This window comes from Rana temporaria, chromosome 8, assembly GCF_905171775.1.
Source record: "Rana temporaria chromosome 8, aRanTem1.1, whole genome shotgun sequence".
NCBI classification, from domain to species: domain Eukaryota; kingdom Metazoa; phylum Chordata; class Amphibia; order Anura; family Ranidae; genus Rana; species Rana temporaria.
The window spans coordinates 164,855,593-164,912,568 of NC_053496.1; the positions used below are offsets into that span (position 1 = coordinate 164,855,593).

Consider the following 56,976-nt stretch of genomic DNA (forward strand, 5'->3'; position numbering starts at 1 on the left):
ACAGAGACTTACGCCAACGCATCAGTAGATACGCCGTCGTAAGTCAGAATGTGCGTCGTCGTATCTATGCGCTCATTCTTAAAATGAGATACGCCTGAATGTTGCCAAGATACGACCGACGTAAGTCTCCTACGCCGTCGTATCTTGGGTGCATATTTACGCTGGCCGCTAGGGGCGCTTACGTTGATTTACGCGTCGAATATGTAAATGAGCAAGATACGCCGACTCACGAACGTACGTACGCCCGTCGCAATAAGCTATGCCGTTTACATAAGGCGTACGCCAGCGTAAAGATAAAACACCTCTATAGGTGGCGCAGCCCATGCAAGGTATGGACGACGGAACAGCCGTCGTATTTTACGTCGTTTGCGCAAGCCGTACATGAATGGGGCCGGGCGTAGGTTACGGTCACGTCGAAAGCATTGAGCCGACGTAACTTAGGGAGTATTTGCGACGTGATTCTGAGCATGCGCCGTTCGTTCGTCGCTTCATTTACATGGGGTCACGATTCATTTAAATACAACACGCCCACTACCTGCCTACTTTGAATTAGGCGGGCTTACACCGGCCCATTTACGCTATGCCGCCGTAACTTTGGGAGCAAGTGCTTTGTGAATACTGGTCTTCCTCTCAGAGTTACGTCGGAGTACCGCAAATGAGCTGCGCTACGCCCGCACAAATGTACGCCGCTCTTTATGAATCTGGCCCTATGTCTTTATATCAGAGGATGTGTATCTAGGGGGATCCTCAATACTCTTCTCTCCTTCACAAGAAATGAAAGTCTCCTCTTACCCGGTGATGTGAGGGGCGGCCGCTTCTCCATCAGGATGTCCTTTCACACATCTTTGTGTCCTTTAAAAGCATACCACTTCTTCTCAGCATGTCTGAAAGATAGGCATGTGTATAAAGATTTAGCTGCAACAATTGGGCCTCAAGCACACATTAACGTTGCATTAAACGTTGCTGTTAGCGCAGTCTCTAAAGGCACGTTTAGCGCTCGAGCATGCATTCATTTCAATGGCAAGAATAACTTCTATAATATTTTATCAAAGAAAATCATTAATGCCCGAGCACTTGATGCTCATACACATGTCAGGCACTTTTTCTGCTATCCGGAGGAAAGTCTTCTAGCAGAGATGGCTAAGCGTCCCGTGTGTAGGGGGCCTTCCTCTGGACCCCAAACTCCTCCATTCCTCTTTCCTCCACAACTGTCCCTCCTCTGGACCTGAATCCTCCATCCGTCCACAGATGCCTCTCCTATGGATCTGAACCCCTCCATCCCTCTTTCCTCCACAATTGTCCCTCTTTGGGACCTGAATCCTTCCATCCTTCTTTTTGAACCCCCAGAAACCTGACAAACATTGGTGGCTTTGGGCGTCCACAAGAGAAGTTCTATAACTAAATGAAAAGCATTGGGTCGCCGAGGTCCGACAGTTTTCTAGCTTGGAGGTGCTCGGCAGACACAGATGATTGGCTGGTGTTCCAAGTATCCCTTTTTCCTCCCCAACTGTCCTTCTTCTGAACCCAAATTAGTCCTTCCCTCCACAGATGCCTCTCATCTGGACCTAAATACCTGTCCCTCTTTTCCCCAACTGTCCCTCTTCTTGACCTGAATCCTTCTCTCTTTCTTTCCTCCCTCCATCTCTCCACCGTTGTCCCTCTACTGGAAATTAATACCTCTGTTCCTCCAAAACTGTCCCTCTTTTGGACCCAATTATCTCTATCTCTTTTTTCTTTAAAACTGTCTCTCTTTGCTCTTTCGTTCCATATCTGCCCCTCTTCTGGACTCAAATCCCTCCATCCCTCTGTCTTTCAGGACTGTCACTTCTGGAAGTCCTCTGTCCACTTTCCCTCCTCATTGAGCCTAAATCCCTCTGTCCCTCTTCTAGACCTGAATGCCTCTATCCCTTTTCTCCATTCCTGCCCTTCTTCTGGACTTGAATTCTTCTATCCCTCCTTCCTCCATCTTTCTTCCGGATCCAAGTCCCTCCATCCCTCCACAGTTGTCCCACTTCTTGACCTGAATACCTCTGTGCCTTTTCTCCACAACTGTCCCTCTTCTCAACACGCATCCCTCCACCCCTCCACAACTGCCCTTCCTCTGGACCTGAATCTCTCCAGCCCTTTTCCCTCCACAATTGTCTCTCTTCTGGACCCAAGTCCCTACATCCCATCACAGTTGTCTCGCTTCTGAAAATGAATACCTCTTTCTCTCAATAACTGTCCTTCTTTGGGACCCAAATCCCTGTGTCCCTCTACAGAAACCCCTCTTCTGGACCTAAATACCCCTGTCCCCCTATCCACAACTGTACCTCTTCTGGACCTGAATCCTTCTTTCCTCACTCTACAGTTGTCCCTCCTAGAAATAAATACCTCTGCCCCTCCAAAACCGTGCCTCTTCTGGACCCAAATACTACGTTGGGGCTCTAGAATAAGGTGACCAGATTTTTAAAATGAAATCCGGGGACATATTTTTTCTTTACTAGTAATGGCAACAATCAGCGACTCTCTGCCCGTCGTCGCCCGCCTCACAAGTCCTATTCTTCTGGCCCATAGGCGTGCGCACAGGGTGTGCCAGGTGTTCCTGGGCACACACTAATCACCCTGTGTGGTGCAGATTGCATCAAAATATACTTAGTTAAACATGCAGTAACGCACAGAAAAATACAGTATTAAATGGCACATAACACACCGAAATATACAACGTTAAACGTGCACTAATGCACAGAAATATGCTGCATTAAATGTGCAGTAACACACTGGAATATACTGCTTTAAACATGCAGTAACGCACAGAAAAATACAGCATTAAATGGCACATAACACACCGAAATATACAACGTTAAACGTGCACTAATGTACAGAAATATGCTGCATTAAATGTGCAGTAACACACTGGAATATACTGCTTTAAACACGCAGTAACGCACAGAAAAATACAGCATTAAATGGCACATAACACACCGAAATATACAACGTTAAACGTGCACTAATGTACAGAAATATGCTGCATTAAATGTGCAGTAACACACTGGAATATACTGCTTTAAACACGCAGTAATGCACAGAAATACACCAAAGCTCCCTAATGGGACTCCTAAAATAAAATAAATATATAATAAAAAACTAATAATAATGTCCACTGCCCTACTGACACCAATCTCTGCCCTACTGACACCGTCCACCGCTCTGCTGACACCATCAGTATATTGTATATACACATGCAAATAGGTTTGAGCTTTGGGGTGCACACCCTAATGCAATGGGCTGAGCACACCTATGTCCGGGCCCCGGCTACTACTGGATGGGGAGCGGAGGAAGATCACTCCGCCAGGGAAGGCAAGGAGATCGGCAGGTGGCTGACTAGGATTTGAGCCAAGGCAGAATAACATGCAAGCGAAGCTGAATGGGCATGCGTCCGAAACTGAACAAATATTCCCTCCGCTCCGACCAGCACATGATCATCAAAAAGGGGCACAGATAATGGGAAAATACAACCCCCCTATGCTAGTAGGCACGGCGGAGCGCGGGGGGGGGTGTAATTCAATTTTTTTTATTTTAACCACTTCCCGACCGCCTCATGTACTGTAGATATACGTCGGCAGAATGGCACGTACAGGCACATTGGCGTACCTGTACGTCCCTGCCTAGACGTGGGTCGGGGGTCCGATCGGGACCCCCCCCCGCTACATGCGGCGGTCGGATCCCCTCGGGGAGCGATCCGGGACGACGGCGCGGCTACTTGTTTATAGCCGCTCCGTCGCGATCGCTCCCCGGAGCTGAAGAACGGGGAGAGCCGTATGTAAACACGGCTTCCCCGTGCTTCACTGTGGCGGCTGCATCGATCGAGTGATCCCTTATATAGGGAAGACACGATCGATGACGTCATTCCTACAGCCACACCCCCCTACAGTTGTAAACACACACTAGGTGCACCCTAACTCCTACAGCGCCCCCTGTGGTTAACTCCCAAACTGCAACTGTCATTTTCACAATAAAGAATGCAATTTAAATGCATTTTTTGCTATGAAAATGACAATGGTCCCAAAAATTTGTCAAAATTGTCCGAAGCGTCCGCCATAATGTCGCAGTCACAAAAAAAATCGCTGATCACCGCCATTAGTAGTAAAAAAAAAAAATTCATAAAAATGCAATAAAACTATCCCCTATTTTGTAAACACTATAAATTTTGCGCAAACCAACCGATAAACGCTTATTGCGATTTTTTTTACCAAAAATAGATAGAAGAATACGTATCGCCCTAAACTGAGGAAAAAAAAATGTTATATATGTTTTTGGGGGATATTTATTATAGCAAAAAGTAAAAAATGTTGCATTTTTTTCAAAATTGTCGCTCTATTTTTGTTTATAGCGCAAAAAATAAAAACCGCAGAGGTGATCAAATATCACCAAAAGAAAGCTCTATTTGTGGGGAAAAAAGGACGCCAATTTTGTTTGGGAGCCACGTCGCACGACCGCGCAATTGTCTGTTAAAGCGACGCAGTGCCGAATTGTAAAAACCCCTTGGGTCATTTAGCAGCATCCGGTCCGGTCCTTAACCAGTTCCCGACCCCCGCATGTACATATACGTCCACAATATGGCACGTACAGGCACATGGGCGTACACGTACGTCCTCGCCTATTAGCGGGTGGGGGGTCCGATCGGGACCCCCCCGCTACATGCGGAGGTCGGGTCCGCTCGGGGAGCGATCCGGGACCACGGCGCGGCTATTTGTTTATAGCCGCTCCGTCGCGATCGCTCCCCGGAGCTGAAGAACGGGGAGAGCCGTGTGTAAACACGGCTTCCCCGTCCTTCACTATGGCGGCGCATCGATCGCGTCATTCCCTTAATAGGGAAGACACGATCGATGACGTCATTCCTACAGCCACACCCCCAAACAGTTGTAAACACACACTAGGTGAACACTAACTCCTACAGCGCCACCTGTGGTTAACTCCTAAACTGCAACTGTCATTTTAACAATAAAGAATGCAATTTAAATGCATTTTTTGCTGTGAAAATGACAATGGTCCCAAAAATGTGTCAAAATTGTCCGAAGTGTCCGCCATAATGTCGCAGTCACGAAAAGAATTGCTGATCGCCGCCATTAGTAGTAAAAAAAAAAAAATTAATAAAAATGCAATAAAACTATCCCCTATTTTGTAAACACTATAAATTTTGCGCAAACCAATCGATAAACGCTTATTGCGATTTTTTTTACTAAAAATAGGTAGAAGAATACGTATCGGCCTAAACTGAGGAAAAAAAATGTTTTTATATATGTTTTTGGGGGATATTTATTACAGCAAAAAGTAAAAAATATTGCATTTTTTTCAAAATTGTCGCTCTATTTTTGTTTATAGCGCAAAAACTAAAAACCGCAGATGTGATCAAATACCACCAAAAGAAAGCTCTATTTGTGGGGAAAAAAGGACGCCAATTTTGTTTGGGAGCCACGTCGCACGACCGCGCAATTGTCTGTTAAAGCGACGCAGTGCCAAATTGTAAAAACCCCTTGGGTCATTTAGCAGCATATTGGTCCGGTCCTTAAGTGGTTAAAAAAAATGAGAAGAGATGCAAGGCGTACGTTTCGGTATGTGACGTGTGAGGGCCCCATTGTACACCTATCTAAGGTCGTGCAGGAAAATGGTCCTTTACTCAGGTGACATGACACCTCCCCCTCCCCCATACAGTGCTTGGAGGGACCCCCTTCTCTCATAATAAGAAGATATTATTACCTCCTCCTCACTGGACACACTCTCTCCATCCTCATACCACCAGCTGCTGATGGAAAGCACAGCAAATTCTCTCAAAACAGTGGTCCATATTAGGACTGCAAAAATATGGCCGCCTTGCTCCCCTCCAACCCTATAAACTTCATTCACTCTGCGCTTGCGCGTCACCATGGCAGCCAGACAGCTGTGCGATGCGCTTGTGGCTCTGCGCGTGCATATCACCATAGCAACCGAGCAGCGGCGCGTCGCTACAACCAGGAGGAGGCAAGCCGCTCAAACAGCTGATCTTCCCCCCAAGTCCCGCCCACATCCTATTAAACGCTAGAGGGCGAAACCTTCCAGAACGCGTCTCTGAGGAGAAGACTGGCGGCCATTTTGTCATAGCCCAGAGTCATTGAATCTATAGGGGCGCGCTGAAAACGACGACCATTTTCTTGTAGCCCGAATCATGTAAATTAATTAAAAATTGACCAGTAAGGCGTGACTGTTAATTCTAGTTATTCATAGCTGATACTAAAGCAGGTAATGTTAGAATATTTTGCAGACAGAGACAAATGACAGGGAACAAAGCAGCCATTTTGTTGTAGCCCATGGTTGAGGTAAAGAAGGAGCTCTGGTAGTGCTGACTTCCTCCTGGAGGGGGTGTAAGGCTCAGTCAAGAAAAGGTAATAATGGCCCAGATTCAAGAAGCAATTGCGCCTGTGTAACCATAGGTTACACAGCGCAATTGCTTACTTGCTCCGGCGTTACGAATGCTCCTGATTCAGGAACATCGTAACGCCGTCTGCAGCCTAAAATCTGCGTGGCATAAGGCTCTTATGCCACGCATATTTTAGGCTGCATTCTTGCGATGACCGCTAGGGGGCGCTCCCATTGTGCTCAGTGTATAGTATGCAAATTGCATACTAACACCGATTCACAATGTTGCGCGAGCCCTGCGTACGCAATTTACGTTGTTTCCGTACGGCGTGTTTAGCGTAAGGCTGCCCCTTCTAATAGTAGGGGCAGCCAATGCTAAAGTATACCCGTCGTTCCCGCGTCGCGAAATTTGAATTTCTCGTCGTTTGCGTAAGTGATTCGTGAATGGCGCTGGACGCCATTCACGTTCACTTGGAAGCAAATGACATCCTTGCGACGTCATTTGCCGCAATGCACGTCGGGAAAGTTTCCCGACGGAGCATGCGCTCTACGCTCGGCGCGGGAGCGCGCCTAATTTAAATGATTCCCGCCCCCTACGGGATCATTTAAATTGCATGCTCTAGCGCCGGGCAATTTTGCCGGCACGCCCGCGCAATTCACGGCGCTTCTGCTCCGTGAATCAAGGGCAGCAGAGCAAATTTGCGGGGGCGCAGGGCAAAATCGTTGCCCTGCGCCTCCGTAAATAATGCGCAGATCTCTTTGAATCCGGGCCAATGTATTTTTATTATGAAACATAACAGGGGTTCCATGTGACTGAGTCAGGTCAGTGTCCTTTATGCTAGAATGGGTACAACAGGGAACTGATTTTGATTGCACCTTCATGTTTTATTACTCTTGCACCCCTAAGACTCAAATGAGCATAGCCTGCATTTAATTGAATGTGGCGTGCAGCTAGGGTGACCACATTTCCAAACTACTATTCAGGGACACCCTCCCTTCCCCAAAATCAGCTTGTGCTGTAACGAATCACAGCACAGTGATTGGACACAAGAGGCGGGATTTATGATTTCTCCAATCACAAGCAGGGGGCGGGGATTGTGCTCCTCCAGGCATTCCCAGCCAGAACAAGTACTATCAGTGAGTAAAGCAGTGATATGGCGGCCTTTTTTGTGGGCAAATGATTGGCCCGTGGGGTTGGCTCTGTCAGTTTCATTCAGGGACACTGTATTGTCCTGGAATAAAGATGCCCGGGACAGACCTGAAAAATGCGGGACTTTCCCGGGCAATCCGGGACACGTGGTCACCCTACGTGCAGCATATTGCATGCTTTGCTAAGTGCTTGTTCTTGCTACAGCCCCCAGGCAAACGGAGGAGGTTATTAGGCGCACACACTGACCAATAGTCATATGTACGGGACCAGGGGAGGGCTGGCAGCCTTAAGCCTGGGGGGCAAGTCCAGTCAAGTGGCCCATTGAACAGCCGAATCAGCTCACCATCTATGGCCCACCTGGTTTTTCAATGCAGCTTCATCAGTGCAGCCAACTCCAGTGCCCATCAATGCAGACTGGGGGGTAATGCACACCACAGCCTCCTGGGGGGTAATGCTCCTGGTCCTGGGGTCAAGTTGCAGCCAGCGCCCAGCCCTGCAGCCATGCGTCCCGACTCCCTGGCAGGCACTGCCTCTTCCTGCTTCTAAGAATCCGGGCCCAGGGAGTTGTAGTTTCTACTGCGGTGCTCTGATTTCCACCCACGGGAGCTTGAGCGTGGACTACAACTCCCAGAATGCAACAGCTAGGGTAAGCCACTGTGGCCGTGCCCCCGGCCCAACTTCCTAGGGCAGAATAAAAAAGAAAATGGTAGTGGGCAGCGGCTGCCACCCTGCCCCCTGGCCCAGCCCTCCCCTGTACGGGACCATGTGGAGGTCATAATTGTAATAAAGCAGAATCTGCACTCGGAATTATCACTGCCCTTACGTTACGTCCGCTAATCTGTGCAACTAACGGCCTAATGCTGGCCATACACTCCACATAAAATCGTCCGAACAAACTTTCGAAAAACGAACGTTCGGTCGTGAGCGCAAACGATAGTGAGATCATGTAATGATCGATAAATCGTTCAGTGAAAAAAAATAAAAAAAAATTGGTTCGTTTTTTTTACATATACTTAGTGCAGAAAGTTCGGACGGGAAACACATTAACCTTCCGATTTATCGTTCGTTCGGCAGAAAATTTCCAAATGTGTCCTTCGTTTTTTCGGCTCAAAAACGTCCCAACGATTTTCTAATTTTTGTGCCCATTAACTGGTCGAAAAACGAAAGATCTTTCTGAACAACCGAATTTCAGGCCGAATTTTCGTATAGTGTATGGCCAGCATTAGAGGTTTATCCAGGTCATTGTATAGCTAACTGCAGGGTTTGACAAATTTGCTTGGAATCTAGGAGTCAGCTAAAAAAGTTAGGAGCCAGAAAACGCGCCCCCGTCCCGACGAGCTTGCGCGCAGAAGCGAACACATACGTGAGCAGCGACCGCATATGTAAACGGTGTTCAAACCACACATGTGAGGTATCGCCGCGATTGGTAGAGCGAGAGCAATAATTCTAGCCCTAGACCTCCTCTGTAACTCAAAACATGCAACCTGTAGATTTTTTTAAACATCGACCTATGAAGATTTTAAAGGGTAAAAGTTTGTCGGCATTCCACGAGCGGACGCAATTTTGAAGCGTGACAAGTTGGGTATCAATTTACTCGGCGTAACATTATCTTTCATAATATAAAAAAAAATGGGCATAACTTTACTGTTGTCTTATTTTTTAATTAAAAAAAGTGTATTTTTTTCCCAAAAAAGTGCGCTTGTAAGACCGCTGCGCAAATACGGCGTGGCAGAAAGTATTGCACTGATCGCCATTTTATTCTCTAAGGTGTTAGGATAAAAAATAAATATAATGTTTGGGGGTTCTAATTAGAGGGAAGAAGATGGCAGTGAAAATAGTGAAAAATAGTGAAAAATGACATTAGAATTGCTGTTTAACTTGTAATACCAACGGCCACCACCAGATGGCGCCAGCTTACACATCTGGTGGTAATAACTTGTAATACTAACGGCTCACCACCAGATGGCCCCCCTTCCAAGCCAAGTCACCAGGACCCTATTTCTAGTCGCCATGGCGACCTGGTGACCGGGATTTGTCGAGCCCTGGGTAACTGTCACTACGAAGTTTCACTTTTTACTGGTATTACTATATAGAACAGTTGCTCGTGTCACTATCAGGTACACAATGCGCACTTTATTTCCTGTGCAGAAACACATTTTCCAGTGGTGGCAGCCGGTCCATTTGGGGCACCCGGGTGCCACCCCCTCTATCCATGCCACCCCTATATGTATAATAGATAGATTCATGCATTGCATAAATCTATCTATGACCGCCACGCTGACCCCTCTTTTCCTGCATCCAGACCCTTTCAGGACCTGGGGCGCCTGAATTACAGCGGCGGGGGTGTTTTTTTTAAGCACCTGATTATAGCCATAGGCTCTAATAGGCTTCAAAATAGGGTGGGCTCGTGACGCAGAGCATTGCGCCATGAGCCCACCCAGGTGTTACAACAGTGAATGAAACACTGATCCTTAATCTGGCCAATCAGAAGCAGGTGAGACCCGTTTTCCGATTGGGGAAAAAGAGAAGGCTCCAGATTGGCCACCGAGGAGGAGGGAGGAAACAGAAGCCACCGCTGCCGCGATGACCCGTGAAGAGCAGGGGAATGGGAGGCCACCGCCACTGAGCAGGGAAGCCTCCGGTGAAGGGATGGGGTAAGTGCTACCGACCAACCGGTGGGGGGTGTTGGTGACATACTGTTTGCTGCCCCCCCTAAAAAAAAAATCAAATTACCACCGGCCGCCACTGTTTTCCAGTTGCCTCAAGTATGAACAGAGATGACTTCCTACTTTTCTTCTTTCAGAGTACAGAGTCGAATGTCATGATGGAGAAGCGGCTGCCCCTCACATCTCCGGGTAAGAGGAGACTTCCATTTCTTGTAAAGGAGAGAAGAGTATTGAGGATCCCCCTAGATACACATCCTCTGATATAAAGACATAGGGGTAGATTCAGGTAGGGCTGCGCACTCTTACGGAGGCGCAGCGTACCGTTTTAACGCTACGCCTCCATAAATTACTTGCGCTACGCTTCATTCAGGAAGCAGTAGCTCCGTAATTTGCGCGGGCGCTCCGTAAAACTGTCCGGCTTAAGCGCGCGTAATTTAAATGATCCCGTAGGGGGCGTGGATCATTTAAATTAGGCGCGTTCCCGCGCCGAACGTAGTGCGCATGCTCCGTCGGGAAACTTTCGAGACGTGCATTGCGGTAAATGACGTCGCAAGGACGTCATTTGCTTCAACGTGAACGTAATTGGCACCCAGTGCCATTCACGATTCACTTATGCAAACGACGTAATTTTCAAAAATCGCGACGCGGGAACGACGGGTATACTTAGCATTGGCTGCCCCTGCTAATAGCAGGAGCAGCCTTACGCAGAATCCGACGAACGCAAACGACGTAAAATGCGAACACCGGGCGCGCGTACGGTTGTGAATCGGCGTTAGTATGCAATTTGCATACTCTACGCTGACCACTACGGGAACGCCACCTAGCGGCCAGCGTAAGAATGCAGCCTACAATACGACGGCATAAGAGCCTTATGCCAGTCATATCTTAGGCTGCAGTCAGCGTATCGAGCTTTCTGAATCAGGAGAAGTCGATACGCAGGCGCAACTAAGCAATTACGCTGCGTATCTATGGATACGCAGACGCAATTGTTTCTGAATCTACCCCATAGAAACAATGGCCCGGATTCACTAAGCACTTGCGCCGACGAATCTCAAGATACGCCGAAGTAAGTACAAATGTGCTCCGTCGTATCTATGCGCCGACCCACATACTAAGATACGCCTAAAAATAGGCTTCCTACGACCGACGTAACTTGCCTACTCCGTCGTATTGTGGGCGCATTATTATGCTGGGCGCATTTGCCGCTCCCATTGATTTTCTATGCAAATGAGGGAGATACGCCGATTTACGAACGTACTTGCGCCCGGCGCATAATATACGCGGTTTGCATAAGTCGTACATCCGGCTTAAAGTTATTCCCCCATATAGGAGGCGCAACTCACGCAAAGGTATGGACCAGGGAACACAAGCCGTCGTATCTTTTGACGTTTACATTGTACGTGAATATGACTAGGCGTAGATTATGTTCACGTCGTAGGCAGTGATCCGTCGTATCTTAGGGAGTAGTTCCGACGTGATTCTGAGCATGCGCACTGGATGCGTGCACGGGACGGCGCATGCGACATTCGTTATTCGTATCTTTATGGCGCTCGGCCCATCATTTGCATGGGGTCACGCCTCATTTGCATGGCTCACGCCCACTTCCACTTACGACGACTTACGCCTAAGAAACGATTTGGTGGCAAGTGCTTTGTGAATTCGGTGCTTGCCTCTCTGCACTGCGTCGGTGTAGCGTAAAGAAGATACGCTACGGCGGCATAAATATGCGCCGATGTATGTGAATCCGGGCCCATGTATTCAGTCAGTGTGTGTTTATACAGATGGATCCAGTAACAGGAATCCCCCAGAGAGATGTCCCCGTCCTCTGTATTCCCGGGACTCCATACAGGAACATCAGGAGATCCCTCAGGAGGATCAGGTAGGAGAAGCTTGAGTTTTTAGGAGTAAAATAAAAAAGCAGACCAAATCCTGTTTAAATATTTTGATGTATTCTTTTTTTTTTCTAGGTTGAGGGATTGATTCTCATTAAAGTTGAAGAAGAGCCATGTGTGAGGGGTTATGATTGGTGTAAAGAGGAGGAAGATCCTTCAGAGATCAGCACAGGTGAGTAATAAACACTAAATCCAGAGAAGAGTCACAGATCCTCCTTGTTCAGTCACTTCAACAATCTCTTATTTTTTTCATGGCACCCCAAACAAAACAAAAAAAATGCAGAAACGCACTTGGCTCAGTGCCAAAAAGGGTACATAAGCTACTTTGGTGCCAAACGCGTTGCGTCCCTCAGGTGTGAATGCAATCTCAATCCAGAGAAGAGTCCCAGATCCTCCTTGTTCAGTCACTACAACAATCTCTTCTTCTCCCCCCTCCTCTGTCAGTAGACAGTAATGGGGAGACAGTATGTGCCCAGTGGGGGGGTCAGGAGACATCAGCCTCTATTAGACTCCGGCTCTCCTCCTTGCATTAAGTCATTGTGTGTTAAACCGGCCATTGAAATTTCAATCCATGTATTGGGCACCCTGGCTGTACAGAAGTCGATCTAGCGATCAACTTCTGTACAACCAGCATTTCACATTTTTCCTAATCAATCAGTGCCGGTGTTCTGACGAGATGGGTCCCCCTTCGAATAATGCCCGGGCTGGACTGCGCAGGCGTATCGCGTGTGCAAACTGAGCCGCCAAAAATCTGCAATCAATGCGCCACAAGCTGCCGCATGCTCCTGATGCTCGGGGTGGGCTATTCATTGAATACAAGAGGCGGATGCATACAGAAGAGGCCGCATAATGGGCAGTGTTTTTCTCAAAGGGGCGGATGTATTATTGATTTTTTTGGGGGTGGTTTTCTCAATAAACTACACGTCTTTGCAGGGCGTGTTGCCTCTTCCCCTTGTTGTGTTCAATGAACCCGCCCCTTTGAGAAAAGCACTGCCCATCATGCGGCCTCTTCTGTATGCATCCGCCCCTTGTTGTATTCAATTAATAACCCGCCCCGAGCATCAGGTGTGTTGATTGCGCAGGTGCTGTGTACAGCTGAAGAACAGCTGTTCATCCTCGGAGATTTTCGGCGGCTCCGTTTGCGCCTGCGCAGTCCAGCCCGGGCATTATCCGACAGGGGACCCGTATCAACAGAACATCGGCAGCTATAGCTGATGGTACTGATCATTGTATTGTGACCACGGTGAAGGCTCCTTGCTGTCACAACACAATAGCACAACAGGGGGGATCTGCCATCCACATCAAATGGTTGAATGAAAAAGAATAATGAATGTATGGGGTGCCTTACCAATCAAGAGACGTGACCAGTCTCCCCCCACACACACTCTCTGGGGTCTCTCATACATCTCAGTACAGGGGGCTTCACTCTCATCTTTATTCACAGATACCAGAGCCACTCAGACAGATGTCAAATCTGAGGAGGAGGAAGAAGTGCATATGGACATTAACCACTTAAGCCCCGGACTAATATGCTGGCTAAAGACCAAAGGTGTTTTTACAGTTCGGGACTGCGTCGCTTTAACAGACAATTGCGCGGTCGTGCGACGTGGCTCCCAAACAAAATTGGCGTCCTTTTTTCCCACAAATAGAGCTTTCTTTTGGTGGTATTTGATCACCTCTGCGGTTTTTATTTTTTTGCGCTATAAACAAAAATAGAGCGACAATTTTGAAAAAAATGCAATATTTTTTAATTTTTGCTGTAATAAATATTCCCCAAAAACATATATAATTTTTTTTTTCCTCAGTTTAGGCCGATACGTATTCTTCTACCTATTTTTGGTAAAAAAAATCGCAATAATCGTTTATCGGTTGGTTTGCGCAAATTGTATAGCGTTTACAAAATAGGGGATAGTTTTATTGCATTTTTTTTTTTTTTTACTACTAATGGCGGCGATCAGCGATTTTTTTCGTGACTGCGACATTATGGCGGACACTTCGGACAATTTTGACACATTTTTGGGACCATTGTCATTTTCACAGCAAAAAATGCATTTAAATTGCATTCTTTATTGTGAAAATGACAGTTGCAGTTTGGGAGTTAACCACAGGGGGCGCTGTAGGAGTTAGGGTTCACTGTTTGAGTGTTTACAACTGTAGGGGGGTGTGGCTGTAGGTGTGACGTCATCGATCGTGTCTTCCCTATAAAGGGAATGACGCGATCGATACGCCGCCACAGTGAAGCACGGGGAAGCCGTGTTTACACACGGCTCTCCCCGTTCTTCAGCTCCGGGGACCGATCGACGTACTCGAGCGGCGATCGGGTCCGCGGGACCCGCGGTCCCGGAGCTTCGGACCGGGTCGCGCGCGCCCGCGACCCACGGCTGGGTACAAGTACAGGACGTATATATACGTGCTTGTGCCCAGCCGTGCCATTCTGCCGACGTATATGTGCAGGAGGCGGTCCTTAAGTGGTTAAGGCTTCATTTCCACTGGCGTTTTTACAGCCACTCTTGTTAGCCTTTTTTTACAGCTTAAAAACGCCTGTCCATGTTTATTTTGTAAAACATAAAATATATATATATATTTTTTTTTGTGAGCCCGGAGCTGAAAAACGCAGCGGTAGCGTTTTCGAGCGTTTTTGAGCATTTTTTAATATCTGGCGTTTTTACAGCTCTACTCTGGAGCTTGAGAGCGCCCTGGTCCTGCGTTTTTTTTACAGCTCAAAAACGCCTATGCCATTTGCAGCTCAAAAAGCTGTAAAAAACGCTCAGAAAAGTGGCTGTAAAAACGTCAGTGGAAATGAAGCCTAAAGAGGAGGAAATCCCCCCAGAGATCAGCACAGGTGAGTATTATCAGAGTTAACCACAATAGACCCGCACTATAGCCAAAAGATGGCTACTGTGTGTCTCTCTTCTTCTAGGAGGGAATCCAGGGACGTCCTCCCAGAGCCATGCCCCCCTCATCCGGCGTGCTCTGTGATCATGGTAATCGGTCAATCACAGAGGCCCTTTACTATGTGATCAACTGTGTCCAATCACAGCTGATGACAAACTTGCAATTTTTTGGTATTTCTTTCCTTACATGCTGTCACAGCGTGAGCAGAGGATAGCGGTTACCGGCAAGTGTGACAGTGGACATTTACGCAGGCACTGATCATCAGTGTCCCGATGATCAGTGCTGCGCCATCAGTGCCACCTCCTCAGTGCCACCTCATCAGTGCCCATCAGTGCTGCCTCATCAGTGCCGCCTCATCAGTGCCTCCTCATCATTGCCCATCAGTGCAGCCTCATCAGTGCCCATTAGTCCAGCCCCATAAGTGCTGCCTCATTAGAGCCCATCAGTGCTGCCTCATCAGCGCACATCAGTGAAGGAGAACAATTACATATTTGCAACATTTTATAACAGAAACTAAGAAAATCTTATTTTTTGTTTGTTTAGCATAAAACAAAAACCCAGCAGCGATTAAATATCACCAACAGAAAGTTCTGTCTGTCTCCAAAAAATGATAAAAATGTAGTTTGGGTACAGCCTTGCATGACCGGACAATTGTCATTCAAAGTGTGACAGCGCTGGAAGCTAAAAATTGGCCTGGGCAGGAAGGGGGTGAAAGTGGCAATTATTGAAATGGTTAAAAGGTATAATAATAATAATAATAGTGTGTGATTGTGGGGGGACATCAGAGTGTAAGCTCCTCTGGCCCAGAGACTGATGTGACTGTCTCAGTGTTCCCTGTACAGCACAATAGAATATACCAGAGCAATAGAATAAGTGACTATACCATGATCTGTGATCCGCTGTGTCCAAGGCACACATTGGTCTCAGAGTGGGCCCGATGCGTGCACTATGGGGTGCGCAGGAGGCATGCACCTGGAAGGACATCCAGGGTCATCCTCTAAGAACTGGAGAGCTGTGCTGTAGCCATATATCGGCTATAATGCAATAGGGAAGTGGTTAAAATCTGGCAGTAAAAGTTTGGGGGAAGGTCCTTTTCTGATCAAGCATGATCCATTCTCTCCAGCACCTGACCTCAAGAATTCACTTTTAGCTGAATGGGATAAAATCCCCACGGACTCCAGAATCTTCCTGTGTCAGTGAAGGCTGTTATTGCAGAGGGAGGGGAAAGGGGCAGCTCCATATTAACCACTTCCGGACCGCCGCATGTATATGCACGTCGGCAGAATGGCACGTACAGGCACATTGGTGTACCTGTACGTCCCTGCCTAGACGTGGGTCGGGGTCGGATCGGGACCCCCCCCCCCCCCCCCGCTACATGCGGCGGTCGGAAACCCGCGGGGAGCGATCCGGGACGAGGGCGCGGCTATTCGTTTCTAGCCACTCCGTCGCGATCGCTCCCCGGAGCTGAAGAACGGGGAGAGCCGTATGTAAACACGGCTTCCCCGTGCTTCACTGTGGCGGCTGCACCGATCGAGTGATCCCTTTTATAGGGAGACTCGATCGATGACGTCAGACCTACAGCCACACCCCCCTACAGTTGTAAACACACACTAGGTGAACCCTAACCCCATCAGTGCCCCCTTGTGGTTAACTCCCAAACTGCAACTGTAATTTTCACAATAAACAATACAATTTAAATGCATTTTTTGCTGTGAAAATGACAATGGTCCCAAAAATGTGTCAAAATTGTCCGGAGTGTCCGCCATAATGTCGCAGTCACGAAAAAAATCGCTGATCGCCGCCATTAGTAGTAAAAAAAAAATAATTAATAAAAATGCAATAAAACTATCCCCTATTTTGTAAACGCTATAAATTTTGCGCAAATCAATCGATAAATGCTTATTGCGATTTTTTTTACTAAAAATAGGTTCGAAGAATACGTATCGGCCTAAACTGAGGGAAATTTTTTTTTTTTAGATATGTTTTTGGGCGATATTTATTATAACAAAAAGTTAAAAATATTGAATTTTTTTCAAAATTGTCGCTCTATTTTTGTTTATAGCGCAGAAAATAAAAACCGCAGAGGTGATCAAATACCACCAAAAGAAAGGTCTATTTGTGGGGAAAAAAGGACGCCAATTTTGTTTGGGAGCCACGTCGCACGACCGCGCAATTGTCTGTTAAAGCGACGCAGTGCCAAATCGCAAAACCTGGCCTGGGCATTTAGCTGCCTAAAGGTCCGGGGCTTAAGTGGTTAATCCGGCATCAAAAATATCACACGGGGGAAAAGCTGCATTCATGCTCTGAGTGCGGGAAATGTTTTGCGTTGAAATCGACCCTGGTTTATCACCAGCGGACCCACACAGGAGAAAAGCCTTTTTCCTGTACCGTGTGCGGAAGGTGCTTTGTCCGTAAGCATGATGGCATTAGCCACCAAAGGACTCACACAGGGCAGAAACCACACTCTTGTGCAGTGTGTGGAAGATGTTTTGCATTAAAATCAACCCTCCTTTATCACGAGCGAAAACGCATTTTCTTGCTTAATATGTGGTAGATGCTTTATACGGAGGCAGGAAGTCATCATCCATGAAAGAACACACAAAGGACAGAAATTATTCTCCTGTCCTGACTGCGGAAAATGCTTTACAACCAAAAAATATCTTGTTAAACATCAGCGCACCCACACAGACCAAAGACCATATTCTTGTGATGAGTGCGGGAAGCGATTCGCAGAGGCATCAAAGTTCCTGAAGCATGAGAAAACTCACAGGACAAAAAGGGCATTTCTGTGTTGCCACTGTGGCAAAAGCTTTCCAGATAAAGCTCGCTTGGATCAGCACGAAATAACGCACACGGACGAGAAGCCACATTCCTGTTTGGAATGCGGCAAATCTTTTTCCTACGGGGCCTTTCTCGTCCGGCATCAGAGGAGGCACTCGGGAGAGAAGCCGTATTCGTGTCTCGAATGTGGGAAACGTGTCACGACAAAGTCTTCTCTCATTAACCACTTAAGCCCCGGACCAATATGCTGCTAAATGCCCAAAGGCGTTTTTACAATTCGGCACTGCGTCGCTTTAACAGACAATTGCGCGCTCGTGTGACGTGGCTCCCAAACAAAATTGGCGTCCTTTTTTCCCCAAAAATAGAGCTTTCTTTTGGTGGTATTTGATCACCTCTGCGGTTTTTATTTTTTGCGCTATAAACAAAAATAGAGCGACAATTTTGAAAAAAATTAAATATTTTTTACTTTTTGCTATAATAAATATCCCCCAAAAACATATATAAAACATTTTTTTTCCTCAGTTTAGGCCGATACGTATTCTTCTACCTATTTTTGGTAAAAAAAATCGCAATAAGCGTTTATCGATTGGTTTGCGCAAAATTTATAGCGTTTACAAAATAGGGGATAGTTTTATTATTTTTTTTTTTTTTTACTACTCAGCGATTTTTTTCGTGACTGCGACATTATGGCGGACACTTCGGACAATTTTGACACATTTTTGGGACCATTGTCATTTTCACAGCAAAAAATGCATTTAAATTGCATTGTTTATTGTGAAAATGACAGTTGCAGTTTGGGAGTTAACCACAGGGGGCGCTGTAGGAGTTAGGGTTCACCTAGTGTGTGTTTACAACTGTAGGGGGGTGTGGCTGTAGGTCTGACGTCATCGATCGAGTCTCCCTATAAAAGGGATCACTCGATCGATGCAGCCGCCACAGTAAAGCACGGGGAAGGCGTGTTTACATACAGCTCTCCCCGTTCTTCAGCTCCGGGGAGCGATCGCGACGGAGCGGCTATTAACGAATAGCCGCGCCGTCGTCCCAGATCGCTCCCCGCGGGAATCCGATCTAGGCAGGGACGTACAGGTACGCCCATGTGCCTGTACGTGCCATTCTGGCTAGGCCACTTCATGACCTTAAAGGAGAAGTTCAGCCTAAGCTTTTTAGGCTGGGCTTCTCCCCTGAGTCACAGGAGTGCAATTTGTAGACATTTTTGGACAGCTATTTTATCTAAGAGAAAATCCCAAAACATGGCCTGTTGGGGGTACTTGAGGACCGAGGTTGAGAACCACAGGTGTAGATAATCTCGATACTCTCACCAATTTACAATCCCAGCCGAGACCCGGAAGTAACATGACCTGGCATCCTCTGTGTATTTTTTTTATTTTTTTAAGTGTATTTTTTTGTGCGTGTACTCGAGAGAGGAGCCGGACTGCAGGAGTTGGGAGTAGGCAGGCCTCCCCCAGAGGCAATCTGCCACCTTTCTGCATGCCCCGGGTGGCAATGGCGGGTGTGTGAGTGGGTCCTCCCACACAGCCCGCCCTACCTGCTCTGCTTTAAAGCCCAACGGGGCAGAGGGACTCCCTATAAGGGAGTGAGAGGATTTGCCCGCTCAACCAGCCCCGTTAGTCCTTCGCCTCTCTTTTTTAGAGACCGCATGGTCAAAGTGCGTGCATGTTAACCCAATTTCGAGTGCGTGTAAGTGTGGTGGTTTTTGTGGGAGGGGGGTGGGCGTACTAAGCGCAGGCTTACCTCGCATAGCACACCCACCGGGAGCCGGGCTGAGATCACCAAACTCAATTCACATGTAGCCGAGACCGGGATCCGAACCCCTAGCTGCAGAGGTGAATGGCTTGTCAGCGCAGTGCCAATCGCGTTAAGTCACCTGGCATCCTCTGTGTATTGAACATCCACTTGGTAAAAAGTATGAGCTGAAGAACAAGTAGCAGCCTTACAAACTTGAGCTACCAAAGTCTGATGACAAAAAGCCCCAGGAATTACCAACACCCTTGAGACAATGAGCTTGAGAAATAAAATGACAGATCTATTGATAAATGGTAGATTTGGAAGCTGCGTGACCCTTCTTTGGACCTTCCCAAAGCATAAAGAGGTTCCCTGACTGAGGTTGGCAGTCGCTGACTTCAGGTAACACCTGATAGCATGAACCACATCCAAGGTATAAATAACCTTGTCCCCTGATGTCTGAGGTTTAGGTCAGAAGGACGACAACACAATATCCTGGGGCCACACAGCAAGGAATGTGAAGAAATCTGTCTCTGAAAAAAGACTGTCAAGGCCAAAATATGACCCTTAGTTGTACTCATAGCCAGTCCCAGATAAACTCCAGACTGGAGAAAAGCCAGGATGTGATCCACGACAAACTTGAGAGGATGAAGTCACCTAGTTTCATGCCAAGCAAAATTAGATTTCCAAGTTCTGTGGTAAATATTCCTTGCAGCAGGGCTGGACTGGGACAAAAATGTGGCTCTGGACTTCACCCAGATTGGCCTACTTTGACAGGTCTCTCCTATGGCGGCCGGACAACTCCTGCACCCCCCCCGGCCACCCAAGCCCCCTCTCCCCCTTCACTAGCCACTAGCTGTTCTACTTTATTAGAGTAGAGCGGCTGGTACTGGTACTTTTATAGGCGTACCAGTGGGGAAGCTAGACATTATTTCACCTGGGAAAAGAATCAGTTCGGTGCCCCCCTTATGGGACAAGATTAGGCAGAAGTGAGAAACTCCCAGGCCATAGCTGTTGAGTCAGCTGTCTGTCCCCTTCCCCATGCTGCTCTGACGTCGTCCCTGCTCCTTTTGGTCCTCCCCCTGCGTCTCTGTTCCCCCCAGGTGAGCGCTGCGGGGAGGGAGAGGAGGTGAGCACTGCTGGAATGGAGAGACAGAGGAGCGGAGGGGGGCGGCGGTCTGCTGTCACTGAAGCCGGGCCACCGGGAAACTCCCTGTAGTCCCAATGGCCAGTCCATCCCTGCCTTGCAGTCTCCTAGCCTTCGACAGGGTGTGAACGGCCAAATTAGAGACTCCCATTAAAGCCAGCGATTGTGAAGAAGGATGGAAGATAGGACCTTGAAACGGGAAATTGGTTTGATCCAAAAGGGTCGTTCGATGACATGTTCACAATGTCAAAGTACCATATTCTCTTGGACCAGGCCAGGGCCGCCAGGATCACTGAAATCCCTTCAACTCAAATCCTGCAAAGTAGTAGAGGAAAAAGCTGTAACAGCAGGAAGGCAAAAATTACAGAGACATGGTTCCCCAGTGTAACAAGAGCGTCTACCGCTATTGATTGAGGATCCCTCATCCTGGAGATGAACCTGATCAGTTTCGGGTTGAATCTGGATGCCATAAGATCCCCATGTAGGGTCCCCCACAGGCAGAGTTCTTCAAACAGTTTTGGATGATGAGCCCACTCCCCCAGATTGTGCCCTGAGAGTGTTCATGCCTTATTGATCTGTTGTCGCTGACAGACAGATCCACGCCTTCTGGTAAGCGCATTTATATCTTCACCGAATTTAAGAAAATGATTGTGTGTCTTTGAGGATCTACGTGGTCATTCCACCATCCCTTCATTCACCAGTTTTTTGATGGACTTTTATTGCTATTTTTTGGTTGTGTTTGCTTAGAATACCAGTTTTGTCATTCACTCCACCTTCACCATTGTTTTTGTCACTTTATCACTATTTCAGTACAGTGATTTTTCACCCATTTTTTATTTAGAGAAATTATTGTCTCTATTTCACCCAGCGCTACATTTTTTCCTCACATTATTGTTCAATATTTGTCATATTGTAGTGTAGCTGCTTTATTTTATTTCCACTTGTATTTAGACTAGCGCAATATTTTCCCCATTTTCCTTAGTAGATTGAATGGCACTGGGCATCATTCAGCTCAAAAGATGACCAGTGCTGGACCCTTGCACTGGCAAATTTGTGGGAGGGACAGCACCAGAGGGAAGGTTTGTATAACACCGAAGCAGATTTTTTTTTTTTCTAACACTTACCAAGGATTACAATTCTTCATATTGAGCCCAAGTTGGAATGAAGTTTTAATACAAATTTACAGTACATGTAAACAGAAATTGTAAGGGCCTGTCCTGTGATCCAGCAGTTCTGGTCAGATGTGGTGAATGTCATCAATTCAGTGGGAGATTTGCATATAGACCTGAACCCGATTATACTGCTCCTTGGAATTTGCGATAATGTCATACCCAGCACACATAAGCGGCTGTTTGTATTCTACGCCTCCTTTTATGCTAGAAAGGCTATCCTGCTTAAAGTGGAGGTTCGCCCTTAGAGAGCACTTTTTCCCCTTAGATTCCTGCTTGTTTTGTCTAGGGGAATCGGCTATTTGTTTTAAAATATGTGCAGTACTTACCCGTTTACGAGATGCATCCTCTCCGTCGCTTCCGGGTATGGGTCTTCGGGAGCGGGCGTTCCTTCTTGATTGACAGTCTTCCGAGAGGCTTCCGACGGTCGCATCCATCACGTCACGATTTTCCGAAAGAAGCCGAACGTCGGTGCGCAGGCGCAGTATAGAGCCGCACCGACGTTCGGCTTCTTTCGGCTACGAGTGACGCGATGGATGCGACCGTCGGAAGCCTCTCGGAAGACTGTCAATCAAGAAGGAACGCCCGCTCCCGAAGACCCATACCCGGAAGCGACGGAAGAAGATGCATCTCGAAAACGGTAAGTACAGATCATATTTTAAAACAAATAGCCGATTCCCCTAGACCAAACGAGCAGGAATCTAAGGGGAAAATTTTTTTTTTTAATAAATGGTTGAACTCCCGCTTTAAGTGGAAGCAGCCGGAGCCCCCAACGGTCTCCCAGTGGAAAGCTCTTGTAGACGCCACTCTGCCCCTATATAAGCTTACGTATATGAACGGTAAATGTCCTAAGAAGTTCGAGAAGATATGGGGTGCCTGGACTAAAAATTGAAATAATGACCCCTGCCACTGAAATTGTGACTCCTTGCTGTTGTCTGCATCTGGGTTTTCTCCCATCCCTTCTCACCCCCTGCCTCTTCCTTTCCCTGCCTGACCTCCTGCTCCCCCTTCTCTCTCTCTCTGCCCCCGCCTCTCCCCTTTCGTCCCTCCCTCCTCTCTATTGCCCCGCCATGGATCTATGCTGTGTACTTCCGCCCACTGTCCAGGATGAAATGATATGAGTATGCTATGTAACTGTCAGGTGCTCAACTCAACCGTATAGGCCCCTATCCTTGACCGTGCATAGTCTATAATGTATAGCTGCATTGTTTTATTTTTTTGTTGTTTATTGTTTGTTTTATGTCTTTATGCTTCTCCTACTGGAGACAAATAAAAACTTTTCTGATAAAAAAAAAAAAAACAGAAATTGTAAGACACATCATTTATTCAGTTTACTAAATAAAGTTTATTATCCTTTAAATTCCTAAAGGCCCAACGTGTCACACGTACATTAACATCATGATGGGTGTCATGTTGCAACTTCATAAATCCTGTTTTACCAAGTAGAGGAAGAATGATTATGTTAGGGGAAGTGACTGCTGGGGGGGTAAAGTTGGGCATACCAGGAAATGGGTTAAACGCCACATTAATAACCATGAGTTCTGCAGTGGAATGTCCAACAAGCTCATATTTGGCAAAAGAGTGTACCTAAAACGTTTTATTAACCAAAGCAACCAAGGACGACATCTGCCAGTGATGGGCAAATCCATTTCCAAACGGTCACACAGGGCAAAGGAACATGTTCACAGTTATCTTCTGCTTACAATCTCTTTCGTTCTGATGCGGCCCTATTTGATTTCTGCTTTAGGGGTCTGAGCAGTCAATAACCAGACCCCGCAGTGTCACGAGGCAGGGGGAGACTTGAAAAGGAGGCTCATGGGATTGAGACTAGAGCTGTACAGAGGTCAAATGAAAGGGCATGCATGGGGCACAGATAAGCAATTCTCTGGAAAGTGACAAGAGTGGAAGACATCAGGGAAGGGGCAGGGAGGTCAGTAGTCAATCCAACATCGTCTTTCATAATTTACTGTGGTGAAGGAAAACATTGCCCTCTGGCTGATTGAGTATCTCCAAGTGTTCAACTAAATTACTTATCAATAGATTTACAATTATTTTATTAATGCAGCAACTGTACCAGTTACCCAAAAATTCGAATTTGCTAATTTTTTTTTGAGCCTTTTCATGTCAGTCATGCAGTATTCACTCCTAGTACATACGTCTTAAGGCTCCCAAAAACATTTATTGTGGTCATTCACTTAATTTTCCAACAGTCTACATATGTGAAAAGACCGAAGTGTAAGAAAAGAACGAATGCTCCATCAGACTGGCTGAAAGTTTATACTGGGTAGATTCAGGTAGGGGCGCGCTAATTTGCGGCGGCGTAGCCTAGCGTGTTTACACTACGCCGCCTTAAGTAAGAGAGGCAAGTACATGATTCTGAAGGCACTTACCTCCTTACTTAGGTCAGTGTAGTGTAAACGCGGCGGGCGTAAGGGCGACTAATTCAAATGGGTTGGAGGGGGGGGCGTGTTTAATGGTAATGAGACTTGACCTCACGTTTTTCGGCTACTGCGCATGCGCCTACATTTCCCAGTGCGTATTGCGGCTAAGTACGCCGTACAGGCCTATTGATTTTGACGTGGACATAAACAACGCAAATCCCGATTCGCGGACGACTTACGCAAACGACGTAAAAATTTCGCGGCGGGACTGGCGGCCATACTTGACATTACTATTCCACTAGAGCCTAGTTCTAACTTTACGCGGCCTATCTCTTATGTAAACTGCGTAAAAGTACTGCGTCGGCCTGGCGTACGTTCGTGAATCGACGTATCCCCTCATTAACATATTCTACGCCGAACGCAATGAAAGCACCACCTAGTGGCCATCCAAAATATTGCAATCTAAGATAGGACGGCGCAAGCCGTCGTATCTTAGATAAGTTTAAGCGTATCTCTGATTGAGCATACACTTAAACTTAGGTTGGCGTAGATTCTGAGTTAGGTCGACTTATCTACTGATAAGCCGGCCTAACTCTTTGTGAATCTACCTATACATTTCCATACACTGATGGTGTACTAAGGAGAAGTCCAACAATTCACTGAACTGTGCATAGGGATAGAGGGAAGATACCAGGAGAGGTTGTTAAAGTGAAACTCTAGACAAATCACCAAAACCATTGACATATACAATATCATCTCACAAAAGCGAGTGCACCCTCAAATTTTTGTAAATATGTTATTATATCTTCTCAAGTGACAACAGAAATTACACTTTGCTACAATGTTGTGTAGTGAGTGTACGGCTTGTATAACAGTGTACATTTGCTGTCCCCTCAAAATAACTTAACACACAGACATTAATGTCTAAACCACTGGCAACAAAAGTGAGTACCCCCCCAAGTGAAAATGTTCAAACTGGGCCCAATTAGCCATTTTCCCTACCCGGTGTCATGGGACTTGTTAGTATTACAAGGTCACCGATGTGAATGGGGGAACAAGCGTGTTAAATTTGATGTTATCGCTCTCACTCTCTCATACTGGTCACTGGAAGTTCAACATGGGCACCTCATGGCAAAGAACTCTCTGAGGATCTGAAAAAAAAGAATTGCTGCTCTACATAAAGATGACCTAGGCTATAAGAAGATTGCCAAGACCCTGAAACGGAGCTGCAGCACAGTGGCCGAGACCATACAGCGGTTTAACAGGACAGGTTCCACTTAGAACAGGCCTTGCCATGGTCGACCAAAGAGGTTGAGTGCACGTGCTCAGTGTCAAATCCAGGAGTTGTCTTTGGGAAATAGACATATGAGTGCTGCCAGCATTGCTGCAAAGGTTGAAGGGGTGGGGGGGTCAGCCTATCATTGCTCAGACCATACGCCGCACACTGCATGGCTGTTGTTCCAGACAGAAGCCTCTACTAAAGATGATTCACAGGAAAGTCCGCAAACAGTTTGCTGAAGACAAGCAGACTAAGGACATGGATTACTGGAACTATGTCCTGTGGTCTGATGAGACCAAGATAAACTTATTTGGTTCAGATAGTGACAAGCGTGTGTGGCGGCAACCAGGTGAGGAGGACAAAGACAAGTGTGTCTTGCCTAAAGTCAAGCGTGGTGGTGGGAGTGTCATGGTCTGGGTCTGCATGAGTGCTGCCGGCACTGGGGAGCCAAGAGTTCATTGAGGGAACAGTGACATACTGAAGTAGAGCATGATCCCCTCCCTTCGGAGACTGGGCCGCAGGGCAGCATTTCAACATGATAATGACCCCAAACACACCTCCAAGATGACTACTGCCTTGCTATAGAATCTGAGGGTAAGGTTGATGGACTGGCCAAGCATGTCTCCAAACCTTAACCCTATTGAGCATCTGTGGGGCATCCTCAAAACGGAAGGTGGAGGAGCGCAAGGTCTCTAACATCCACTATCTCTGTGATGTCATCATGGAGGAGGGGAAGAGGACTCCAGTGGCAACCTGTGAAGCTCTGGTGAACTCCATGCCCAAGAGGGTTAAGGCAGTGCTGGAAAATAATGGTGGCCACACAAAATATTGACACATTGGGCCCAGTTTGGACATTTTCACTAAAGGGTGTACTCACTTTTATTGCCAGCAGTTTTGACATTAATGGCTGTGTTTTGAGGGCACAGAAAATGTACACTGTTATACAAGCTGTACACTCACTACTTTACATTGCAAAGTGTCATTTCTTGTCACATGAAAATATATAATAAATGACTGTATTTATCGGCGTATAACACGCACCCTAACTTTAAGAGGGAAGTTTCAGGAAAAAAAACTTTCCAGAGTCCCCTGCGTATCACACGCAGGTACAGTTTACCCTCTATTTTCAGTAGGGCTGCAACTAACGATTATTTTCATAATCGATTAGTTGGCCAATTATTGTTTCGATTTATCGAATAATCGGTTAATAACCTTAAAAAAAAAAAAAATTTTGCTGCGATTTGCATTTTTTTTTTTTGGCCAATTTGTTGTTGGGCAGATTAGGAAACACAAATTGTCCCAAAAAAAAATTTCTGCAGCTTCTCCATTGAAGTATATTGAACCAAAAAAAACCAAAATAGCACCGTTTTGCGTAAAAAAAGTCCTTGCCCTTTCCAAATACACAGCAGCTGAAAAAATCATGGATGGGAAACCATGTAAATGAACATAGTGGGCCGGATTCAGATACATTGGAGCATCTTTTGGCGCGGCGTAACGTATCTCAGATATGTTACGCCGCCGTAAATTAGGGCGCAAGTTCCGTATGCAGAAAGAACTTGCGCCCTTACTTACGGCGGCGTAACGTCTGTGGTCCGGCGTAAGCCCGCCTAATTCAAATGGGGATGATGCGGGCATGTTTTATTTAAATGAATGGTGACCCGGCGTATTTTATGTTTTTTACGAACGCCGCATGCGCCGTTTGTGAAAAAATCCCAGTGCGCATGCTCGAAATTACGCCGCAAATCGTCATTGCTTTAGACGTGAACGTAACTTACGTACAGCCCTATTCGCGAACGACTTACGCAAACGACGTACAATTTTCAAAACTCGACGCGGGAACGACGTCCATACTTAACATAGGATACCCCTCATATAGCAGGGGTAACTTTACGCCGGAAAAAGCCTAATGTAAACGACGTAACAAAATGCGCCGGGCGGACGTACGTTTATGAATCGGCGTATTTACCTAATTAGCATATTAATCGCGTAAATATACGGAAGCGCCACCTAGCGGCCAGCGTAAATATGCAGCCTAAGATACGACAGTGTAAGACACTTACGCCAGTCGGATCTCAGGGAAATTCTGGCGTATCTAGCTTTCTGAATACAGAAAGAAGATACTCCGGCGCTTCGTAGCACTTACGCGGCGTATCAATAGATACGCCGGCGTAAAGGCTATCTGAATCCGGGCCAGTGTGTTTCGGCAAAAAGCAGAGGTGTGACCCCGGCCTGAGATGTTTAGTAACATAATGGGGTTAAAAAACTAAAATGAGTACAAAAAGAGCAAATAATCGCTCCTGTAAGGGGTTCATTTTTTACTGTGGGACAGTGAAAGTGATATTTACAGAAGAGATTTGTTGTTTGTGTACTATGAAGGGCTATTTTATTTTTATTTTTTAACCCCATTATGTTCATGGCCGAATAATCGATTATGAAAATGATAATCGATTAATTTCATAATCGATTAGTTGTTTCGGCCCTAATTTTCAGGGTAAAAAAGTGAGTGTTATACGCCAATAAACAGTGCTTTAATTGGGCCGGAACGCGGCGGTACTCAGTACCGCCACTTCCAAAAATGGCCCTGGAGAGTACCAGCACCTCTCCGTGTGCCCAGTACGTGGGTTTCCGGTACCGGAACGCAGCGGAGAGCTAGCTACAGCATTGTAGTCAGGGGCGTCCCCAGGGTGGGGCCTGAGCGTGCCACGTCCCCCCAAATTTTACTGTGTGCCCCCCCAAGTAATGTTGTCTGTTTGTATTACAGACAGACCGCAAAACAATAGCCGCCGCGGCTGTCCGCGATCCGTCTGCGGCGCTGAATGACGGAATCATGACTGTTATTGTCATGTGACGTCGCCACAGTGCCGCTAATTATCATGGGAGTTGTAGTCTCCGAGGCCGTGCGGGCGGCGTCGGCTACGTGCTTGAGTCAAGCTCAGCCTGCTCCCGGGGGGTGGAGACGAGTCAGTTAGTTACTGTGAGAGCAGCGGAGCCAGGCCACGTGCTAGACCAGACCTCCCATTTGCCCGCCGACTTCAGTGCCTGCCTCGCTCTGCTGCCACAAGGTAGGTCAGGAAAAAACGTAATTTGATGGCAATTGGAAATACCATTTTATTGGTGGTGATGGACAATTTTAATTTCTGTTAGCTCCCTCCCTCCCTCCATGAGAGCTCATTATATATATATATATATATATATATATATATATCAGTATTGGGGGGGGGGGAGCACCGGCGCCTAATAGAGCACCGGCACCTCTTTTGGCCCACTTAAAGCACTGCCAATAAATACAGTATTTCCAAAAATGTGAGAGGTGTACTTTTGTGAGATACTGTATTCAGTACTGTGCAAAAGTTTTAGGCAGGTTTGAAAAAAATGCTGTAAACTAGGAATGCTTTCAGAAATAGAAGTATTAATAGTTTATTTTTATCAGTTAACCAAATGGAAAGTAAATGAAAAGAAGATAACATCCTTTGCCTTCAAAACAACATTGATTCTTCTAGGTACACTTGCACAGTTTTGGAAGGAACTCGGCAGGTAGGTTGTTCTAAACATGTTGGAGTACCAACCACAGATCTTCTGTGGATGTAGGCTGCCTTAAATCCTTCTGTCTCTTCATGCAATCACAAACAGACTCCATGATAGTGAGATCGGGGGCTCCGTGGGGGCCAAACCATCACTTGCAGGACTCTTAGTTTGGGTTTATGCTGATGATAGTTCTTAATGACATTGGCTGTATGTTTGGGGTGGTTGTACTGCTGCAGAATATATTTAGTGCCAATCACCTCCCTATTGATATGGCCTGATGGATATCTGCCTTTATTTCTCAGCATTGAGGACACCATTGATCCTGACCAAATCTCCAACTCCATTTGCAGAAATGCAGCCCCAAACTTGCAAGGAACCGTCACACTGGTTCACAATTTCCTGCGGACACTCATTATTGTACCACGCTCCAGCCCTAAAAAGAACAAACTGCCTCCTGCTACAGCCAAATATTTTGATTTACCAGTCCAGAGCACCTGCTGCCATTTTTCTGAAAGTCAACTATGCATGAAAAAACATAGATACTGTCCTATGTTTTTGTGCATACTTAACCACTTGCCGCCCCGCGTATTGTAAATGTACGTCCTCTTTTTAAACATGGATATCTCAGTAACGGCAGCTGCTGCCACAATTGAGATATCCATCTTTTCAGCGGGCGGCCATGTAAACGATAACGGCGGTCTCCGCGGCGGATTCGCCGCGAGATCGCCGTTATTGGTGGCGAGAGAGGGCCCCCCTCCCGCCGCTCTTCCGCGCCCTCCGCCGCTTACCGTAGCCGTCGGTAGCGGCGGAGGAGATCGGATGCTGCAGCCTGAGCGGTGAGGACTTGAGTGAGGGCAAGATGGCCCCCACCCGTCCTCATAGCTCTGCTGGGCAGAGGTGACCTCAAAACGTCAGTCCCGCCCAGCGTCTTAAAGAGACAATTTTTTTTTTTGTCATTTGAAAAAATGAGTTTCAATTTTTTTTTTTTTTTCTTGCATTGAAGTCTAAATATGAGATCTGAGGTCTTTTTGATCCCAGATCTCATATTTAAGAGGACCTGTCATGCTTTTTTCTATTACAAGGGATGTTTACATTCCTTATAATAGGAATAAAAGTTATCAAATTTTTTTTTTTTATTTCAGTGTTAAAAGTAATAAAATAAATAAAAATAAATAAAAAAACAAAAAAAAAAAAATTTAAAGCGCCCCGTCCCGACGAGCTCGCGCGCAGAAGCGAACGCATACGCGAGTAGCGCCCGCATATGAAAACGGTGTTCAAATCACACAAGTGAGGTATCGCCGCGATCGTTAGAGCGAGAGCAATAATTCTAGCCCTAGAGCTACTCTGTAGCTCAAAAAATGCAACCTATAGAACTTTTTAAACGTCGCCTATCGAGATTTTTAAGGGTAAAAGTTTGACGCCATGCCACGAGCGGGCGCAATTTTTAAGCGTGACATGTTGGGTATCATTTTACTCGGCGTAACATTATCTTTCACAATATATAAAAAAATTGGGCCAAATTTATTGTTGTCTTATTTTTTAATTCAAAAAAGTTAATTTTTCCCCCAAAAAGTGCGCTTGTAAGACCGCTGCGCAAATACGGTGTGACAAAAAGTATTGCAATGACCACTATTTTATTCTCTAGGGTGTTAGAAAAAAATATATATAATGTTTGGGGGTTTTAAGTAATTTTCTAGCAGAAAAAACTGTTTTAGTCTTGCAAACACCAAATCTGAAAAACACCTAAGGTCTTTAAGTGGTTAAGGTCACTTAGCCTTGTTTCCACGTCAGAGGTATGGCTCTTTTGGCCACTATTTTTCCATGAAGACCACTTATACCCAGATTGATCCAGACAGCAGATGGGTGTACCTGGGTCTCACCAGTTCTGTGCTGATGGCACTGCTGGACATCTTCCTGAAATCGAATAAAAGTAAGCATGATGGGCCAGATCCACAAAAACGGGCGTATATTTAGGCGGGCGTAGCGCATCCAATATGCGCTACGCCGCCGAAAAAATCAGAGTGGCTCCTAGGGTATCCACAAAGAACTTGCTCCCATATGCGGGCCGACGTAATGTAAATCTGCCGGCGTAAGCCCGCGTTATTCAAAGTAGGCTTGGAGTGGGCGTGTTGTATGGTAATCTGGTATGACCCCACGTAATTGCCGCTTTTTACGAACGGCGCATGCGCCATCCGTGGACATATCCCAGTGCGCATAAGCGTAATCACGTCGCAAATAGTCAATGCTTTCGACGTGAACGTAACTTACGCAAAGCCCTATTCGCTAACGATTTATGCAAACGACGTAAAATTCGACGCTGTCCCGACGTCCATACCTAACATTGCGTACACCTCATAGAGCCAGGGGTAACGTTACGCTGAAAAAAGCCTTACGTAAATGACGTAAAAAAATGCGCCGGCCGGACGTACGTTTGAGAATCGGCGTAACTAGCTAATTTGCATACTCTACGCGGTAATCAACGGAAGCGCCACCTAGCGGCCATCGTAAATATGCACCTAAGATCCGACGGCGTACTAAGACGTACGTCAGTCGGAACTAGCCCACATTCAGGCGTATCTTGTTTTGTGGATACAAAACAAAGATACGATGGCGCATCGTAGAACTTACACCGCTGTAAGTTCTTTGTGGATCTGGCCCGATGTGTCTTTCACCTGCTGCATTAAGTTTCCTAGGCTGACCACTGCGTCTACGGTCCACAACGTTGCCCGTTTCTTTGTGCTTCTGTCTGCTTTGACACTTTTGCTTGGGAGAGACCTTGCCGATGCAGTATAACTACCTTGTGTCTTGTTGCTGTGCTCAGTCTTGCCATGGTGCTATGACCTGTGACATGAAACGGTCTTCCACCAACTCACCTTCGTAGCAGTTTGGCTGTTCCTCACCCAGTTTTAAGCCTCCAACACAGCTGTTTCTGTTTCAGGTAATGACTCTGTTTCAACCTCCATATGAAATTGATAATTAGAACCAGGGCTGTGGAGTCGGAGTCGAGGAGTCGGGGGAAATTTTGGGTACCTGGAGTCGGAGTCGGCAAACAATGCACTGACTCCGACTCCTACTGAATTTAGATTGGAATAAAAAAAAAAAGCAAGTTTAAATGTCCCAATTCACAAAAAGTTATAATTAATGACTTCTCTACTGTAAGAATAAAGACCAATGCATGCAGTGCCTCACGTAACCGCAAAACGAACACGTTAAGTGACCGTGAAGAAGCGCGCTTTTCATGTGCTTCACTATATGGCACGCAACGCACAATTAGGAGCTGCAATACTTATACTTTCCATAGTGTTGTGTTCTGCTTTTACAGGGAACGCATGTAAGAGAACCAGTAAGTGTCCAAATAAAAAAATTCCAACAGGAGTTTTATAAAGCACTAAAAGAAGTTGAAAAGTATGATCGCTCATCAAAACTTACTGTTGAAGAAGCCATCCTTGTTTATCCAGAGATCGTTAGTGATGTGGCCAGAATAGTTACTGCAATGCCACCCACCCAAGTCAGTGTCGAAAGATTATTTTCAGCCCTAAAAATAATAAAGTCTGACTTAAGAGCCTCTATGAAAGAGGATCTGGCAGAGGCAATTCTCTTCCTTAGAACTCTACATTGAATTGATTTGCATTTGCTAAGCCTAGAACTACATTTCAAGATTAATATAAACCATTTCTAGGTTTTACAGATTTTGTTTTTGGTTCATTATAGATAAGCTTGTTTTTGTTCTAAAACAACCAAATAATGTGGTTTGTATTTTTGAACTGGTAAAGATCCTGTTCCTGATGTTTATGCCTGCTGCTACTATCCAGTCACTTAATGGTTTTCATTGTGTTTGTCTTTTGCTTAAACTGTGCAATACAGTAGACTGTTGGCTTCCCAGCCAGTAGTCTTGTGGTAGGTTGCGTTTCTTTCCCTCAAGGAATGTATAAAATACATTTGCATATTAATACAGAGGAGTCGGAAGTACATAAAACTGAGGAGTCGGAACATTTATCTACCGACTCCACAGCCCTGATTAGAACCTGCTTGGTATAATTGATTAATCATATACCTCACTCTAATCCTACAAATTCCCAGACTTTGTGCAAATGTATAAAGTGTACAAGTGTAAGAATTGTTGCTTGTTTGAAGCCAAAGGAGTAAATGGATTAAAATCAACAATTAGCAGATATATTTTAGACGTCATTCTTACTTTACAGCATTTCTTCACACCTGCCTAAAACTTTTGCACAGTACCATATATGTTTACTGTTTCACCTGCCGAAAGAATTTGCAATTCAACACATTCCCCACTGCACAGCCAGGCAAGTGATCCACATAGCTCTTTTGTATAGTCTACAAAATAGGGGATAGAGTTATGGCATTTTTATTTGTATTACTAGTAATGGCGGCAATCAGTGATTTTTAGCGGGACTGCGAAACTGCGGCGGACAGATTGGACACCTGATATTTTTGATACTTTTTTGGGGGAACCAGTGACATTATTAAAGTAATCAGTGCTAAAAATATGCACTGTTATGCCGTGTACACACGATCAGGCTTTTGCCCGGCCAAATCACATTAGAATTCCATCGGAATTCCATCAGAGAAAAATAGAACATGTTCTATATCTAAACTCCGATGGAATTCATCGGAATTTCCGATAATAAAACTCTGATGGGACTACACACGGTCGGAATTTCCGATGGAAAAAGTCTGTCTGACTTTTCCCATCGGAAATTCCGATCGTGTGTATGCGGTATTATTGTACTAATGACACTGGCAGAGAAGAGGTTAACATCAAAGGCGATTAAGGGGTTAAAGCAGGGGTTCACCCATAACACTTTTCACCCTTAGCTTCATGCGCATCCATCGCGTCACGAGTAGCCAAAAGAAGCCGAACGTCGGTGCGCATGCGCAGTATAGAGCCGCACCGACGTTCGGCTTCTTTCGGCTACTAGTGACGCGATGGATGCGACCGTCGGAAGCCTCTCGGAAGACTGTCAATCAAGAAGGAACGCCCGCTCCCGAAGACCCATACCCGGAAGCGGCGGAGAAGATGCATCTCGAAAACGGTAAGTACTGCTCATATTTTAAAACAACTAGCCGCTTTCCCTAGACAAAATGAGCATCCATCTAAGGGGAAAAGTTGTTTTATGGGTGAACTCCCGCTTTAAATGTGTTCCCTCAGTGTGTTTTCTAACTGTAGGGGGGGCTGTGTGACTGGGGAAACACACAGATCTGTCTTCCTGCTTAGCAGAAAGGCAGGATCTGTGTGATCTCCCCTGTCAGAATGGAGATTTGCCTTGTTTACACAGGCAGATCCCATTCTGTCACTGCGGGGAACGATCGCCTGACTGGCTCCCCCGCTGGCCAATGGGAGAGCATGCGCGCCCTCAAAAGCAAGTTTTCCGCATCGACGTACATCTGTGGCGATTTGCGTGCCATCTTGCTGCAGTACAACGATGGCGGCTAGTCGGTAAGTGGATAAAAATCCTGTAGCAGGTACACCAGTAAACATTCATGTATTTTAAATTTGTATTTAAAGGATGCAATCAGGATTAGTCAAAGAATAAATAAGTATCTACTTTCTGGCAAAGCCCATGTATGCTGCATAGCAGATTGGTGACCAGGTTTTGTTTGAAACATGACTGCCAAGACATCCTCTGCAGCTTGGCATGTTTGCCTGATAGCCCTATAGGCGGATTCCCAGAAACCAATTACAACCCTTAAGGCAGGACAACCCTTGGCACACGCCAAGCTTTATGCACTAAAAGTTGGGCCTGCGCCTTTTTTTTTTCCCAACGCACCATACTAATAGTTGCCATGCTCCCGGCTACAAGAATATAGCTCAGACTGTCTCACTGACATATTAAGAATAACTTCTCTTAATACACTTAGATACAGTCAGAGTCGCATTTTACGCCAATGAAGTGCTACTATCGCTAGAGGTAGGTATTGGCAAAAAAAAACACAAGGCCGTATCTGTCTGAGCTAATGGCGCGCCACATCTACCGGGAAACCTCTTGCCATTGGATGTTTTCCATGTCTTTTAGAGCAAGCCCATCTGTTATCTTTCCGTCCCAAAGCTATTATAAATTAAATACTGCTTCTCTGCCGCGTGCATTTTCTGGTGTTGGGCGAGATGCGATTTCTGCGCAAAGCATTTTCCACACTCGGGACACGAGACTGGCATCACCCCCCGATGCTTCCTAATGTGATAAAAGTGGGATGACCGCCACTGGAAACACTTGCCGCACTCGGAGCACCGATACTTCTTCTCGCCGGTGTGCATGCGCTGGTGCTCGACGAGGACCGATTTCCGCAGAAAACACTTCCCACATTCGGTGCAGGAGAAAAGTTTTTCCTTGGAGTGCAACCTCTGGTGTCTGAGCAGGTTTGACTTCTTGGAAAACGCCTTCCTGCACAGGAGGCATGCGTGCGGCTTCGACTGTGAGTGGTTCTTCTGGTGCTTCAGGAGGCTGGACTCCTCGAAGAAAGATTTCCCACACTGCACACATGAAAACTCCTTCTTGACGGTGAGAAGTTTGTCCGGGCTCAAGGCAGTAGGTTTTGGGTTAATGTCATCATCGAATGTAGAAACTGGACACTGATCCTCTACTTTGTATGTCCTCTGAGCTGGCAATGGGTTTGTGTCCTCTCTTAGGGGTCGGTGTCCCTCTACTTGGTACATCCTCTGGTGTGACACCGGGTTTGCTCCCTCACTTGGATATGTTTTCTGAGCTGGCAATGGGTTTGCATCTTCACTGAGGGATTGGTGTCCCTCTGCTTTGTATGTCCTCTGGTGTGGCACTGGGTTTTCTCCCTCATTGAAGTACATCCTATCAGGTGGCACAGGGTTAGCTCCCTCACTGAAGTACATCCTCTGAGGTAGCAATGGATTTGCTTCTTCCCTGAGGGGTCGGTGTCCCTCTACTTTGTATATCCTCTGGGCTGGCACCAGTTTTTCTCCCTCACTAAGGTCCATCCCCTGAGGTGGCAACATCTTTGCTTCCACACTGAGGGGTCGGTGTCCTTCTACTTTGTATGTCCCCTGGCGTGGCACTAGATTTGACCCCTTATCAGGGTACATCCTGCGGGGTGACACACAGTTTGATCTTTCACTCAGCAGTTTGCCATGCTCGAGTGTTTCATCCCCTATATGGGCTGTAAAATTATTGTACGTCCTCTGTGGTGCCACCGGATTTGCTACCTCAGTGCGGTATGGTCTCTTTGGTGGCATTGGGTTTGATCCCTTATTGAGGGGTTTGGCACGCACAGGGCTAAGGAGTTGCTCGTTCCCTATATGGACTGAGGTAGTCGGATCTGGCATAGCTGTGAAGGAGCCAACATGGGCAACAGGAACAGATGACAGATATAAACATGGAAGGACAGGATTGGGCTTAGGTAAAATGGGAACAACTCTCTGAGGATCTGCTGTGAGGTTACCACCTCGCCGTCTCCCTCTGTTACCTCTGTTGCATCGTCCATCTGAAACAAACACACGAGAAGGAAGGATTATATATTTAAACTTTTTTTACGCATAGCTTCAAGAAATAAACCCCAGCTGGTGTCAAGAATGATTTTGTCAGTTTTTAGTTGTCAGAAACAGAAAGCATGAAACAGGTTCCGTGGCTACCTGCCTTGGCATGTTTGCACATGTGGATGAGCCAGCTAAAAACTATACTCCTCCCCTTCATTGAAAATCATATTGCCAAAGCAAAGCATAGGTCCAGCTGTTAATACACCCACCTTTGTGTCTTCTCTGATGGTAAAACAATGTTGATCTCCACTGGAAACACTTTCCGCACTCAGAACACGAATAGGTTTTCTCCCCTTTGTGCATGCGCTCATGTTCCACAAAGCTGGACTTTCGCAAGAAACACTTCCCGCACTCCGAGCACGAGTATGACTTCCCTTCCGTGTGCATCCTCTGGTGTCTGGCCAGGTTTGCTTTCTTACCAAATGTTTTCCCGCACTCAGAGCAGGAGTATGGCTTCTCCTGGGAGTGGGCCCCGTGGTGTGACATTAGTTGAGCAGTGTCCAGAAAATGCTGACCAGACTCTGAGAGCATTTCACGTGTGTGTTCTGTAGGATAGGTGACCAACTGGGAGTGATCAGGGAAGCCCCCCCCATTGATGGAGGGATCAGACAGCAGGTGTGTACCATGAAGAAGTGGATGGAGATTTGGAGCAATGGGGTTTTCTCCCAAAGAGCTAGCTGTGGTATTAGCATCATCTCCTAGGATAACGGGTAGGCTCTCTGTATGGCAACTTTTGTATCGTCCATCTAGAAGAGGTAGGAAATGTAGGGGACGATATTTTAGTCTTGAACACAAAAGTGTGCAATCACTACTTATCCTGTAGAATATTATATCTAAGCGTTGTCATAATTAGGGGGATTCAGCCACCAGCTCAGCAAGACAAAGCTCCCACTACACCCAATGGTCTCTTTCCTAACCATAGTACACCCACCTCATTTCCGAGAATTGACAGAAACAATGAGATGACCCCTCTTGTACACATGACTATCCTTCCTTATTCCTGTATAGTTAAAAAGAAAAAAAAAAAAAAAGAGAGAAGAGCAATGGAGGCCTCCGGCACCCATCTGGCTTTACACCTTTACTAAGAATACCTTCATCTGCCTGTTTCTTTCCCCACCATCTTCCCCAAATACCAGGACCACAGTCATAACCTCCACATTCTTGTCTGGCACATACCCTCCACTGTCCCCTGTCATAACCTCTGGACTTCTCCACTGAATATACTGCCCACTGTCATACCCCCCTACTCTCCTCTCCTGAATATACTGACCACTGTCCTAACCTCTGCACTTCTCTCCAGAACATACTGCCCACCACAATACCCTCCATACTCCTCTCCTGCACATGCTGCCCATAGTCATACTCTCCACTGCCCCGTCATAACCTCTGCACTTCTCTTCTGAACATACTGCCCATCGTCAAGCCTTCCACTCTCCTCTTCTGAACATACTGCCCACCATCATACCCTCCACTATCCTCTCCTGAATATACTGTCCGCTGTCATAACCTCTGCACTTCTCTTCCGAACATACTGCCCACCCTTATACCTTCCACTCATCTCTCGTGAGCATACTGCCCACCGTCATACTCTCAACCCTCCTCTCCTGAATATACTGACAGCTGTCATAACCTCTGCACTTCTCTCCTGAACATGCTGTCCACCATCATATCCTCCATATTCCTCTCCTGAACATACTGTCCACGGTCATAACCTCTGAACTTCTCTCCTGAATATACTGCCCACCGTCATACCTCCTATTCTCCTCTCCTGAATATGCTGGCCGCTGTCATAACCTCTGCATTTTTCTCCAGAACATACTGCCCACCGTCATACTCTCAACCCTCCTCTCCTGAATATACTGACAGCTGTCATAACCTCTGCATTTCTCTTCAGAACATACTGCCCACCGCCGTACCCTCCACACTCCTCTCCTGCACATACTGCCCATCGTCATACTCTTCACTCTCCTCTCCCGAACATAATGACCGTTGTCATAAGTTCTGCACTTCTTTTCTGCACATACTGCCCACTGTCATACCCTCTACTCATCTGCATAAACAACCTGCCCCCCATAACCACTAGGACACTTCCTCTTGGCTCTTTGCAATATCCCTCACTTCACTTCTGTAAAGGGAACACTTTTAATAGATAAACTATATGGAGCAAGCACTATAAACTATTATACAAAAATTAGGGTCATTTGATTCTGCCATTCTGTACCCTATTCCAAAAGATGCAACTTAGGGGATCACTGAAGAGTCTATGGTTGGCAACATGGGATGTAGTCACATGACACACAGAGGTACTATGATGCCAATCAAACTTTGTGAACTGAGGAGGCATCAGAGAGGTGCTGATGTCACTAGCAGGTTCCTTTGTTCAATGCACACTCTGAGCCTTGGTGGCACAGAAGGTAGCGGAGTCTTTGACATCTTATTACAGCGCCACACTGCTACATCTCATAGCAACTGTTATCACATGCCAAGTTTCAATTATGATCCCAAAAATCTCAAGAACACCAATAACAGAGGAATAAGGAAAAAGATTAGCCATGTTAACTCAGGTGAGGAGTTTCTATAGAGAAATGTATTGACTTCTTTTCTGGATACAGTGTTAATTACTCACCTATAGTGATCTCTGGAGGAAGTTCCTCCCCCTCCTCACACGGCTCACCACCCATCACATACGGCTCTTCTGTTTCCAAACCTTCAACTTTAACAAGTACCAGGTTTTCATCCTGGTTGAGGCATAAACAACTCTTAAACCTATAAGATTTAGGAAAATGACAACTATGGAATGCAAATTGATTCTATGAAATGAAATCGCACTTACTTGATAATCATAATTGATATCCTGGCAAAGGTCTACAGAATCCGCTGTGATCTTCTCATGGTCCTGTGTGGAGTCCCGGGAATACAGAGGACGGGGACATCTCTCTGGGGGATTTCTGTTACTGGATCTATCTGTAGGAAACACACAATGACTGAATAGATTGTTTCTATGGGCCAGATTCACAAAGAGATACGACGGTGTATCTACAGATACACCATCGTATCTCTGACTTACACTGGTCCTATCTATGCGCCTGATTCATAGAATCAGTTACGCATAGATAGGGCTAAGATCTGACAGTGTTACAATGTGTTACACTGTCGGATCTTTTTTTCAATTTAAAAATGGCGCCGGGGGCGTTCCCGCTGATTTACGATAAATAATATGTAAATCAGCGAGATACGCAAATTCACGAACGTACGCGGACCCGTCGCAGTGTTCTTACGTCGTTTCCGTAGCGGTTTTCCGTCGTATACTTACCCCTTCTTTTATCAGGCGCAGCCAATGTTAAGTATAGCCGGCGTTCCCGCGTCGAATTTGAATTTTCCTACGTCGTTTGCGTACGCCGATTCACGAACATGCGTGTCGCAAGTCCCGCTCACGTCGCAACCACTGACGTCCTAGTGACGTCAGTGGGAGCAATGCACGCCGGGAAATTCCCCGGACGGCGCCTGCGCATTTAAATCGGCGCGGGAACGCGCCTGATTTAAATAGTACACTCCCCTAGCCGCGGAATTTGAATTCCGCCGGGGGATTTAGGATCCGCCGTCGCAAGTTTGGAGGTAAGTTGTTTGTGAATTAGCCACTTGCCTCCTAAACTTGCGGGAGCGGATCTTAATTCACGTAGAACGAGCGGATCTATAGATCCGCTGCGCTACGTGAATCTGGCCCAATGTCTTTATATCAGAGGATGTGTATCTAGGGGGATCCTCAATACTCTTCTCTCCTTTACAAGAAATGAAAGTCTCCTCTTACCCGGAGATGTGAGGGGCGGCCGCTTCTCCATCATGACGTCCTTGTAGAGATCCTTGTGTCCTTCTATATACTCCCACTCCTCCATGGAGAAATAGACAGTGACATCCTCACACCTTATAGGAACCTGACAAACACAATGATACCGTCACTAGACACCCTTGTCTGTTACTGGATAATATCTCAGAATTCCCGGCACCGCTCACCTCTCCCGTCATTAGCTCAATTATCTTCTGAATGACTTCTAGAATCTTCTTGTCCTTCTCTTTCTCAGGTGTTGGGGAGAGAGGCAATGGCTTCCTGATACACCTCTGGTTCTTGCTCCATCTTACTAATGTTTGGGGACAGTTGCTAGGTGTCGTATGTTGTTTTATCCCTTTCTTTACCGGTTCATAGTCCTGCAATGAAAGAAATGCAACACATTTTTATGTTGGGGATTTTATTTGCAAAGCCAACAATGATTATTAACAGAGATTTATACCAATAAATAACTTTTAGAGATCTAATGAATGTGATTCATAGAAATTAAAGGGGTTGTAAAGATACATTTAAAAAAAATAAAAATAACAAACATGTCTATACTTGCCTACACTTGCAATGGAATCGCACAGAGCGGGCAGGAACCTACTCTTTTTGGGTCCCCCGTTGTCGCTCCTTGCCTCTCCTGTATGGCAAGTGCCCCCATGGGAAGCTGCTTCCCATGAGGGGCACTTGTGCGTGCTTGCATCGGAGTCCCTCTGCTGTGTCCATTGACACAGACAGCGAGACTCGTCACTTTCTCGTCACTGGCAGCTGATTGACAGTCAGACCTGAAAGTCAGGGGAGAAGAGATCTGCAGATGTACACGGCACTGGATAAAATGAGGTCTCAGGTAAGTAAAGGGGGGCTGAGGGGGCAATCCTATCACCTAAACATTTTATTACCTTAATGCACAATTAGGGCCAGATTCTCAGTGGAGATACGACGGTGTATCTCCAGATACGCCGTCGTATCTCTGCGTTGTGCCGTCGTATCTATGCGCCTGATTCTTAGAATCAGTTACGCATAGATATCTATTAGATCCGACAGGCGTAAGTCTCTTACGCCGTCGGATCGTAACTGCATATTTACGCGTCGAAATATGTAAATCAGCTAGATATGCGAATTCACGAACGTACGCCATGCCGACGCAGTAAAGTTACGCCGTTTACGTTAGGCTTTTCCCGACGCATAGTTACCCCTGCTATATGGTGGCGTAAGTGCGGCGTACCAATGTTAAGTATGGCCGTCGTTCCCGCAACAAAATTTGAAAATTTTACATCGTTTGCGTAAGTCGTCCGTGAATGGGGCTGGATGTAATTTACGTTCACGTCAAAACCAATACGTCCTTGCGGCGTATTAGGAGCAATGCACACTGGGAGATTTCCACGGACAGAGCATGCGCCGTTCGTGAAAAACGTCAATCACGTCGGGTCACAGAACATTTACATAAAACATGCCCACCTGATCCAAATCTGAATTAGGCGGGCTTACGCCAGCCGATTTACGCTACACCGCCGTAACTTACGGAGCAAGTCCTTTGAGAATACAGCAATTGCCCGTCTAAGTTGCGGAGGCGTAACGTAAATCAGATACGTTACGCCGCCGCAAAGATACGCCGCTGGATGAGAATCTGGCCCTTAGACTTTACAATCCCTGTAAGTACTAGCCAAGTCACACCAACAGTCCTAAACTCCCTCACCTCTCTTGTCAGTTCTGTACTTTCTTTATATAAATAAGGCTAATGTCATGTGACCTCCCATAATCCTCTTCACCTTTCCGGTCAGGTCTGTATTTTATTATAGAGACAAGAGTGATGTCATGTGACCTCCCAGAATCCTCCTCACCTCTCCGGTCAGGTCTGTATTTTATTAATAGTGACAAGTGTGATATCATGTGACCTCCCAGAATCCTCCTCACCTCTCCAGTCAGCAGGTAGATGATCTCCAGGGTGAGATGTAATATCCTTTCAGTCATGTAACTCCGCTCCATCTCCATCTTACAACAATTGGATTATTATGGCATACTTCTTTCATATAAATGGCTTCAGTTAGACCTGTAAAAAATAAATGTAATTTGAAATACCTGATAAGAAGAGAAAATCAAACACATTTGTACTGGGGTGACCTTTGGCAAAAGAAGAAGGGGGGATACAACTCAAGTGATCTTACTATGTCAAGAAAAATCGTAAGAGATTGAGCCAGTTTTCCAAAAGCAGAACCTCTACCTCCATCATCCTGTCATCTGTCTGCACAAGAGCCCCTAAACGTCATCCCCAACTTCCTTACACTATCTCTATATCCACAATACAAGACTATTTTTGTTTTTAGATTCAGGAAAGATAAGGGAAGGGTCAGAACCCTTGCCAGGTTTTCTTTTGCGGTCTGTGTCCCCACTAGGGAGATTTCCCTTTACTTCCTGGCATGGAGATACAAAGACGTAAAAGAAAATCTCTCCAAACTGAGCGTAAAAGACTACTCAGGACAGTTCTCACCGCTACAGGTGTCTCTGTTGAGGGGACATTTTTTATATTAACTAGGGTTGTCCCGATACCACTTTTTTTAGGACCGAGTACGAGTACCAATACTTTTTTCATGTACTCGCCGATACCGAATACCGATACTTTTTTTAAATGTGTCCCCAAATGCAGCCATGTCCCCCCACATATGCAGCCATGTCCCCCCACATATATCCAGCCATGTCCCCCCACATATGCAGCCATGTCCCCCCACAAATGCACCAATGTCCCCCCACATATTGCAGCCATGTCCCCCCACATATATCCAGCCATGTCCCCCCACATATATCCAGCCATGTCCCCCCACATATATCCAGCCATGTCCCCCCACATATTGCAGCCATGTCCCCCCATATATTGCAGCCATGTCCCCCATACCTAGTAGATGATGATGATGATGATGATGCCGCCGCTGCTGCGTTAATCAGCGTGCATTACAGCGCGCATTACATGCAGCTTTCGTTTGAATAGTTGTAATCCCAGCCGCGCCGTGTATAGACACTCCCCCTTTCTCGGGATTGGACAGATCAGTCCAATCCCGAGCAAGGGGGAGTGTCTATACACGGCGCGGCGGGGATTACAACTATTCAAACGAAAGCTGCCTGTAATGTTTCCCGCACGCTGATTAACACGGCAGCGGTGCAAGTATTCTATTCAGGCATCGGGGGCATTTGCGGGAGTACAAGTACTCCCGCAAATACTCGGTATCGGTCCCGATACCGGTATCGATATCGGGACAACCCTAGTATTAACCCCCGCTGATGGACGAAAAAGGGTTAATAATGCCCGCAATACGCCTCTGCAGAGGCACATTGACGGTGGTATTACCGCGGTTTCCCATTGTTTTCAATGGGAAGGAGCATTATACACGCCGCTCCTCTCACCTCATCAAAGATGCTGCTTGCTGGAGATTTATTTTTCTCCGGCCAGCGCATCGCCTCAGTGTGAAAGCCCTCGAGCTTTCACATTGAGAATGCAGTGCAGGAGTATTTCAGGCGCTATTTAGGAGTTATTTTTAGCGCTAAACCGCCTGAAAAACTCCTCAGTGTGAGAGGGAACACATTTAACCCTTTGATCGCCCCAATGTTAACCTCTTCCCTCCCGTGTCATTAGTACAATAACACTGCATATTTTTAGCACTGATTACTGTAATAATGTCGCTGGCTCTCAAAAAAAGTGTCAAAAAATGTCAGTTAGGTGTCTGATCTGTCTGCCGAAATGTCGCAGTCCCGCTAAAAATTACTGATCGCCGCCATTACTAGTAAAAATAAATATATAATAAAAATGACATAAATCGATCAACTATTTTGCAGACGCTATAACTTTTGTGCAAACCGATCAATTTACGATTATTGGGAGTTTTTTTAACCAAAAATATGCAGAATACATATAAGCCTAAACCAATGAATATTTATAAATATATATATATATTTTTTTTGGATATGTATCATGGCAGAAAGTAAAACATTTTTGTTTTTTCAAAATTGTTGATCTTTGTTTATAGCAGGGATGTCCCGATACCGACCATTTCCCAAGTACTTGTACTCAGGGGGAAATGCTCCGATGCTTCACCCGATACCTGGGCAGTCAGGTATTGGGTGGTGGGGGGAGTTACAAGTCTTCTCCATGCCGCTCTCCCCCCGTGCTGTCTTCTCCCCCTCCGTGCCGCTCTCCCCCCGTGCTGTCTTCTCCCCCTCCGTGCCGCTCTCCCGCCATGCTGTATTGTCCCCCTCTGTGACGCTCTCCCGCCATGCTATATTGTCCCCCTCCGTGCCGCTCTTCCCCCGTGCTGTCTTCTCCCCCTCCGTGCCGCTCTCCCCCCGTGCTGTCGTGCTGTATTGTCCCCCTCCGTGACGCTTTCCCACCGTGCTATATTGTCCCCCTCCGTGCCGCTCTCCCGCCTTGCTGTATTGTCCCCCTCCGTGCCGCTCTTCCCCCGTGCTGTCTTGTCCCCCTCCGTGCCGCTCTTCCCCCATGCTGTCTTGTCCCCCTCCGTACCGCTGTCCCGCCGTGCTGTATTGTCCCCCTCCGTGCCACTCTTCCCCTGTGCTGTCTTGTCCCCCTTCGTGCCGCTCTCCCCCCATGCTGTCTTGTCCCCCTTTGTGCTGCTCTCCCCCCATGCTGTCTTGTCCCCCTTCGTGCCGCTCTCCCCCCGTGCTGTCTTGTCCCCCTTCGTGCCGCTCTCCCCCCATGCTGTCTTGTCCCCCTTCGTGCCGCTCTCCCCCCGTGCTGTCTTGTCCCCCTCCGTGCCGCTCTCCCCCCGTGCTGTCTTGTCCCGCTCCGCTCTCCCCCGTGCTGTCTTGTCCCCCTCCGTGCTGCTCTCCCCCCGTGCTGTCTTCTCCCCCTCTGTGCTGTATTGTCCCCCTCCGTGACGCTCTCCCGCCATGCTATATTGTCCCCCTCTGTGCCACTCTTCCCCCGTGCCGCTCTCCCCCCCGTGCTGTCTTCTCCCCCTCCGTGCCGCTCTCCCGCCATGCTATATTGTCCCCCTCCGTGCCGCTCTCCCCCTGTGCCGTCTTGCCCACCTCCGTGCCGCTCTCCCCCCGTGCTGTCTTGTCCACCTGGGGAGCGATCCGAGACGACGGCGCGGCTATTCGTTTCTAGCCGCCCCCTCGCGATCGCTCCCCGGAGCTGAAGAACGGGGAGAGCCGTATGTAAACACGGCTTCCCCGTGCTTCACTGTGGCGATGTATCGATCGTGTGATCCCTTTTATAGGGAGACTCGATCGATGACGTCAGTCCTACAGCCACACCCCCCTACAGTTGTAAACACACACTAGGTGAACCCTAACTCCTACAGCGCCCCCTGTGGTTAACTCCCAAACTGCAACTGTCATTTTCACAATAAACAATGCAATTTAAATGCATTTTTTGCTGTGAAAATGACAATGGTCCCAAAAATGTGTCAAAATTGTCCGAAGTGTCCGCCATAATGTCGCAGTCACGAAAAAAAAACGCTGATCGCCGCCATTAGTAGTAAAAAAAAAAAAAAACTATCCCCTATTTTGTAAACGCTATAAATTTTGCGCAAACCAACCGATAAATGATTATTGCGATTTTTTTTACCAAAAATAGGTAGAAGAATACGTATCGGCCTAAACTGAGGAAAAAAAATGTTTTTTATATGTTTTTGGGGGATATTTATTATAGCAAAAAGTTAAAAATATTGCATTTTTTTCAAAATTGTCGCTTTATTTTTGTTTATAGCGCAAAAAATAAAAACCGCAGAGGTGATCAAATACCACCAAAAGAAAGCGCCATTTGTGGGGAAAAGGGACGCCAATTTTGTTTAGGAGCCACGTCGCACGACCGCGCAATTGTCTGTTAAAGCGACGCAGTGCCGAATTGTAAAAACCCCTTGGGTCATTTAGCAGCCTATTGGTCCGGTCCTTAAGTGGTTAAAGCGACGCAGTGCCGAATCGCAAAAAATGGCCCGGTCATTAAGGGCTCAAATCCTTTCGGGGCTGAAGTGGTTAAGTATTGAGGTAATCATGGACTCCAAACTTCTTTAGTAAATGAGCCATTTGGCTTCTCATAGCAACTAGTGGACACAGGAGACACTATGAATGGTTGGCATGGGTAACTTCTCCAGTTAGGTGGGGGTAACCCACTGCTATTCCTCTCTGCCTGCCCTTCGCCCCTCCTCCTCCTTTGTAACATTTAATAACAGTCCCCATTCTCCTCATCACTCCAACACTCACCTACAACAGTAACTCAGCTCGAACGGAAGTCTGAAGCCTCTTCACTATCACTTCCGGTCTGATCAGACCTTTCACTTCCGGGAGGGAGAGAGCTGAGTCTCTGGTCGGTCACTGGAGCCGACCTGCGCCCTCTGCTGGCAGGCCCGTAGCTTTGCGCGGATTGGCTATTTACGGACTTCTGGAGTTAGAGCAGGGGAGTGGCGGCCATTTTGTTGTAGCACACACTACGCGGACATAACAGAACCAGACCTTTTTTTATTCACATTCTTTTTTATTTTTTTACACCTGGGGCAACCTCAGCATCTCTAGCTAAATCAGTATATGGATAAAGGCTTCATATAAAGGGAAAATAAACTGTACAGGTTTTCAAAAGCAGCAACTAAACTGTGAGATCGGCACAGCAAATAAACAAAATTAAAAGTAGAGCTGCACAAAATGTACATGAAATAAAATTCAAACAATGAAGAAAAATGAAGAGAGAATGTCCTACTGAAAAAAATAAAATAAAAAACACTAATAGTAATACACTTGTGTGACTTGGTTTAATTAGAGAGGAAGTTCACAAGCTGCCCATGAGAAAGAAAGGAGAGAAAATCAGGGAGGTAACTGTGACAAACTCAGGTATCAGATCCCTGCCCTCCTCACCGACTCGTGACAAAAGACTGGCCAATCTCACACCGCCCTGTCACTTGCGTAACAATGGCACTCTCAGCTGTACCCGGCACAAAGATTTCCCAGCTTGCGGGGGCCCAGTCTAGATGCCAGCAGCCTGAGAATGATTGTGACTGGGTTAAGTTAGTTAGCAATTAACTCCAAACTGCCACCACATAGCTTTTGGGTCTATCAACCCTTGAGAAGATTAGCAAGAACAGCAAGTCCTTTATTAAAAAAAAAAATAAAAGATTCCAGCGGTGTTAATCCACTCTCGGTCTCCGCTCCAACGCTGTCGGTATCCTGCGATGGGTGATCTCCTCCACGGGGTCCAGCAATGAGTTGATCTCCTCTTCAACCAGGTCCAGGATCCAACAATGAGATGTCCGCAGCGCAGCACATCCTGTCTCCACCGGAGACACCCCGGGAATGATGCGGCGGGAGCCAGTGACAGCTCTTAGCTAGCTGAGGGTGGGGCCACCCGTCACGTGACCCCCACTCCCCCTCTGACGCAAGGGAAAACCCAGGCTTTCCCTGTGATGTGCGGGTGACCCCGCCCCCCTCTGATGTAACGCAGGTTTCCTGTTGCATCAGAGGGGGGTGGGGTCACCCGCACGTCACTGGGAAAGTCTGGGTTTCGCCTTGCGTCCGAAGGGGACGGGGGTCACGTGACGGGTGGCCCCGCCCTCAGCTACATAAGAGCTGTCACTGGCTCCCGACGCATCATTCCCGGGGTGTCTCCGATGGAGACTGGATGCGCTGCGGACATCTCATCGTTGGATCCTGGACCCGGATGAAGAGGAGATCATCTCATCGCTGGACCCCGGAGAGGAGATCACCCATCGCAGGATACCGACAGCGTTGGAGCGGAGACCGAGAGTGGATTAACACCGCTGGAATCTTTTTTTAATTTAAATTTTTTTATTTTTAAAAAAGGACTTTCCCAATGGTGTCTGTGTTTTTTTTTTACAATTTGTTACACTTTCTTTGTAAAATGGTAGGGTACAATGTACCCCATTACCAATTCACATGGGGGGGGCGGGATCTGGGGGGTCCTCTTTGATAAAGGGGTCTTCCAGATTCCGATAAGGCAAGGGTTGTGGGAATGAGGCCCTTGTCCCCATCAACATAGGGACATGGTGCTTTGAGGGGTCACAGACCCCCAAAGCATCCTCCAAAGTTGAGGGCATGTGGCCTGGAATGGTTCAGGAGGGGGGAGCGCTCTCTCGTCCCCCCCTCTTTTTTGCTACAGCCTGCCAGGTTGCATGCTCGGATAAAGGGTCTGGTATGGATTTTTGGGGGGAACTTCACGCCATTTTTTTTTACTTGACGCAGGGTTCCACTTAATATCCATTCCAGACCTGAAGGGCCTGGTAATTGAATTTGTGGGAACCCCTACGCATTTTTTTTTTATCAATGACTTTTCTCTGTATTGCTGGGAGCCGACAATTCATTATAGCCGCAATTTTTAAATCACTTTTTTTCCTTCAGAGATGACATTTTGTGCAGGGACAGTTCTAAGCATGGGAAACAAGTGCTACTTCACAGGCATACTATACACCCCCCTAGGTACGAAATTTAAAGGAATATTTCACTTTTATTGTTTCACTTTAAGCATTATTAAAATCACTGCTCCCGAAAAAAATGTAGTTTTTAAAACTTTTTTTGCATTTATACATGTCCCCTGGGGCAGGACCCAGGTCCCCAAACACTTTTGAGGACAATAACTTGCATATTAGCCTTTAAAATTAGCACTTTAGATTTTAAACGTTCGAGTCCCATAGACTTTAACGGGGTTCTAAAGTTCACACAAACTTTTGGTCTGTTCGCAGGTTCTGATGCGAACCGAATGGGGGGAGGGGGGGTTTCGGCTCATCCCAACTTGCCAACAGTCAGGGATTGCTTGGGACAGTCATGGAAAACAGATTAATGTCCCGGACAGAATCCCAAAAATCAGCCTCTGTCACAGACAGCGGTGCTAGTGAGTGAGGTCGGAGTTCAGGTGCTGCTAGACGGGGTGCCAAGAAACAGAGCAGCAGAACATTGATTGCCAGTCTACCCCTCCCCCTATCTCCTCCCCCAGCAGTTTAGATCAGATGCTCTCATTACAAGTCACTTTGACTGAACAACACCCAAGAAGGCGGAGTCTGCAAGGCTTGCACTGCAGACACTGTCGGATCTTAAGGATGCAATTCTAGGCCGGCCGCTAGGTGGCAAGGCCATTGCGGCCGGCGTAGAATATGCAAATGAAGACTTACGACGATCCCCGAACGTCCCGAACGGCCCGTCGATCTAAATCTACGTTGTTTCCGTCAAATTACGTCGCGTAAAACTAGGGCTGAGTTTGACTAAGCCATGGTAAGTATGGCCGTCGTTCCCGTGTCGAAATTTAAAACTCCACGTTGTTTGCGTAAGACGTCCGTGAATGGCGCTGGACGCCATTTACGTTAATGTCTAAGCAAATGACGTCGGTGCGACGTCAGTTAGCGCAATGCACGTCGGGTAATTTACCCGACGGAGCATGCACAGTACGTCAGGCGCGGGAGCGGGAAGAAGAAGAAGAAGAAGAAGAAGAAGAAGAAGAAGAAGAAGAAGAAGAAGAAGAAGAAGAAGAAGAAGAAGAAGAAGAAGAAGAAGAAGAAGAAGAAGAAGAAGAAGAAGAAGAAGAAGAAGAAGAAGAAGAAGAAGAAGAAGAAGAAGAAGAAGAAGAAGAAGAAGAAGAAGAAGAAGAAGAAGAAGAAGAAGAAGAAGAAGAAGAAGAAGAAGAAGAAGAAGAAGAAGAAGAAGAAGAAGAAGAAGAAGAAGAAGAAGAAGAAGAAGAAGAAGAAGAAGAAGAAGAAGAAGAAGAAGAAGAAGAAGAAGAAGAAGAAGAAGAAGAAGAAGAAGAAGAAGAAGAAGAAGAAGAAGAAGAAGAAGAAGAAGAAGAAGAAGAAGAAGAAGAAGAAGAAGAAGAAGAAGAAGAAGAAGAAGAAGAAGAAGAAGAAGAAGAAGAAGAAGAAGAAGAAGAAGAAGAAGAAGAAGAAGAAGAAGAAGAAGAAGAAGAAGAAGAAGAAGAAGAAGAAGAAGAAGAAGAAGAAGAAGAAGAAGAAGAAGAAGAAGAAGAAGAAGAAGAAGAAGAAGAAGAAGAAGAAGAAGAAGAAGAAGAAGAAGAAGAAGAAGAAGAAGAAGAAGAAGAAGAAGAAGAAGAAGAAGAAGAAGAAGAAGAAGAAGAAGAAGAAGAAGAAGAAGAAGAAGAAGAAGAAGAAGAAGAAGAAGAAGAAGAAGAAGAAGAAGAAGAAGAAGAAGAAGAAGAAGAAGAAGAAGAAGAAGAAGAAGAAGAAGAAGAAGAAGAAGAAGAAGAAGAAGAAGAAGAAGAAGAAGAAGAAGAAGAAGAAGAAGAAGAAGAAGAAGAAGAAGAAGAAGAAGAAGAAGAAGAAGAAGAAGAAGAAGAAGAAGAAGAAGAAGAAGAAGAAGAAGAAGAAGAAGAAGAAGAAGAAGAAGAAGAAGAAGAAGAAGAAGAAGAAGAAGAAGAAGAAGAAGAAGAAGAAGAAGAAGAAGAAGAAGAAGAAGAAGAAGAAGAAGAAGAAGAAGAAGAAGAAGAAGAAGAAGAAGAAGAAGAAGAAGAAGAAGAAGAAGAAGAAGAAGAAGAAGAAGAAGAAGAAGAAGAAGAAGAAGAAGAAGAAGAAGAAGAAGAAGAAGAAGAAGAAGAAGAAGAAGAAGAAGAAGAAGAAGAAGAAGAAGAAGAAGAAGAAGAAGAAGAAGAAGAAGAAGAAGAAGAAGAAGAAGAAGAAGAAGAAGAAGAAGAAGAAGAAGAAGAAGAAGAAGAAGAAGAAGAAGAAGAAGAAGAAGAAGAAGAAGAAGAAGAAGAAGAAGAAGAAGAAGAAGAAGAAGAAGAAGAAGAAGAAGAAGAAGAAGAAGAAGAAGAAGAAGAAGAAGAAGAAGAAGAAGAAGAAGAAGAAGAAGAAGAAGAAGAAGAAGAAGAAGAAGAAGAAGAAGAAGAAGAAGAAGAAACAATTCTGCTCAATTCTGTACCCTATTCCCATGGACTTTGCATCAACTTACTAGACAATTTAAGTAGCGGTGCTCTTTTTTACTTTTTTGTTTTTTACTTCCCATTAGGCCGCTTGTGCCAGTACCTAGGGCAACAGGGTTCCTCAACACAAAATTCACAAACAGAATATTTTTTTTCCTTCTTCTGGCCACTTCTTGACATTTGCAGCTACATTGAGCAAGCTAAGTAAAAGAGGAAATGGGTGCATGGAACGTTGAGGGGAGTCACAAGACTCAACCGTTCAGGAGACACTGAACCATATCTCCTTTCTCTTGCTTAGTCTTGAGCACAATTGATTAGTTGTCCCACATATGAATGCCCCCTTCAGTAGCCAAGTTTTTTTAACCTCCTGAGACCCGCGCTATAGCCGAATGACGGCTACAGCGCGGATCTGAATATCCAACTGGACGTCAATTGACGTCCGCCCCTTTGGGCGTTCCCCGCGCACGCTCCAGAGCGTGCAGCGAGGAACTTCTGTGTTGGCCGTGTCCCTTGGACACAGCCAATTACAGATCGCCGCGAATGGCCAATCAGAGTGGCCGTTTGCGATGCGATCTGTGCGGCCAATGAGAGATGATCTCATATGTAAACATATGAGATCCATGAGATCATCTCTCATTGCTGGCTCACACAGAGACAGCGTCCTGTCTCTGGAGAGGAGACCGATCTGTGTCTCTTGTACATAGGGACATAGATCGGTCACCCCCCCAGTCACCCCCTTCCCCCACCTACAGTTAGAACACTATATAGGGAACATATTTAACCCCTTCCTCACCCCCTAGTGTTAACCCCTTCAATGCCAGTCACATTTATACAGTAATTAGTGCATATTTATAGCACTGATCGCAGTATAAATGTGAATGGCGCCAAAAATGTGTCAAAAGTGTCCGATGTGTCCGCCATAACGTCGCAGTCGCAATAAAAATCGCAGATCGCTGCCATTTCTAGTTAAAAAAAAAATAATAAAAAATAATAATTCTGTCCCCTATTTTGTAGGCGGTATAACTTTTGCGCTTATTGCGATTTTTTTTTTTCACCAAAAATATGTAGAAAAATACGTATCGGCCTAAACTGAGAAAAAAAAATGTGTTTTTTTTAATTGGCATATTTATTATAGCAACAAGTAAAAAATATTGTATTTTTTTTCAAAATTGTCGCACTTTTTGGTTTATAGCGCAAAAAATAAAAACCGCACAGGCGATCAAATACCACCAAAAGAAAGCTCTACTTGTGGGGAAAAAAGGACGTCAATTTTGTTTGGGAGCCACGTCGCACGACCGCGCAATTGTCTGTTAAAGCGATGCAGTGCCGGAAGCTGAAATTTCACCTGGGCAGGAGGGGGGTATATGTGCCCAGTAAGCAAGTGGTTAATCGTCACAGTACACAATGGACCAAGCTTTTACAAGGGTGTGCTATTATTCATTATTCCAGCATATCTGGAACGAGAGGAAATGCTAATTACAGCTTTGACAACCGGAGCTTAACTGAATCATTAATTTACTAACTTTTGCAGTACAGACTTTCTCCACTAGACTTCTGCTGAGGTTTTCACATTAGTCCCCGCCCCTGAGGAGCTTATATTGTAATGGGTGAAAGTAAATTTAACTGACACTGTGGATTAAAACTAGGGAACCGGATAATAATAGAACAACAAAAAAACTCCATGCAGTGACCCTGATGTGAATTGAAACTAGGAGCTGCTGATATCATACAGTAAAATCTTGGATTACGAGCATAATTTGTTCCAGAAACATGCTTGTAATCCAAAGCACTTGTATATCAAAGCAAATTTCCCCATAAGAAATAATGGAAACTCAAGTGATTCGTTCCACAACCATTTATTCATAGGTCTTTCAGTTTATAGTCTATATAAAAAGATTATAGCAATGTGACAAGGTTGTGTAACCATAAAAATTAGGGTTGTCCCGATAACACTTTTTTAGGACTGAGTACGATTACCGATACTTTTTTTCAAGTACTCGCCGATACCGAATACCGATACTTTTTTTTAAATGTGTCCCCAAATGCAGCCATGTCCCCCCACAAATGCAGCCATGTCCCCCCCATATATGCAGCCATGTCCCCCCCATATATGCAGCCATGTCCCCCCCATATCCAGCCATGTCCCCCCCATATCCAGCCATGTCTCCCCCATATGCAGCCATGTCCCCCCCATATGCAGCCATGTCCCCCCCCCATATGCAGCCATGTCCTCCCCATATCCAGCCATGTCCCCCCATATGCAGCCATGTCCCCCCATATGCAGCCATGTCCCCCCATATCCAGCCATATCCCCCCATATGCAGCCATGTACCCCCCCATATGCAGCCATGTCCCCCCCCCATATGCAGCCATGTCTCTCCCCATATCCAGCCATGTCCCCCCCATATATGCAGCCATGTCCTCCCCATATCCAGCCATGTCCCCCTATATGCAGCCATGTCCCCCCATATCCAGCCATGACCCCCCCCATATCCAGCCATGTCCCCCCCCATATGCAGCCATGTCCCCCCCCCCCCATATGCAGCCATGTCCCCCCCCAAAAAAGCAGCCATGTCCCCCTTACCGTACATGCTGCCGCATCCCCGCTGCCGCGCGGCATCCCTGCTTGGTTAATACACGCAGGGAACATTACAGCTTTGAATAGCTGTAGTCTCTCGCGCCGTGCTGCGTATAGACACTCCCCCTTGCTCGGGATTGGACAGTTCACCCGAGCAAGGGGGAGTGTCTATACGCAGCGCGGTGGGAAAGACTACAGCTATTCAAATGAATGCTGTAATGTTCCCCGCCCGTATTAACCAAGCGGGGATGCGGTGGGGATGCGGCGGGATTCGTTCGGCGGCGGCGGCGGGGGGGGGGGGTGGGGGAGTATTCTATTTTGGTATCGGGGGTGTTTGCGGGAGTACGAGTACTCCCGCAAATACTCGGAATCGGTCCCGATACCGATACTAGTATCGGTATCGGGACAACCCTAATAAAAATGTCCATCCACAAATGGAAGCCTCCCCAATGGGATTAGAAGCAAAATTCAGCAGGAGCTACAGAGCATAAAAAAGAAGAGAGGCACCTATAAGTGTAGCAATATGTTGCTAAATGTTGTACTTTCATTAAATGTAACCATATTGCTACACTAGAGGCTCCTCTCTTCTCTTTTATACTCAGTTGTGACATGACGCTACTTGTATATCAAGACATCGCTTGTATATCAAGTCAAAATCTATTAAAAAAAAATTGCTTGTCTTGCAAAACGCTCTCAAACCAAGTTACTCTCAAACCAAGGTTTTACTGTATTTATTATATTGCGATGAAAAGCACAGACCCGAAATTAAAGCACAGCCTTCTGAATGCAATTAAAGGGCCTCCTATCCTCCCAGATGATTAGGTTCCTGCGCACATTCTCCAAACGGGTTACCATATGATAAGGATTTCCTTTATCAGAACATAACTATGTCTTCATCTTCTGTGTTTCCTAAGGTGAAGCAGTAGGGACGGTTTCCACGTATAACACGCCCCACACTCTGTACATGAATAAGGCTTCTCCCCTGTGTGCAGTCTGTGGTGTCGAACAAGGTTGGACCTCTTGGAAAAACACTTCCCGCACTCTGAGCATGAATACGGCTTCTCCCCCGTGTGAGTCCTCTGATGGGTCACCAGATGGGACTTCACATTGAAACATTTCCCACAGTATGAACAAGAAAAGGGTTTTTCTCCCGTGTGAATCCTCTGGTGTATGATCAGATGCGAGTTCTGCATGAAACATTTCCCACACTGGGAACAAGAATACAGCTTCCTGGCTGGATGTCTATTTTGGTGTTCCACCAGTCTTCTATGTTGGATAAAATCATTGCCACCCCCAGAATAGAGGAACACTTCACCCCCGTTGTGGGCTGTATGATGGGTGATGGGGTGTGATGATGTGGGAAGGTACCCCATATGCGACGAGAGATTTGATGATAAATATATACTGGGAGGTATGGGGTGGGGATTTGGAATGACAAGGTTTTCTCCCGAGGAACTGGATGTCATGTCATTGTCTTCTATTTCAGCATACTGAGCCAATGGAAGATAGTTCTGTGTGTTACTTGTCTTGTATCGTCCATCTGAAAGAAAAGAAGGAACTCAAGAGGCGAGAGACTCCGAAATGCATGTTTTGTCATCTAGGTCTAGTACTGGAAGAGCGCGCTGATCCCTGGGTGTGGGCAAAAGTGCCTTTAACGGTACAAAAACAAGTGTGACTGCTACTGCATGGGTCAGTGCACCCAAACTAATAATTCAGTGTTTGGTAGATACCGGAGGGTTAAACCAACCGACCATTTTTATCTGGAGAGTTAAACTTACCAACTACTCATATCTTCCTAGGTCTGTATGCCCGCTGTATTCATTGTAAGGGTTTACATCCTCCCTGTGCAGAGTTCCCGGGTCTGCACACCTGATGTGCCCATTATCCCTGTGCTGAGTTATTAGGTCTGTACACCTGCTGTGCCCATTATACCTACCATCCGTGCATTAAGTTCCTGAGTTTATACATCTGGTGTACCAAATATAAGGGTCTCCCATTGTCCCTACACTGCATTTCTCAGTCTGTACACCTGCTGTGACCATTACAAGGGGACTGCACCATCCCTGTGCTGAGTTCCTGAGTCTGCACACTTGATGTGCCCATTATGAGGGGTTACCGTCTACTGACAGAGGAGGGGGGTAGAAGGAGAGATTGCTGTAGAAGAATCTGGGACTCTTCTCTGGATTTAGTGTTTATTACTCACCTGTGCTGATCTCTGGAAGAATTTCCTCCTCCTTACAGGGCTCATCACCCATTTCATATGGTTCTTCCTCATTGGAATCATCAACTTTAATTACAATCAGGTTTTTACCCTAAATGAGATATACAAAAATAAAATAAAACTTTTTTTTTTTTTTTTTAATTGCCCAATTTCTGGACTGAGATAAAGGAAAACTATTGATTTGCAGGATCACAGCACCTTCACAATGCATAGGTTTTAACCAACCAGTTAAGAGAGCATAGATATACCTAATGACAGCAGCCAACATACCTCATAACGGTAACTAATACTGTGGCAAACATCTACAGAATCCTGTGAATCCATGTTGAAATCTTCCTCCAATGGATCCTGGGAATACAGAGGACGTCTCTCTGGGGGATTTCTGTTACTGGATCCATCTGTAGGAAACACACACTGACTGAATACATTGTTTCTATGTCTTTATATCAGGGGATGTGTATCTAGGAGGATCCTCAATACTCTTCTCTCCTTTACAAGAAATGAAAGTCTCCTCTTACCCGGTGATGTGAGGGGCGGCCGCTTCTCCATCATGACGTCCTTGTAGAGATCCTTGTGTCCTTCTATATACTCCCACTCCTCCATGGAGAAATAGACAGTGACATCCTGACACCTTATAGGAACCTGACACACACAATGATACTGTCACCATCCCGACACATCCCTTGTCTCTTACTGGATAATGTCCCAGAATTCCCGGCACCGCTCACCTCTCCTGTCAGCAGCTCAATGATCTTCTGGGCGACTTCTAGAATCTTCTTGTCATTGTTTATTTCAGGTTTCGGGAAGTGGAGTGGAGGCTTTGTGATTGGATTTTGCCTCCTGCTCCATCCCCCTGACATTGGGGAATGTGTATTCTTGCTAGAATCCCTTAGCGGGCCATAATTCTAAATAATAAGATATGCCAATAAATACCCGTTAGAGAT

General features: G+C 46.2%; 3 protein-coding genes and 1 long non-coding RNA gene across 4 annotated transcripts in view; 1 reads left to right on the forward strand and 3 right to left on the reverse strand.

Annotated features, from left to right (window-relative positions):
* Positions 1–5,878, reverse strand: part of LOC120910729 (gastrula zinc finger protein XlCGF26.1-like) — an 11,418-nt gene extending 5,540 nt beyond the window's left edge. The window contains exons 1-2 of the mRNA XM_040322468.1: positions 5,740–5,878; positions 793–884 (exon numbers count right to left, since the gene is read on the reverse strand). Coding sequence (XP_040178402.1) covers positions 793–823 — 31 coding nt within the window. The 5' untranslated portion in view covers positions 824–884; positions 5,740–5,878. The remainder of the gene's footprint in view (positions 1–792; positions 885–5,739) is intronic.
* A 4,487-nt stretch (positions 5,879–10,365) lies between these two features.
* On the forward strand, positions 10,366–13,591 carry LOC120910730. The gene is made up of 4 exons (XR_005741553.1): positions 10,366–10,380; positions 11,973–12,070; positions 12,159–12,255; positions 13,528–13,591. It is a non-coding gene; the product is annotated as an uncharacterized LOC120910730 (long non-coding RNA).
* Positions 13,592–34,509: 20,918 nt separating this feature from the next.
* Positions 34,510–56,565, reverse strand: LOC120909342 (zinc finger protein 84-like). Its single transcript, XM_040321098.1, has 5 exons — positions 56,551–56,565; positions 39,362–39,492; positions 39,155–39,266; positions 36,738–37,274; positions 34,510–36,476 (listed from the first exon to the last, which is right to left on the reverse strand). Exons 3-5 carry the CDS (start codon positions 39,207–39,209, stop codon positions 35,056–35,058), a joined length of 2,013 nt encoding a protein of 670 aa, XP_040177032.1. The 5' UTR covers positions 39,210–39,266; positions 39,362–39,492; positions 56,551–56,565; the 3' UTR covers positions 34,510–35,055.
* LOC120909343 (oocyte zinc finger protein XlCOF29-like) lies at positions 40,389–46,669 on the reverse strand. Its single transcript, XM_040321099.1, has 3 exons — positions 46,571–46,669; positions 42,272–42,407; positions 40,389–40,731 (listed from the first exon to the last, which is right to left on the reverse strand). The coding sequence occupies exons 2-3, from the start codon at positions 42,347–42,349 to the stop codon at positions 40,444–40,446; spliced, it is 366 nt and encodes a 121-aa protein (XP_040177033.1). The 5' UTR covers positions 42,350–42,407; positions 46,571–46,669; the 3' UTR covers positions 40,389–40,443.
* Positions 56,566–56,976: the final 411 nt, after the last annotated feature.

What these genes read in the sequence shown, in the direction of transcription:
- LOC120909342 (XM_040321098.1), bottom strand. Translation starts at nt 39,209, where the DNA reads ATGGGTGGTGAGCCGTGTGAGGAGGGGGAGGAACTTCCTCCAGAGATC. An exon ending in TCCTCCAGAGATCACTATAG is followed by an intron (nt 37,275 to 39,154) that starts GTGAGTAATTAA and finishes TACCTCTTCTAG; the next exon opens with ATGGACGATACAAAAGTTGC. An exon ending in CCATCAGAGAAGACACAAAG is followed by an intron (nt 36,477 to 36,737) that starts GTGGGTGTATTA and finishes TGTTTGTTTCAG; the next exon opens with ATGGACGATGCAACAGAGGT.
- LOC120909343 (XM_040321099.1), bottom strand. Translation starts at nt 42,349, where the DNA reads ATGGAGATGGAGCGGAGTTACATGACTGAAAGGATATTACATCTCACC. An exon ending in TCTACCTGCTGACTGGAGAG is followed by an intron (nt 40,732 to 42,271) that starts GTGAGGAGGATT and finishes CTTTCATTGCAG; the next exon opens with GACTATGAACCGGTAAAGAA.